Below are 72,089 nucleotides of genomic sequence, written 5' to 3'. Positions count from 1 at the left end.
ATTAGAGCTTGCTAGAGAGAAATATGAGTGAATTACGAGATCGCTGCGGAGCCCTAGGCAGCTGCCTAGGAGATATGGCTTGAAAGGTCAATTTTTTTTGTTTGGTTGAATTAGGACCCCAATTCAAGATCAATAATAGCCCTATAAAATATTATTGAGATGGGAAAAGGTTCAAAAAAATTAGAGCTTGCTAGAGAGAAATATGAGGGAATTACGAGATCGCTTCGGAGCCCTAGGCAGTTGCCTAGGAGATATGGCTTGAAAGGTCAATTTTTTTGTTTGGTAGAATTAGGACCCCAATTCATGGTCAATAATAGCCCTATATAACATTATCGAGATGGGAAAAGGTTCAAAAAAATAAGAGCTTGTTAGGGAGAAATATGAGTGAATTGCGAGATCTCTCAAGAGCCCTAGGCACCTGCCTAGGAGATTTGATATGAAAGGTCAATTTTTTTGTTTGGTTGAATTAGGATCCCAATTCATGATCAAAAATAGCCCTATATATTATTATTGATATGGGAAAAGGTTCAAAAAAATTAGAGCATGTTAAAGAGAAATATGAGTGAATTACGAGATCGCTCTGGAGCCATGGGCAGTTGCCTAGGAGATTTGGCCTGAATGGTCAATTTTTATGTTTGGTTGAATTAGGACCCCAATTCATGGTCTATAATAGCCCTATATAATATTATTGAGATGGGAAGAGGTTCAAAAAAAAATTAGAGCTTGCTAGAGAGAAAAATGAGTTAGTTACGAGATCTCGTCGGAGCCATAGGCAGTTGCCACGAAAATTTGGCCTGAAAGTTCAATTTTTTTGTTTAGTAGAATTAGGACCCCAATTCATGGTCAATAATAGCCCTATATAATATTATTGAGACGGGAAAAGGTTCAAAAAAATTAGAGCTTGCTAGAGAGAAATATGAGTGAATTACGAGATAGCTTCGGAGCCCTAGGCTACTGCCTAGGAGATATGGCCTGAAAGGTCAATTTTTTTGTTTGGTTGAATTAACACCCCAATTCATGGTCAATAATAGCCCTATAAAATATTATTGAGATGGGAAAAGGTTCAAAAATATTAGAGCTTGTTAGAGAGAAATATGAGTGAATTACGAGATCGCTTCGGAGCCCTAGGCAGCTGCCTAGGAGATTTGGCCTGAAAGGTCAATTTTTTTGTTTTGTTGAATTAGGACCCCAATTCATGGTCAATAATAGCCCTATAAATATTATTGAGATGGGAAAAGGTTCAAAAAAATTAGAGCTTGTTAGAGAGAAATATGAGTGAATTACGAGATCGCTTCGAAGCCCTAGGCAGCTGCCTAGGAGATATGGCCTGAAAGGTCAATTTTTTTGTTTTGTTGAATTAGGATCCCAATTCATGGTAAATAATAGCCCTATAAAATATTATTGAGATGGGAAAAGGTTCAAAAAAATTAGAGCTTGGTAGAGAGAAATATGAGTGAATTACGAGATCGCTCCGGAGCCCTAGGCAGTTGCCTAGGAGATTTGGCCTGAAAGCTCAATTTTTTTGTTTGGCTGAATTAGGACCCCAATTCATGGTCAATAATAGCCCAATATAATATTATTGAGGTGGGAAAAGGTTCAAAAAAATTAGAGCTTGTTAGAGAGAAATATGAGTGAATTACGAGATCGCTGCGGAGCCCTAGGCAGCTGCCTAGGAGATATGGCCTGAAAGGTCAATTTTTTTGTTTGGTTGAATTGAGACCCCAATTCATGGTCAATAATTGCCCTATAAAATATTATTGAGATGGGAAAAGGTTCAAAAAAATTAGAGCTTGCTAGAGAGAAATATGAGGGAATTACGAGATCGCTTCGGAGCCCTAGGCAGTTGCCTAGGAGATATTGCTTGAAAGGTCAATTTTTTTGTTTGGTAGAATTAGGACCCCAATTCATGGTCAATAATAGCCCTATATAACATTATTGAGATGGGAAAAGGTTCAAAAAAATAAGAGCTTGTTAGGGAGAAATATGAGTGAATTACGAGATCTCTCAGGAGCCCTAGGCAGCTGCCTAGGAGATTTGATCTGAAAGGTTAATTTTTTTGTTTGGTTGAATTAGGACCCCAATTCATGATCAATAATAGCCCTATATATTATTATTGATATGGAAAAAGGTTCAAAAAATTAGAGCCTGTTAAAGAGAAATATGAGTGAATTACGAGATCGCTCCGGAGCGATGGGCAGTTGCCTAGGAGATTTGGCCTGAATGGTCAATTTTTGTGTTTGGTTGAATTAGGACCCCAATTCATGGTATATAATATCCCTATATAATATTATTGAGATGGGAAGATGTTCAAAAAAATTAGAGCTTGCTAGAGAGAAATATGAGTGAGTTATGAGATCTCTTCGGAGGCCTAGGCAGTTGCCACGGAAATTTGGCCTGAAAGTTCAATTTTTTTGTTTAGTTGAATTTGGACCCTAATTCATGGTCAGTAATAGCCCTGTATAATATTATTGAGACGGGAAAAGGTTCAAAAAAATTAGAGCTTGCTAGAGAGAAATATGAGTGAATTACGAGATCGCTTCGGAGCCCTAGGCTGCTGCCTAGGAGATATGGCCTGAAAGGTCAATTTTTTTGTTTGGTTGAATTAGCACCCCAATTCATGGTCAATAATAGCCCTATAAAATATTATTGAGATGGGAAAAGGTTCAAAAAAATTAGAGCTTGTTAGAGTGAAATATGAGTGAATTACGAGATCGCTTCGGAGCCCTAGGCAGCTGCCTAGGAGATTTGGCCTGAAAGGTCAATTTTTTTGTTTTGTTGAATTAGGACCCCAATTCATGGTCAATAATAGCCCTATATAATATTATTGAGATGGGAAAAGGTGCAAAAAAATTAGAGCATGCTAGAGAAAAATATGAATGAATTACGAGATCTCTGTGGAGCCCTAGGCAGCTGCCTAGGAGATATGGCCTGAAAGGTCAATTTTTTTGTTTGGTTGAATTAGGACCCCAATTCAAGGTCAATAATAGCCCTACAAAATATTATTGAGATGGGAAAATGTTCAAAAAAATTAGAGCTTGTTAGAGTGAAATATGAGTGAATTACAAGATCACTTCGGAGCCCTAGGCAGCTGCCTTGGAGATTTGGCCTGAAAGCTCAATTTTTTTGTTTGGCTGAATTAGGACCCCAATTCATGGTCAATAAGAGCCCTATATAATATTATTGAGATGGGAAAATGTTTTAAAAAATTAGAGCTTGTTAGAGAGAAATATGAGTGAATTACGAGATCGTTGCGGAGCCCTAGGCAGCTGCGTAGGAGATATGGCCTGAAAGGTCAATTTTTTTGTTTGGTTGAATTAGGACCCCAATTCATGGTCAATAATTGCCCTATAAAATATTATTGAGATGGGAAAAGGTTCAAAAAAATTAGAGCTTGCTAGAGAGAAATATGAGTGAATTACGAGATCGCTTTAGAGCCCTAGGCAGCTGCCTATGAGATATGGCCTGAAAGGTCAATTTTTTTAGTTGGTTGAATTAGGACCCCAATTCATGGTCAATAATAGCCCTATATAACATTATTGAGATGGGAAAAGGTTCAAAAAAATAAGAGCTTGTTAGTGAGATGTAATGACCCACTAATCTAGACTATTTGGACCATTAACGAAACTATACATATATCTTACATTTTTACGAAAATACCATAATTTATTGAGTAACTTTCAAAATAAGAGTTATTTACAAATAAACTGAATGCTAAGAAGGATTTGGGATCCCATTGTCTTTTTTAAAAAAACATGATTAGAAATAAAAGACATTACATAATAGTGCGGAAAGTACATGTAAAACCATAAAAAGAATATAAAATGAGACTACATCCTCGAATCGAATAACGCTCGGCCCTTGACTCCATTCACCATCGATACACATCCTCCAAGCGTCACGAATCTTTCCACCTCTAAGCTTATTTCCTGCACATAAACAGAAAGGAATGAGCCTAATGCCCAGCAAGGAAAAATCTAACACATAGTCATAAACATAAACATAATTTCATAATAACGTAAAGACATATCATAACACATAATACACTTATTATAATGGCCATTATTACACTACAACAAATTCTACTTTCAATGACTCCCTACAATGTCTTACACCATTGGTGTAAGACATTAAAAATTAGAAGGGATTTTAAATGGCTAATAGTGTAAGACATTGAAAGTGCATATTAATGGTTACAATTGGAAGACATTAAAAATAGTGGAAGACGTTGGAAATAGGCTGGTAGTGATTTATGGGTACATCCAACGTCTCCCGCTGGGAGACGTGGGACACATGGCACGTCTCCCAGTGGGAGACGTTGGATGTCTCCACTTATAAAACAAACATATCAGCCTTCTTCTTCCTCACACGAACCCGAGAGCAAACCAGAGAAGAATTGGGCGATTTGGGGCTGCGTTTTTAGGGTTCTAAGGTAAGTTTTTTTTTATTTTCTTGATTTTTAGTTAATTATTTTGCAAATAAATCATAGGTTTTGCATTAGGATGAGTAATATACATGATTTTGTGTTAGTTTTACATTTTTATGCATTTTTTTTTTATATACATTGTATGTTTTTGTGGTTTTTCAATGGAAGTTTTTAGGGATTTATGATTTTTTAGTTTTTTTTTTAATTTAACCTATCACATTGTATATATTTCATTAGAGTATATATGTTCATGATTTTTTTAAATTTTTATCAATTTTTATTTCGAAATTTAGATATATTTTTGTATATTTGAATTTTTTTTTTAAATTGTAACTATTTTGTTATATATATAGTTATGTTAAAATAAATTTATTAAATAATTTATAAAATAGAAATATATTAAAATTTTTATGTTTTTGTTTATTATTAAGTTTTTAGGTTATGAAATTTTATATTGATTTTTTGTTGAGGTTATAATTAGCGGCACATTGGGATTTTTTTTTATTTGTTTACCAATATCATTTACTATTATTAGATATTTAGTGATATTTGTTTAGTAATGTTTAACATATTAATTAATTTAATTTCATAGGTTGTGATTTTTGTGGTAAGATTTTAGAGAGTATTTTGCATCAAAATTCCAATATCAATCACACATTTGAGGTAATTAAGTTTCTAAAATTACAATAATACGTTATATATTGCTAGATATTTAGTGATGTTTTATTTATTATTTATTAATTTAATTTTATTGGTTTGTGGATTTAATAGCGAATTTGATTACTAAGTGAAGTAACTTTGCTAGCTTTTGGATTAAAGATTGCAAGAGGTACATATATATTCTCTTACTTCTACTTTTAATATTATTAAACAAATGTTAGAGGAGTTTGAATATCTTAAATATTCATCCATAGTGAAGTAGGTTCTGAGATTAAAATTGTGTGCTGCGGTGATAACGGAAGGTTGAGAACTTGTGTGTATTAGTGAAGTAGGTTCTGATAAATTTTACTGTGTGCTGCGGAGCTATAAGGAATAAACTTATTGTGTGTTGTTTGAATTGTTTGTTTTGCTATTCACATGCAGATGGTTAGGTCACTATTATAGGGGAAATGCTGCCCGATTTTATCTAGGATAATAAACAATTAGTTTTATATAGACATTCTATAAGGAAGAAACTTATTGTATGTTGTTTGAATTGTTTGTTTTGATATTCACATGCAGATGGTTAGGTCACTATTGTAGGGGAAATGCTGCCCGATTTTATCTAGGATAATAAAAAATTAGTTTTATATAGACATACAACTTTATCACGTGCTTATTTAGTGTTGTTTCTTTTCTTTTCCATAGACATAGGAGAATATATGGATAAACAATGGATGTCAGCGAATAGGTTATCTGCGGAATTTAGGAACGGGGTCGATTTGTTCTTAAGGTTTTGTTCGGAAAATGTGAAAGACCCAAATTTTACTTATTGTCCATGTCTTAAGTGTGGAAATGTTAAAAAGATGGATCTTAAAAAGATTAAAGAACACTTATATTTCAATGGGATCGACAAGAGTTACACAATTTGGTATTACCATGGGGAGATAGCTCCGATTGCTCCAACTCTGCCAAGTAGACCAAAAGGAGTGAGGAGGAATATAGTGGAGAAGAACTGGGATCCATTAGATGAAATGATTGACGACGCACATTATGGATCAGGAGTAGACCCAAATAAGTTTGAGACACTCCTTAGTGATGCCGAGAAACCAATTTACCCTGGTTGTACAAGATTTACAAAATTATCTGCGCTTCTTAGGTTGTACAATCTAAAAGCTAAACATGGCTGGAGTGATAAAAGCATTACTGAGTTATTTGGTTTCTTGAAGGAGTTATTGCCTGAAGTTAATGAAATTCCAATTTCATTTTATGAGGCAAAGAAGACATTATGCTCATTAGGCATGCAGTACGAAAAAATTCATGCATATCCTAATGATTGCATATTGTATCGAAATAGTTTTGCAGACGCAAAATCGTGTCCTACTTGTGGTGAGTCACGATGGCAAATGAAAAGAAATGGTGACGATGTCAAGGAAGGAGTACCTGCCAAAGTTTTGTGGTACCTTCCGCCCATTCCTCGTTTCATCTGATTGTTTAGAAATGCCGAACATGCTAAAAGTTTGTCGTGGCATGCTAATGAAAGAATAAAGGATGGTAAATTAAGACATCCAGCTGACACCCTTGCTTGGAAGAGAGTTGATTTGAAGTGGCCTTCTTTTGGAAATGAATCTCGTAATATTCGTCTAGGTCTTTCGACTGATGGGTTTAATCCACACGCATCCCTTAGCAGTAAGTATAGTTGTTGGCCTGTTATGCTTGTTATTTACAATCTACCCCCATGGTTGTGTATGAAGAGAAAGTTTACGATTTTGACCTTGTTGATATCAGGACCTAAACAACCTGGTAATGATATTAACGTCTATCTAGCTCCTCTTATAGATGACTTGAAAACTTTGTGGGATGAAGGGGTTAAGGTTTATGATGCATATAGGTAGGAAGAATTTAATCTTAGAGCGGTCTTATTGTGGACAATTAATGACTTTCCTGCTTATGGAAATTTATCTGGGTTTAGTGTGAAAGGATATAAAGCTTGCCCCGTTTGTCAAGAAAAAACATGTTCTGAATACTTGAAACACTCTCGGAAAATATGTTATATGGGACATAGGAAGTTCTTGCCTAATACGCATAAACTTCGGACTTGGAAGAAGGCATTCAATGGTAAACAAGAGTTTGAAGAGGCTCCTGAGCCATTGAATGGGATCCAAGTACTTGAGAAGATGTCTAAAATTGTGTTCAAGTTAGGGAAGCCCAAAGTTCGTACACCTACAAAGATGAAACGTAGTCGCAAGGCCAAGGTTGTGGAAGAGCCAAAAGGGTGTTATAAAAAGAAATCTGTTTTCTTTGAACTTGAATATTGGCCTTTCTTACTTATACATCATAATTTAGATGTTATGCACATAGAGAAAAATGTATGTGATAGTTTGATTGGCACTTTGTTGAATATTCCTGGGAAAACTAAGGATGGAATTAAGGCTAGACAAGACTTGGTTGCAATGGGTATAAGGGATGAATTGACTCCAAAACCAGATAAGAGACGAACATATTTACCTCCTGCAGCTTACACTCTTACTAAAGAGGAAAGAGTGGAAATTTGCAGATGTTTGTTTAATATAAAAGTTCCAGACGGATATTCCTCAAATATAAGGTCATTGGTAGACATGAAAAGTTGTATTCTGACTGGCATGAAATCTCACGATTGTCATATTCTAATGCAACATTTGCTACCAGTGGCCATTCAATCTGTGTTGCCTAGGAGAGTTCGAGATGTAATCACAAGGTTATGCTTGTTTTTCAAGTCACTGTGTTGTAAGGTGATTGATCCGCTAAAGTTACCTAAGTTAAGAGATGAAATTGTTGAGGTATTGTGTGAGTTAGAGAAATATTTCCCGCCGGCATTTTTTGATATAATGATCCATTTGACAGTTCACTTGGTTAGAGAACTAAGATATTGTGGCCCAGTTTATTTAAGATGGATGTATCCATTTGAGCGATATATGAAGATTCTTAAGGGGTATGTTAGGAATAGAAGTCGGCCGGAAGGATGCATCGTCGAATGTTATATTGCAGAAGAGGCAGTTGAATTTTTTTCTGAATACATGACTGGTGTACAGAAAATTGGGTTAAATGATGTTGAAAATGTTGAGATTCAGAGTCGTCGTGGTAGCGTTGTATGCACAGTAAGTCGAGATCTTCTAGATGAAGCGCATCGTCTTGTGTTGCAGAATATAAATGAAATTCAACCTTATATCGAGTGAGTTATACTCATATAATAAATTAAGTTTAAGTTGTGTAATTTCGTATATTCAATTGTTTAACAACATATTTATAATTGAAGGGAACATTTTAATTGGATAAAGACCAAATTTCCATCCAAGTCAAGGAACTCAAAATGGTTACAAGATGAACATTATCGAACTTTTAGTAGTTGGATAGAACAAAAGGTAAATTGTGTTGATTATTTAAAGTTGTCATTAATTAGTACTTAATTACAAGGTGACATTTTTTGTTGTTTTTGGTATGTTGATTTGATAGGTTGTGTCAGAATTACAAAACACATCAAATAAGGTTTCAGACATTGTTAAGTGGATTTCTCGAGGACCTTCAGTTAATGTCATCAAGTTTTCATCATACATGATTAACGATACTCTATTTAACACTAGGGAGCGCGATAACAACAGAAACACACAAAACAGTGGTGTTAGCCTTGTTGCTAAAACTGTGCAAGTCTCTAGTGCAAAAGATAAAAATCCAGTTGAATGTGATATGACTTTTTATGGAGTAGTTAATGAAATTTGGGAGTTAGATTATATCACAACTCGAGTACCTGTTTTCTTTTGTGATTGGGTGAAAAGTGACAGTGGCATAATATATGAAGATTTTGGTTTCACATTAGTTAATCTAAATCGAATTGGGAACAAATCTGATCGATTTATATTAGCTTCACAAGTGAAACAAGTATTTTATGTGAATGATCCTTCAGACAACCAATGGTCAATTGCTCTTCCAACACAAACAAGAGAATGGAACATTAAAGATGGTGATTTACATGATATACCTCTCGGAGAAGAACTTGTCACATTCACCGCAATAGAAGATAATGACGAAGTTGATGATGATTGTATTTGTTTCCGTGAAAATGGTGAAGGATTGTGGGTTGATGATAATGGGTCTTGAGGTACCATTTAATAGGTTTCATATGTTTATGATATGTGAAATTCTTAGTTGTTATCACAATGTGTTTCATCTTTTGATTATGAGTGTCCAAAATTGTTATAATAATGATATTTATGTTTCACAGATGGAGGCTGATCCTTTTGGTGGTAGTTCTGATGAGGGAGAGCAACGCCCTAATTCTCAGTCAGTGGAGCAAGAAAATAAATCTGTGAGAGGACGTACATGGATGTCTAGAAACACCAAAAAAAGGAGTGAAGGACATCTTACTCCTGTTGAATACAATGAGTATGGTCAACTAGTGGGTGGATCTAGAAGTAATGTTTCATCACAGCTTGGATCAGTTGTTCGAGCAACTGTGTCCATCAACATTAACAGTTGGAAAGATGTTAGTGTGGTGGATAAAAATAAAATATGGGACACAATGAAGGTATATTTTTATTAATTATATTTCATTTAATGTTTTTAAAATATATATTATTTTGATAATATGCTTCTTATCACTTTCAAACTTGCAGAAAACTTATGATTTGGACCCCAAACAAAAGCAACAGATGTTGAAGGATGCGGGAAAGTACTTCCGAAATTGAAAGACTAATCTTACTAGGGTACACGTTTACGACGCTTTGAAAAAATACCCAAATGAGTTCCCGCCAGCTTTGCCATTTGGATTTGAGAATGTCATAACTCCGGATGAATGGTTAGCGTTTGTGAACTCAAGATTAACTCCCGAGTGGCAAAGAAAGAGAGAGGAGATGCAAAATTATCGAGCACTGAATAAATACAATCACAACCTCTCTAGAGGAGGCTATGTGCATATTGAAGAGATGTTAATGGAACAAAGTGGGAAAAGTCTGACTGAACTTGATAGGGCAGATTTATGGAGCATGGGTCGTCGGAATGCAAAAGGAGAGCTAATTGGAGAGGCCTCTGAGATTCAAAAAAATATTGTAAGTGCTCATATTTAATAATGTTGATATGTCAAATTATTAGCTTATATATATAACTTTCTGTGAATATTGTTTCATAGGATCATTACCGGCAACTCCAAGCTGAGGGTAAATGGGCACCTGATGGCCCTGATGATGTGCTGACGAGGGCGTTGGGCACTCCTGAGCCTCGAGGACGTGTTAGGGCTGGAGGACACGGTGTGTCCCGCTCAGTATATTGGAATACTCCAACACCTACCTCAACGAAAAATAAATCAAAAGCCTCTTCTTCGAATGATGACATTAGAAAGGAATTTGAAGAAAGATTTCGAAAACAAGAAGAAGAGCATCGTCAACAAGCACAACGCCTAGAAGAGCGCCTTCAACAACAAGATGAGCTCTTGAGAAAATTATTGGCCCAACAGAGCGGGTCAGGATCTAACATTGGAGTCCCACCAGCGCCATCATCATACTATGTGCCCGACCCACCAGTGCCACCAACGCAGGCGTCCTACTATACTCCGGACCCAGTAGTGCCTCAAGCAGAACACCACATTGTTGCACTACAACCGCTTTTGCAAGAGGTAATTAAACTTTCTTGAATATTCTGAAACCAAATAAATTTCTTTACTGCTTCAACATGATTATTTGTATATAATATGTTTCTTATGCAGGGCCGAGCATGCCAATTAGCAATTGGTTCGGTTTCAAACATTGTTGCATCAGGCACACTCATTGAAAGAGAGGCAGGCAACAACTTCCAAGTTATGATTACGAGTGTTCTTAAGCCAACCTGTCCTCTCCCTATTGCGTATCAGAGAAATCGAAGATTTCTGAAAGGGGTACCCCTTTGGTGAATTGGAGATTTCACTAATTTCTCCGAAATGTATTGCCCTCGTGTTCAACTCGTTCGATATTTTCCCCAAGGAGATCTCATGGGTAAATGAATATATTGGAGTGCAAACGGACCCTTAAATCAACATTTCAAAAAAAATTCCCCTTTTTGATGGCAATTTTCGCAAGTTTTTTCCTTATAATAGTACATCTCACAGTATTTTGACTGTATCACCCTCTACCCAACTCAGATTAGCACAAGATTTTACACATAGAACCCTAAGACATAGGGCTACAACTTTTGTGCCCATGACCCTCGCATATTCTTTAGTATTCACTAGCAAAACATTGCTCTAATTCATATTAGAGAAATCGAAGATTTCTGAAAGGGGTACCCCTATGGTGAATTGGAGATTTCACTAATTTCTCCGAAATGTATTACCCTCGTGTTCAACTCGTTCGATATTATTCCCCAAGAGATCTCATGGCGAAATGAATATATTGGAGTCGAAACGGAGCCTTAAGTCAACATTTCAAAAAAAAATTACCCTTTTTGATGGCAATTTTCGCAAGTTTTTTCCTTATATTCGTACATCTCTCCGCATATTGACTGTATCACCCTCTACAGACCTCAGATTCGCATGAAATTTTACAAATAGAACCCTAAGACATAGGGCTACAACTTTTGTGCCCATGACCCTCGCTTATTCTTTAGTATTCACTATCAAAACTTTTCTCTAATTCATATTACAGAAATCGAAGATTTCTGAAAGGGGTACCCCTTTGGTGAATTGGAGATTTCACTAATTTCTCCGAAATGTATTACCCTCGTGTTCAACTCGTTCGATATTTTTCCCCAAGAGATCTCATGGCAAAATGAATAAATTGGAGTCGAAACGGAGCCTGAAGTCAACATTTCAAAAAAAAATTCCCCTTTTTGATGGCAATTTTCGCATGTTTTTTCCTTATATTCGTACATCTCTCGGTATTTTGACTGTAACACCCTCTACACACCTCGGATTTGTACAAAAATTTACAAATAGAACCCTAAGACATAGGGCTACAACTTTTGTGCCCATGATCCTCGCATATTCTTTAGTATTCACTAGCAAAACATTGCTCTAATTCATATTAGAGAAATCGAAGATTTCTAAAAGGGGTACCCCTATGGTGAATTGGAGATTTCACTAATTTCTCCGAAATGTATTACCCTCGTGTTCAACTCGTTGACAATTTTCCCCAAGAGATCTCATGGCGAAATGAATATATTGGAGTCGAAACGGAGCCTTAAGTCAACATTTCAAAAAAAAATTCCCCTTTTTGATGGCAATTTTCGCATGTTTTTTCCTTATATTCGTACATCTCTCGTTATTTTGACTGTAACACCCTCTACACACCTCGGATTTGCACGAAATATTACAAATAGAACCCTAAGACATAGGGCTACAACTTTTGTGCCCATGACCCTCGCTTATTCTTTAGTATTCACTACCAAAACATTGCTCTAATTCACATTAGAGAAATCGAAGATTTCTGAAAGGGGTACCCCTTTGGTGAATTGGAGATTTCACTAATTTTTCCGAAATGTATTACCCTCGTGTTCAACTCGTTCGATATTTTTCCCCAAGAGATCTCATGGCGAAATGAATATATTGGAGTCGAAACGGAGCCTTAAGCCAACATTTCAAAAAAATATTCCCCTTTTTGATGGCAATTTTCCCAAGTTTTTTCCTTATATTCGTACATCTCTCGGTATTTTGACTGTATCACCCTCTACAGACCTCGGATTCGCATGAAATTTTACAAATAGAACACTAATACATAAGGCTACAACTATTGTGCCCATGACCCTCGCATATTCTTTAGTATTCACTATCAAAACTTTTCTCTAATTCATATTAGAGAAATCGAAGATTTCTGAAAGGGGTACCCCTTTGGTGAATTGGAGATTTCACTAATTTCTCCGAAATGTATTTCCCTCGTGTTCAACTCGTTCGATATTTTTCCCCAAGAGATCTCATGGCGAAATGAATATATTGGAGTCGAAACGGAGCCTTAAGTCAACATTTCAAAACAAATTCCCCTTTTTGATGGCAATTTTCGCAAGTGGTTTCCTTATATTCGTACATCTCTCGGTATTTTGACTGTATCACCCTCTACAGACCTCAGATTCGCATGATATTTTACAAATAGAACCCTAATACATAAGGCTACAACTTTTGTGCCCATGACCCTCGCTTATTCTTTAGTATTCACTATCAAAACTTTTCTCTAATTCATATTAGATAAATCGAAGATTTCTGAAAGGGGTACCCCTTTGGTGAATTGGAGATTTCACTAATTTCTCCGAAATGTATTACCCTCGTGTTCAACTCGTTCGATATTTTTCCCCAAGAGATCTCATGGCAAAATGAATAAATTGGAGTCGAAACGGAGCCTGAAGTCAACATTTCAAAAAAAAATTCCCCTTTTTGATGGCAATTTTCGCATGTTTTTTCCTTATATTCGTACATCTCTCGGTATTTTGACTGTAACACCCTCTAAAAACCTCAGATTCGCATGATATTTTACAAATAGAACCCTAATACATAAGGCTACAACTTTTGTGCCCATGACCCTCGCATATTCTTTAGTATTCACTATCAAAACATTGCTCTAATTCATATTAGATAAATCGAAGATTTTTCAAAGGGGTACCCCTTTGGTGAATTGGAGATTTCACTAATTTTTCCGAAATGTATTACCCTCGTGTTCAACTCGTTCGATATTTTTCCCCAAGAGATCTCATGGCGAAATGAATATATTGGAGTCGAAACGGAGCCTTAAGTCAACATTTCAAAAAAAAATTCCCCTTTTTGATGGCAATTTTCGCAAGTTTTTTCCTTATATTCGTACATCTCTCGGTATTTTGACTGTATCACCCTCTAAAAACCTCAGATTCGCATGATATTTTACAAATAGAACACTAATACATAAGGCTACAACTTTTGTGCCCATGACCCTCGCATATTATTTAGTATTCGCTATCAAAACTTTTCTCTAATTCATATTAGAGAAATCGAAGATTTCTGAAAGGGGTACCCCTTTGGTGAATTGGAGATTTCACTAATTTCTCCGAAATGTATTACCCTCGTGTTCAACTCGTTCGATATTTTTCCCCAAGAGATCTCATGGCAAAATGAATAAATTGGAGTCGAAACGGAGCCTGAAGTCAACATTTCAAAAAAAAATTCCCCTTTTTGATGGCAATTTTCGCATGTTTTTTCCTTATATTCGTACATCTCTCGGTATTTTGACTGTAACACCCTCTACACACCTCGGATTTGTACAAAAATTTACAAATAGAACCCTAAGACATAGGGCTACAACTTTTGTGCCCATGATCCTCGCATATTCTTTAGTATTCACTAGCAAAACATTGCTCTAATTCATATTAGAGAAATCGAAGATTTCTAAAAGGGGTACCCCTATGGTGAATTGGAGATTTCACTAATTTCTCCGAAATGTATTACCCTCGTGTTCAACTCGTTGACAATTTTCCCCAAGAGATCTCATGGCGAAATGAATATATTGGAGTCGAAACGGAGCCTTAAGTCAACATTTCAAAAAAAAATTCCCCTTTTTGATGGCAATTTTCGCATGTTTTTTTCTTATATTCGTACATCTCTCGTTATTTTGACTGTAACACCCTCTACACACCTCGGATTTGCACGAAATATTACAAATAGAACCCTAAGACATAGGGCTACAACTTTTGTGCCCATGACCCTCGCTTATTCTTTAGTATTCACTACCAAAACATTGCTCTAATTCACATTAGAGAAATCGAAGATTTCTGAAAGGGGTACCCCTTTGGTGAATTGGAGATTTCACTAATTTTTCCGAAATGTATTACCCTCGTGTTCAACTCGTTCGATATTTTTCCCCAAGAGATCTCATGGCGAAATGAATATATTGGAGTCGAAACGGAGCCTTAAGTCAACATTTCAAAAAAATATTCCCCTTTTTGATGGCAATTTTCCCAAGTTTTTTCCTTATATTCGTACATCTCTCGGTATTTTGACTGTATCACCCTCTACAGACCTCGGATTCGCATGAAATTTTACAAATAGAACACTAATACATAAGGCTACAACTATTGTGCCCATGACCCTCGCATATTCTTTAGTATTCACTATCAAAACTTTTCTCTAATTCATATTAGAGAAATCGAAGATTTCTGAAAGGGGTACCCCTTTGGTGAATTGGAGATTTCACTAATTTCTCCGAAATGTATTTCCCTCGTGTTCAACTCGTTCGATATTTTTCCCCAAGAGATCTCATGGCGAAATGAATATATTGGAGTCGAAACGGAGCCTTAAGTCAACATTTCAAAACAAATTCCCCTTTTTGATGGCAATTTTCGCAAGTGGTTTCCTTATATTCGTACATCTCTCGGTATTTTGACTGTATCACCCTCTACAGACCTCAGATTCGCATGATATTTTACAAATAGAACCCTAATACATAAGGCTACAACTTTTGTGCCCATGACCCTCGCATATTCTTTAGTATTCACTATCAAAACATTGCTCTAATTCATATTAGATAAATCGAAGATTTTTCAAAGGGGTACCCCTTTGGTGAATTGGAGATTTCACTAATTTTTCCGAAATGTATTACCCTCGTGTTCAACTCGTTCGATATTTTTCCCCAAGAGATCTCATGGCGAAATGAATATATTGGAGTCGAAACGGAGCCTTAAGTCAACATTTCAAAAAAAAATTCCCCTTTTTGATGGCAATTTTCGCAAGTTTTTTCCTTATATTCGTACATCTCTCGGTATTTTGACTGTATCACCCTCTAAAAACCTCAGATTCGCATGATATTTTACAAATAGAACACTAATACATAAGGCTACAACTTTTGTGCCCATGACCCTCGCATATTATTTAGTATTCGCTATCAAAACTTTTCTCTAATTCATATTAGAGAAATCGAAGATTTCTGAAAGGGGTACCCCTTTGGTGAATTGGAGATTTCACTAATTTCTCCGAAATGTATTACCCTCGTGTTCAACTCGTTCGATATTTTTCCCCAAGAGATCTCATGGCGAAATGAATATATTGGAGTCGAAACGGAGCCTGAAGTCAACATTTCAAAAAAAAATTCCCCTTTTTGATGGCAATTTTCGCATGTTTTTTCCTTATATTCGTACATCTCTCGGTATTTTGACTGTAACACCCTCTACACACCTCGGATTTGTACAAAAATTTACAAATAGAACCCTAAGACATAGGGCTACAACTTTTGTGCCCATGATCCTCGCATATTCTTTAGTATTCACTAGCAAAACATTGCTCTAATTCATATTAGAGAAATCGAAGATTTCTAAAAGGGGTACCCCTATGGTGAATTGGAGATTTCACTAATTTCTCCGAAATGTATTACCCTCGTGTTCAACTCGTTGATAATTTTCCCCAAGAGATCTCATGGCGAAATGAATATATTGGAGTCGAAACGGAGCCTTAAGTCAACATTTCAAAAAAAAATTCCCCTTTTTGATGGCAATTTTCGCATGTTTTTTCCTTATATTCGTACATCTCTCGTTATTTTGACTGTAACACCCTCTACACACCTCAGATTTGAACGAAATTTTACAAATAGAACCCTAAGACATAGGGCTACAACTTTTGTGCCCATGACCCTCGCTTATTCTTTAGTATTCACTACCAAAACATTGCTCTAATTCACATTAGAGAAATCAAAGATTTCTGAAAGGGGTACCCCTTTGGAGAATTGGAGATTTCACTAATTTTTCCGAAATGTATTACCCTCGTGTTCAACTCGTTCGATATTTTTCCCCAAGAGATCTCATGGCGAAATGAATATATTGGAGTCGAAACGGAGCCTTAAGTCAACATTTCAAAAAAATATTCCCCTTTTTGATGGCAATTTTCCCAAGTTTTTTCCTTATATTCGTACATCTCTCGGTATTTTGACTGTATCACCCTCTACAGACCTCGGATTCGCATGAAATTTTACAAATAGAACACTAATACATAAGGCTACAACTATTGTGCCCATGACCCTCGCATATTCTTTAGTATTCACTATCAAAACTTTTCTCTAATTCATATTAGAGAAATCGAAGATTTCTGAAAGGGGTACCCCTTTGGTGAATTGGAGATTTCACTAATTTCTCCGAAATGTATTACCCTCGTGTTCAACTCGTTCGATATTTTTCCCCAAGAGATCTCATGGCGAAATGAATATATTGGAGTCGAAACGGAGCCTTAAGTCAACATTTCAAAAAAAATTCCCCTTTTTCATGGCAATTTTCGCAAGTGGTTTCCTTATATTCGTACATCTCTCGGTATTTTGACTGTATCACCCTCTACAGACCTCAGATTCGCATGAAATTTTACAAATAGAACCCTAATACATAAGGCTACAACTTTTGTGCCCATGACCCTCGCATATTCTTTAGTATTCACTATCAAAACTTTTCTCTAATTCATATTAGAGAAATCGAAGATTTCTGAAAGGGGTACCCCTTTGGTGAATTGGAGATTTCACTAATTTCTCCGAAATGTATTACCCTCGTGTTCAACTCGTTCGATATTTTTCCCCAAGAGATCTCATGGCGAAATGAATATATTGGAGTCGAAACGGAGCCTTAAGTCAACATTTCAAAAAAAATTCCCCTTTTTGATGGCAATTTTCGCAAGTGGTTTCCTTATATTCGTACATCTCTCGGTATTTTGACTGTATCACCCTCTACAGACCTCAGATTCGCATGAAATTTTACAAATAGAACCCTAATACATAAGGCTACAACTTTTGTGCCCATGACCCTCGCATATTCTTTAGTATTCACTATCAAAACTTTTCTCTAATTCATATTACAGAAATCGAAGATTTCTGAAAGGGGTACCCCTTTGGTGAATTGGAGATTTCACTAATTTCTCCGAAATGTTTTACCCTCGTGTTCAACTCGTTCGATATTTTTCCCCAAGAGATCTCATGGCGAAATGAATAAATTGGAGTCGAAACGGAGCCTGAAGTCAACATTTCAAAAAAAAATTCCCCTTTTTGATGGCAATTTTCGCATGTTTTTTCCTTATATTCGTACATCTCTCGGTATTTTGACTGTAACACCCTCTACACACCTCGGATTTGTACAAAAATTTACAAATAGAACCCTAAGACATAGGGCTACAACTTTTGTGCCCATGATCCTCGCATATTCTTTAGTATTCACTAGCAAAACATTGCTCTAATTCATATTAGAGAAATCGAAGATTTCTAAAAGGGGTACCCCTATGGTGAATTGGAGATTTCACTAATTTCTCCGAAATGTATTACCCTCGTGTTCAACTCGTTGATAATTTTCCCCAAGAGATCTCATGGCGAAATGAATATATTGGAGTCGAAACGGAGCCTTAAGTCAACATTTCAAAAAAAATTCCCCTTTTTGATGGCAATTTTCGCAAGTGGTTTCCTTATATTCGTACATCTCTCGGTATTTTGACTGTATCACCCTCTACAGACCTCAGATTCGCACGAAATTTTACAAATAGAACCATAAGATATAGGGCTACAACTTTTGTGCCCATGACCCTCGCATATTATTTATTATTCACTATGAAAACATTGCTCGAATCGATATTAGAGAAATCGAAGATTTCTGAAAGGGGTTTACCTTTGGTGAATTGGAGATTTCACTAATTTCTCCGAAATGTATTGCCCTCGTGTTCAACTCGTTCGATATTTTTCCCCAAGAGATCTCATGGGTAAATGAATATATTGGAGTGGAAACGGACCCTTAAATCATCATTTCAAAAAAAATTCCCCTTTTTGATGGCAATTTTCGCAAGTTTTTCCTTATATTCGTACATCTCTCGGTATTTTGACTGTATCACCCTCTACAGACCTCAGATTCGCATGAAATTTTACAAATAGAACCCTAATACATAAGGCTACAACTTTTGTGCCCATGACCCTCGCATATTCTTTAGTATTCACTATCAAAACATTGCTCTAATTCATATTAGATAAATCGAAGATTTTTCAAAGGGGTACCCCTTTGGTGAATTGGAGATTTCACTAATTTTTCCGAAATGTATTACCCTCGTGTTCAACTCTTTCGATATTTTTCCCCAAGAGATCTCATGGCGAAATGAATATATTGGAGTCGAAACGGAGCCTTAAGTCAACATTTCAAAAAAAAATTCCCCTTTTTGATGGCAATTTTCGCAAGTTTTTTCCTTATGTTCGTACATCTCTCAGTATTTTGACTGTATCACCCTCTACACAGCTCGGCTTCGCACGAAATTTTACAAATAGAACCCTAAGACATAGGGCTACAACTTTTGTGCCCATGAACCTCGCATATTATTTAGTATTCACTATCAAAACATTGCGTGAATCCATATTAGAGAAATCGAAGATTTCTGAAAGGGGTACCCCTTTGGTGAATTGGAGATTTCACTAATTTCTCCGAAATGTATTGCCCTCGTGTTCAACTCGTTCGATATTTTTCCCCAAGAGATCTCATGGGTAAATGAATATATTGGAGTGGAAACGGACCCTTAAATCAACATTTCAAAAAAATTCCCCTTTTTGATGGCAATTTTCGCAAGTTTTTTCCTTATATTAGTACATCTCTCAGTATTATGACTGTATCACCCCCACACACCTCGGCTTCGAACGAAATTTTACACATAAAACCATAAGATATAGGGCTACAACTTTTGTGCCCATGACCCTCGCATATTATTTATTATTCACTATGAAAACATTGCTCGAATCGATATTAGAGAAATCGAAGATTTCTGAAAGGGGTTTACCTTTGGTGAATTGGAGATTTCACTAATTTCTCCGAAATGTATTGCCCTCGTGTTCAACTCGTTCGATATTTTTCCCCAAGAGATCTCATGGGTAAATGAATATATTGGAGTGGAAACGGACCCTTAAATCATCATTTCAAAAAAAATTCCCCTTTTTGATGGCAATTTTCACAAGTTTTTCCTTATATTCGTACATCTCTCCGTATTTTCACTGTATCTCCCTCTACACACCTCGGCTTCGCACGTAATTTTACAAATAGAACCCTAAGACATAGGGCTACAACTTTTGTGCCCATGACCCTCGCTTATTCTTTAGTATTCACTATCAAAACTTTTCTCTAATTCATATTACAGAAATCGTAGATTTCTGAAAGGGGTACCCCTTTGGTGAATTGGAGATTTCACTAATTTCTCCGAAATGTATTACCCTCGTGTTCAACTCGTTCGATATTTTTCCCCAAGAGATCTCATGGCGAAATGAATAAATTGGAGTCGAAACGGAGCCTGAAGTCAACATTTCAAAAAAAAATTCCCCTTTTTGATGGCAATTTTCACATGTTTTTTCCTTATATTCGTACATCTCTCGGTATTTTGACTGTAACACGCTCTACACACCTCGGATTTGTACAAAAATTTACAAATAGAACCCTAAGACATAGGGCTACAACTTTTGTGCCCATGATCCTCGCATATTCTTTAGTATTCACTAGCAAAACATTGCTCTAATTCATATTAGAGAAATCGAAGATTTCTAAAAGGGGTACCCCTATGGTGAATTGGAGATTTCACTAATTTCTCCGAAATGTATTACCCTCGTGTTCAACTCGTTGATAATTTTCCCCAAGAGATCTCATGGCGAAATGAATATATTGGAGCCGAAACGGAGCCTTAAGTCAACATTTCAAAAAAAATTCCCCTTTTTGATGGCAATTTTCGCAAGTGGTTTCCTTATATTCGTACATCTCTCGGTATTTTGACTGTATCACCCTCTACAGACCTCAGATTCGCATGAAATTTTACAAATAGAACCCTAATACATAAGGCTACAACTTTTGTGCCCATGACCCTCGCATATTCTTTAGTATTCACTATCAAAACATTGCTCTAATTCATATTAGATAAATCGAAGATTTTTCAAAGGGGTACCCCTTTGGTGAATTGGAGATTTCACTAATTTTTCAGAAATGTATTACCCTCGTGTTCAACTCGTTCGATATTTTTCCCCAAGAGATCTCATGGCGAAATGAATATATTGGAGTCGAAACGGAGCCTTAAGTCAACATTTCAAAAAAAAATTCCCCTTTTTGATGGCAATTTTCGCAAGTTTTTTCCTTATGTTCGTACATCTCTCAGTATTTTGCCTGTATCTCCCTCTACACAGCTCGGCTTCGCACGAAATTTTACAAATAGAACCCTAAGACATAGGGCTACAACTTTTGTGCCCATGAACCTCGCATATTATTTAGTCTTCACTATCAAAACATTGCGTGAATCCATATTAGAGAAATCGAAGATTTCTGAAAGGGGTACCCCTTTGGTGAATTGGAGATTTCACAAATTTCTCCGAAATGTATTGCCCTCGTGTTCAACTCGTTCGATATTTTTCCCCAAGAGATCTCATGGGTAAATGAATATATTGGAGTGGAAACGGACCTTTAAATCAACATTTCAAAAAAATTCCCCTTTTTGATGGCAATTTTCGCAAGTTTTTTCCTTATATTAGTACATCTCTCAGTATTATGACTGTATCACCCCCACACACATCGGCTTCGCACGAAATTTTACACATAAAACCATAAGATATAGGGCTACAACTTTTGTGCCCATGACCCTGGCATATTATTTATTATTCACTATGAAAACATTGCTCGAATCGATATTAGAGAAATCGAAGATTTCTGAAAGGGGTTTACCTTTGGTGAATTGGAGATTTCACTAATTTCTCCGAAATGTATTGCCCTCGTGTTCAACTCGTTCGATATTTTTCCCCAAGAGATCTCATGGGTAAATGAATATATTGGAGTGGAAACGGACCCTTAAATCATCATTTCAAAAAAAATTCCCATTTTTGATGGCAATTTTCGCAAGTTTTTCCTTATATTCGTACATCTCTCCGTATTTTCACTGTATCTCCCTCTACACACCTCGGCTTCGCACGAAATTTTACAAATAGAACCCTAAGACATAGGGCTACAACTTTTGTGCCCATGACCCTCGCTTATTCTTTAGTATTCACTATCAAAACTTTTCTCTAATTCATATTACAGAAATCGAAGATTTCTGAAAGGGGTACCCCTTTGGTGAATTGGAGATTTCACTAATTTCTCCGAAATGTATTACCCTCGTGTTCAACTCGTTCGATATTTTCCCCCAAGGGATCTCATGGCGAAATGAATAAATTGGAGTCGAAACGGAGCCTGAAGTCAACATTTCAAAAAAAAATTCCCCTTTTTGATGGCAATTATCGCATGTTTTTTCCTTATATTCGTACATCTCTCGGTATTTTGACTGTAACACCCTCTACACACCTCGGATTTGTACAAAATTTTACAAATAGAACCCTAAGACATAGGGTTACAAATTTTGTGCCCATGACCCTCGCATATTCTTTAGTATTCACTATCAAAACATTGCTCTAATTCATATTAGAGAAATCGAAGATTTCTAAAAGGGGTACCCCTATGGTGAATTGGAGATTTCACTAATTTCTCCGAAATGTATTACCCTCGTGTTAAACTCGTTGATATTTTTCCCCAAGAGATCTCATGGCGAAATGAATATATTGGAGTCGAAACGGAGCCTTAAGTCAACATTTCAAAAAAAAATTCCCCTTTTTGATGGCAATTTTCGCATGTTTTTTCCTTATATTCGTACATCTCTCGTTATTTTGACTGTAACACCCTCGACACACCTCGGATTTGCACGAAATTTTACAAATAGAACCCTAAGACATAGGGCTACAACTTTTGTGCCCATGACCCTCGCTTATTCTTTAGTATTCACTACCAAAACATTGATCTAATTCACATTAGAGAAATCGAAGATTTCTGAATGGGGTACCCCTTTGGTGAATTGGAGATTTCACTAATTTTTACGAAATGTATTACCCTCGTGTTCAACTCGTTCGATATTTTTCCCCAAGAGATCTCATGGCGAAATGAATAAATTGGAGTCGAAACGGAGCCTGAAGTCAACATTTCAAAAAAAAATTCCCCTTTTTGATGGCAATTTTCGCATGTTTTTTCCTTATATTCGTACATCTCTCGGTATTTTGACTGTAACACCCTCTACACACCTCGGATTTGTACAAAAATTTACAAATAGAACCCTAAGACATAGGGCTACAACTTTTGTGCCCATGATCCTCGCATATTCTTTAGTATTCACTAGCAAAACATTGCTCTAATTCATATTAGAGAAATCGAAGATTTCTGAAAGGGGTACCCCTTTGGTGAATTGGAGATTTCACTAATTTCTCCGAAATGTATTACCCTCGTAATCAACTCGTTCGATATTTTTCCCCAAGAGATCTCATGGTGAAATGAATATATTGGAGTCGAAACGGAGCCTTAAGTCAACATTTCAAAAAAAAATTCCCCTTTTTGATGGCAATTTTCGCAAGTTGTTTCCTTATATTCGTACATCTCTCGGTATTTTGACTGTATCACCCTCTACAGACCTCAGATTCGCATGAAATTTTACAAATAGAACCCTAATACATAAGGCTACAACTTTTGTGCCCATGACCCTCGCATATTCTTTAGGATTCACTATCAAAACATTGCTCTAATTCATATTAGATAAATCGAAGATTTTTTAAAGGGGTACCCCTTTGGTGAATTGGAGATTTCACAAATTTTTCCGAAATGTATTACCTTCGTGTTCAACTCGTTCGATATTTTTCCCCAAGAGATCTCATGGCGAAATGAATATATTGGAGTCGAAACGGAGCCTTAAGTCAACATTTCAAAAAAAAATTACCCTTTTTGATGGCAATTTTCGCAAGTTTTTTCCTTATGTTCGTACATCTCTCAGTATTTTGACTGTATCTCCCTCTACACACCTCGGCTTCGCACGAAATTTTACAAATAGAACCCTAAGACATAGGGCTACAAGTTTTGTGCCCATGAAACTCGCATATTATTTAGTCTTCACTATGAAAACATTGCTCGAATCGATATTAGAGAAATCGAAGATTTTTGAAAGGGGTAGCCCTTTGGTGAATTGGAGATTTCACTAATTTCTCCGAAATATATTGCCCTCGTGTTCAACTCGTTCGATATTTATCCCCAAGAGATCTCATGGGTAAATGAATATATTGGAGTGGAAACGGACCCTTAAATCAACATTTCAAAAAAAATTCCCCTTTTTGATGGCAATTTTCGCAAGATTTTCCTTATATTAGTACATCTCACAGTATTTTAACTGTATCACCCTCTACCCAACTCGGACAAGCACGAAATTTTACACATAGAACCCTAAGACATAGGGTTACAACTTTCGTGCCCATGACCCTCGCATATTATTTAGTATTCACTATGAAAACATTGCTCGAATCGATATTAGAGAAATCGAAGATTTTTGAAAGGGGTACCCCTTTGGTGAATTGGAGATTTCACTAATTTCTCCGAAATGTATTGCCCTCGTGTTCAACTCGTTCGATATTTTTCCCCATGAGATCTCATGGGTAAATGAATATATTGGAGTGGAAACGGACCCTTAAATCAACATTTCAAAAAAAATTCCCCTTTTTGATGGCAATTTTTGCAAGATTTTCCTTATATTCGTACATCTCTCCGTATTTTCACTGTATCTCCCTCTACACACCTCGGCTTCGCACGAAATTTTACAAAGAGAACCCTAAGACATAGGGCTACAACTTTTGTGCCCATGACCCTCGCATATTATTTAGTCTTCACAATGAAAACATTGCTCGAATCCATATTAGAGAAATCGAAGATTTCTGAAAAGGGTACCCCTTTGGTGAATCGGAGATTTCACTAATTTCTCCGAAATGTATTGCCCTCGTGTTCAACTCGTTCGATATTTTTGGCCAAGAGATCTCATGGGTAAATGAATATATTGGAGTGGAAACGGACCCTTAAATCAACATTTCAAAAAAAATTCCGCTTTTTGATGGCAATTTTCGCAAGTTTTTTCCTTATATTAGTACATCTCACAGTATTTTAACTGTATCACCCTCTACCCAACTCGGACAAGCACGAATTTTTACACATAGAACCCTAAGACATAGGGCTACAACTTTTGTGCCCATGACCCTCGCATATTATTTAGTATTCACTATGAAAACATTGCTCGAATCGATATTAGAGAAATCGAAGATTTTTGAAAGGGGTACCCCTTTGGTGAATTGGAGATTTCACTAATTTCTCCGAAATATATTGCCCTCGTGTTCAACTCGTTCGATATTTATCCCCAAGAGATCTCATGGGTAAATGAATATATTGGAGTGGAAACGGACCCTTAAATCAACATTTCAAAAAAAATTCCCCTTTTTGATGGCAATTTTCGCAAGTTTTTCCTTATATTAGTACATCTCTCAGTATTATGACTGTATCACCCACCACACACCTCGGCTTCGTACGAAATTTTACACATAAAACCATAAGATATAGGGCTACAACTTTTATTCCCATGACCCTCGCATATTATTTATTATTCACTATGAAAACATTGCTCGAATTGATATTAGACAAATCGAAGATTTCTGAAAGGGGTACCCCTTTGGTGAATTGGAGATTTCACTAATTTCTCCAAAATGTATTGCCCTCGTGTTCAACTCGTTCGATATTTTTCCCCAAGAGATCTCATGGGTAAATGAATATATTGGAGTGGAAACGGACCCTTAAATCATCATTTCAAAAAAAATTCCCCTTTTTGATGGCAATTTTCGCAAGTTTTTCCTTATATTCGTACATCTCTCGGTATTTTGACTGTATCACCCTCTACAGACCTCGGATTCGCATGAAATTTTACAAATAGAACACTAATACATAAGGCTACAGCTATTGTGCCCATGACCCTCGCATATTCTTTAGTATTCACTATCAAAACTTTTCTCTAATTCATATTAGAGAAATCGAAGATTTCTGAAAGGGGTACCCCTTTGGTGAATTGGAGATTTCACTAATATCTCCGAAATGTATTTCCCTCGTGTTCAACTCGTTCGATATTTTTCCCCAAGAGATCTCATGGCGAAATGAATATATTGGAGTCGAAACGGAGCCTTAAGTCAACATTTCAAAAAAAATTCCCCTTTTTGATGGCAATTTTCGCAAGTGGTTTCCTTATATTCGTACATCTCTCGGTATTTTGACTGTATCACCCTCTACAGACCTCAGATTCGCATGAAATTTTACAAATAGAACCCTAATACATAAGGCTACAACTTTTGTGCCCATGACCCTCGCATATTCTTTAGTATTCACTATCAAAACATTGCTCTAATTCATATTAGATAAATCGAAGATTTTTCAAAGGGGTACCCCTTTGGTGAATTGGAGATTTCACTAATTTTTCCGAAATGTATTACCCTCGTGTTCAACTCGTTCGATATTTTTCCCCAAGAGATCTCATGGCGAAATGAATATATTGGAGTCGAAACGGAGCCTTAAGTCAACATTTCAAAAAAAAATTCCCCTTTTTGATGGCAATTTTCGCAAGTTGTTTCCTTATATTCGTACATCTCTCGGTATTTTGACTGTATCACCCTCTACAGACCTCAGATTCGCATGAAATTTTACAAATAGAACCCTAATACATAAGGCTACAACTTTTGTGCCCATGACCCTCGCATATTCTTTAGGATTCACTATCAAAACATTGCTCTAATTCATATTAGATAAATCGAAGATTTTTTAAAGGGGTACCCCTTTGGTGAATTGGAGATTTCACAAATTTTTCCGAAATGTATTACCTTCGTGTTCAACTCGTTCGATATTTTTCCCCAAGAGATCTCATGGCGAAATGAATATATTGGAGTCGAAACGGAGCCTTAAGTCAACATTTCAAAAAAAAATTCCCCTTTTTGATGGCAATTTTCGCAAGTTTTTTCCTTATGTTCGTACATCTCTCAGTATTTTGCCTGTATCTCCCTCTACACAGCTCGGCTTCGCACGAAATTTTACAAATAGAACCCTAAGACATAGGGCTACAACTTTTGTGCCCATGAACCTCGCATATTATTTAGTCTTCACTATCAAAACATTGCGTGAATCCATATTAGAGAAATCGAAGATTTCTGAAAGGGGTACCCCTTTGGTGAATTGGAGATTTCACAAATTTCTCCGAAATGTATTGCCCTCGTGTTCAACTCGTTCGATATTTTTCCCCAAGAGATCTCATGGGTAAATGAATATATTGGAGTGGAAACGGACCTTTAAATCAACATTTCAAAAAAATTCCCCTTTTTGATGGCAATTTTCGCAAGTTTTTTCCTTATATTAGTACATCTCTCAGTATTATGACTGTATCACCCCCACACACATCGGCTTCGCACGAAATTTTACACATAAAACCATAAGATATAGGGCTACAACTTTTGTGCCCATGACCCTGGCATATTATTTATTATTCACTATGAAAACATTGCTCGAATCGATATTAGAGAAATCGAAGATTTCTGAAAGGGGTTTACCTTTGGTGAATTGGAGATTTCACTAATTTCTCCGAAATGTATTGCCCTCGTGTTCAACTCGTTCGATATTTTTCCCCAAGAGATCTCATGGGTAAATGAATATATTGGAGTGGAAACGGACCCTTAAATCATCATTTCAAAAAAAATTCCCATTTTTGATGGCAATTTTCGCAAGTTTTTCCTTATATTCGTACATCTCTCCGTATTTTCACTGTATCTCCCTCTACACACCTCGGCTTCGCACGAAATTTTACAAATAGAACCCTAAGACATAGGGCTACAACTTTTGTGCCCATGACCCTCGCTTATTCTTTAGTATTCACTATCAAAACTTTTCTCTAATTCATATTACAGAAATCGAAGATTTCTGAAAGGGGTACCCCTTTGGTGAATTGGAGATTTCACTAATTTCTCCGAAATGTATTACCCTCGTGTTCAACTCGTTCGATATTTTCCCCCAAGGGATCTCATGGCGAAATGAATAAATTGGAGTCGAAACGGAGCCTGAAGTCAACATTTCAAAAAAAAATTCCCCTTTTTGATGGCAATTATCGCATGTTTTTTCCTTATATTCGTACATCTCTCGGTATTTTGACTGTAACACCCTCTACACACCTCGGATTTGTACAAAATTTTACAAATAGAACCCTAAGACATAGGGTTACAAATTTTGTGCCCATGACCCTCGCATATTCTTTAGTATTCACTATCAAAACATTGCTCTAATTCATATTAGAGAAATCGAAGATTTCTAAAAGGGGTACCCCTATGGTGAATTGGAGATTTCACTAATTTCTCCGAAATGTATTACCCTCGTGTTAAACTCGTTGATATTTTTCCCCAAGAGATCTCATGGCGAAATGAATATATTGGAGTCGAAACGGAGCCTTAAGTCAACATTTCAAAAAAAAATTCCCCTTTTTGATGGCAATTTTCGCATGTTTTTTCCTTATATTCGTACATCTCTCGTTATTTTGACTGTAACACCCTCGACACACCTCGGATTTGCACGAAATTTTACAAATAGAACCCTAAGACATAGGGCTACAACTTTTGTGCCCATGACCCTCGCTTATTCTTTAGTATTCACTACCAAAACATTGATCTAATTCACATTAGAGAAATCGAAGATTTCTGAATGGGGTACCCCTTTGGTGAATTGGAGATTTCACTAATTTTTACGAAATGTATTACCCTCGTGTTCAACTCGTTCGATATTTTTCCCCAAGAGATCTCATGGCGAAATGAATAAATTGGAGTCGAAACGGAGCCTGAAGTCAACATTTCAAAAAAAAATTCCCCTTTTTGATGGCAATTTTCGCATGTTTTTTCCTTATATTCGTACATCTCTCGGTATTTTGACTGTAACACCCTCTACACACCTCGGATTTGTACAAAAATTTACAAATAGAACCCTAAGACATAGGGCTACAACTTTTGTGCCCATGATCCTCGCATATTCTTTAGTATTCACTAGCAAAACATTGCTCTAATTCATATTAGAGAAATCGAAGATTTCTGAAAGGGGTACCCCTTTGGTGAATTGGAGATTTCACTAATTTCTCCGAAATGTATTACCCTCGTAATCAACTCGTTCGATATTTTTCCCCAAGAGATCTCATGGTGAAATGAATATATTGGAGTCGAAACGGAGCCTTAAGTCAACATTTCAAAAAAAAATTCCCCTTTTTGATGGCAATTTTCGCAAGTTGTTTCCTTATATTCGTACATCTCTCGGTATTTTGACTGTATCACCCTCTACAGACCTCAGATTCGCATGAAATTTTACAAATAGAACCCTAATACATAAGGCTACAACTTTTGTGCCCATGACCCTCGCATATTCTTTAGGATTCACTATCAAAACATTGCTCTAATTCATATTAGATAAATCGAAGATTTTTTAAAGGGGTACCCCTTTGGTGAATTGGAGATTTCACAAATTTTTCCGAAATGTATTACCTTCGTGTTCAACTCGTTCGATATTTTTCCCCAAGAGATCTCATGGCGAAATGAATATATTGGAGTCGAAACGGAGCCTTAAGTCAACATTTCAAAAAAAAATTACCCTTTTTGATGGCAATTTTCGCAAGTTTTTTCCTTATGTTCGTACATCTCTCAGTATTTTGACTGTATCTCCCTCTACACACCTCGGCTTCGCACGAAATTTTACAAATAGAACCCTAAGACATAGGGCTACAAGTTTTGTGCCCATGAAACTCGCATATTATTTAGTCTTCACTATGAAAACATTGCTCGAATCGATATTAGAGAAATCGAAGATTTTTGAAAGGGGTAGCCCTTTGGTGAATTGGAGATTTCACTAATTTCTCCGAAATATATTGCCCTCGTGTTCAACTCGTTCGATATTTATCCCCAAGAGATCTCATGGGTAAATGAATATATTGGAGTGGAAACGGACCCTTAAATCAACATTTCAAAAAAAATTCCCCTTTTTGATGGCAATTTTCGCAAGATTTTCCTTATATTAGTACATCTCACAGTATTTTAACTGTATCACCCTCTACCCAACTCGGACAAGCACGAAATTTTACACATAGAACCCTAAGACATAGGGTTACAACTTTCGTGCCCATGACCCTCGCATATTATTTAGTATTCACTATGAAAACATTGCTCGAATCGATATTAGAGAAATCGAAGATTTTTGAAAGGGGTACCCCTTTGGTGAATTGGAGATTTCACTAATTTCTCCGAAATGTATTGCCCTCGTGTTCAACTCGTTCGATATTTTTCCCCATGAGATCTCATGGGTAAATGAATATATTGGAGTGGAAACGGACCCTTAAATCAACATTTCAAAAAAAATTCCCCTTTTTGATGGCAATTTTTGCAAGATTTTCCTTATATTCGTACATCTCTCCGTATTTTCACTGTATCTCCCTCTACACACCTCGGCTTCGCACGAAATTTTACAAAGAGAACCCTAAGACATAGGGCTACAACTTTTGTGCCCATGACCCTCGCATATTATTTAGTCTTCACAATGAAAACATTGCTCGAATCCATATTAGAGAAATCGAAGATTTCTGAAAAGGGTACCCCTTTGGTGAATCGGAGATTTCACTAATTTCTCCGAAATGTATTGCCCTCGTGTTCAACTCGTTCGATATTTTTGGCCAAGAGATCTCATGGGTAAATGAATATATTGGAGTGGAAACGGACCCTTAAATCAACATTTCAAAAAAAATTCCGCTTTTTGATGGCAATTTTCGCAAGTTTTTTCCTTATATTAGTACATCTCACAGTATTTTAACTGTATCACCCTCTACCCAACTCGGACAAGCACGAATTTTTACACATAGAACCCTAAGACATAGGGCTACAACTTTTGTGCCCATGACCCTCGCATATTATTTAGTATTCACTATGAAAACATTGCTCGAATCGATATTAGAGAAATCGAAGATTTTTGAAAGGGGTACCCCTTTGGTGAATTGGAGATTTCACTAATTTCTCCGAAATATATTGCCCTCGTGTTCAACTCGTTCGATATTTATCCCCAAGAGATCTCATGGGTAAATGAATATATTGGAGTGGAAACGGACCCTTAAATCAACATTTCAAAAAAAATTCCCCTTTTTGATGGCAATTTTCGCAAGTTTTTCCTTATATTAGTACATCTCTCAGTATTATGACTGTATCACCCACCACACACCTCGGCTTCGTACGAAATTTTACACATAAAACCATAAGATATAGGGCTACAACTTTTATTCCCATGACCCTCGCATATTATTTATTATTCACTATGAAAACATTGCTCGAATTGATATTAGACAAATCGAAGATTTCTGAAAGGGGTACCCCTTTGGTGAATTGGAGATTTCACTAATTTCTCCAAAATGTATTGCCCTCGTGTTCAACTCGTTCGATATTTTTCCCCAAGAGATCTCATGGGTAAATGAATATATTGGAGTGGAAACGGACCCTTAAATCATCATTTCAAAAAAAATTCCCCTTTTTGATGGCAATTTTCGCAAGTTTTTCCTTATATTCGTACATCTCTCGGTATTTTGACTGTATCACCCTCTACAGACCTCGGATTCGCATGAAATTTTACAAATAGAACACTAATACATAAGGCTACAGCTATTGTGCCCATGACCCTCGCATATTCTTTAGTATTCACTATCAAAACTTTTCTCTAATTCATATTAGAGAAATCGAAGATTTCTGAAAGGGGTACCCCTTTGGTGAATTGGAGATTTCACTAATATCTCCGAAATGTATTTCCCTCGTGTTCAACTCGTTCGATATTTTTCCCCAAGAGATCTCATGGCGAAATGAATATATTGGAGTCGAAACGGAGCCTTAAGTCAACATTTCAAAAAAAATTCCCCTTTTTGATGGCAATTTTCGCAAGTGGTTTCCTTATATTCGTACATCTCTCGGTATTTTGACTGTATCACCCTCTACAGACCTCAGATTCGCATGAAATTTTACAAATAGAACCCTAATACATAAGGCTACAACTTTTGTGCCCATGACCCTCGCATATTCTTTAGTATTCACTATCAAAACATTGCTCTAATTCATATTAGATAAATCGAAGATTTTTCAAAGGGGTACCCCTTTGGTGAATTGGAGATTTCACTAATTTTTCCGAAATGTATTACCCTCGTGTTCAACTCGTTCGATATTTTTCCCCAAGAGATCTCATGGCGAAATGAATATATTGGAGTCGAAACGGAGCCTTAAGTCAACATTTCAAAAAAAAATTCCCCTTTTTGATGGCAATTTTCGCAAGTTTTTTCCTTATGTTCGTACATCTCTCAGTATTTTGACTGTATCTCCCTCTACACACCTCGGCTTCGCACGAAATTTTACAAATAGAACCCTAAGACATAGGGCTACAACTTTTGTGCCCATGAAACTCGCATATTATTTAGTCTTCACTATGAAAACATTGCTCGAATCGATATTAGAGAAATCGAAGATTTTTGAAAGGGGTAGCCCTTTGGTGAATTGGAGATTTCACTAATTTCTCCGAAATATATTGCCCTCGTGTTCAACTCGTTCGATATTTATCCCCAAGAGATCTCATGGGTAAATGAATATATTGGAGTGGAAACGGACCCTTAAATCAACATTTCAAAAAAAATTCCCCTTTTTGATGGCAATTTTCGCAAGTTTTTCCTTATATTAGTACATCTCTCAGTATTATGACTGTATCACCCACCACACACCTCGGCTTCGCACGAAATTTTACACATAAAACCATAAGATATAGGGCTACAACTTTTATTCCCATGACCCTCGCATATTATTTATTATTCACTATGAAAACATTGCTCGAATCGATATTAGACAAATCGAAGATTTCTGAAAGGGGTACCCCTTTGGTGAATTGGAGATTTCACTAATTTCTCCAAAATGTATTGCCCTCGTGTTCAACTCGTTCGATATTTTTCCCCAAGAGATCTCATGGGTAAATGAATATATTAGAGTGGAAACGGACCCTTAAATCAACATTTCAAAAAAAATTCCCCTTTTTGATGGCAATTTTCCCAAGTTTTTTCCTTATATTCGTACATCTCTCGGTATTTTGACTGTATCACCCTCTACAGACCTCGGATTCGCATGAAATTTTACAAATAGAACACTAATACATAAGGCTACAGCTATTGTGCCCATGACCCTCGCATATTCTTTAGTATTCACTATCAAAACTTTTCTCTAATTCATATTAGAGAAATCGAAGATTTCTGAAAGGGGTACCCCTTTGGTGAATTGGAGATTTCACTAATATCTCCGAAATGTATTTCCCTCGTGTTCAACTCGTTCGATATTTTTCCCCAAGAGATCTCATGGCGAAATGAATATATTGGAGTCGAAACGGAGCCTTAAGTCAACATTTCAAAAAAAATTCCCCTTTTTGATGGCAATTTTCGCAAGTGGTTTCCTTATATTCGTACATCTCTCGGTATTTTGACTGTATCACCCTCTACAGACCTCAGATTCGCATGAAATTTTACAAATAGAACCCTAATACATAAGGCTACAACTTTTGTGCCCATGACCCTCGCATATTCTTTAGTATTCACTATCAAAACATTGCTCTAATTCATATTAGATAAATCGAAGATTTTTCAAAGGGGTACCCCTTTGGTGAATTGGAGATTTCACTAATTTTTCCGAAATGTATTACCCTCGTGTTCAACTCGTTCGATATTTTTCCCCAAGAGATCTCATGGCGAAATGAATATATTGGAGTCGAAACGGAGCATTAAGTCAACATTTCAAAAAAAAATTCCCCTTTTTGATGGCAATTTTCGCAAGTTTTTTCCTTATGTTCGTACATCTCTCAGTATTTTGACTGTATCTCCCTCTACACACCTCGGCTTCGCACGAAATTTTACAAATAGAACCCTAAGACATAGGGCTACAACTTTTGTGCCCATGAAACTCGCATATTATTTAGTCTTCACTATGAAAACATTGCTCGAATCCATATTAGAGAAATCGAAGATTTCTGAAAGGGGTACCCCTTTGGTGAATTGGAGATTTCACTAATTTCTCCGAAATGTATTGCCCTCGTGTTCAACTCGTTCGATATTTTTCCCCAAGAGATCTCATGGGTAAATGAATATATTGGAGTGGAAACGGACCCTTAAATCAACATTTCAAAAAAAATTCCCCTTTTTGATGGCAATTTTCGCAAGTTTTTTCCTTATATTAGTACATCTCACAGTATTTTAACTGTATCACCCTCTACCCAACTCGGACAAGCACGAAATTTTACACATAGAACCCTAAGACATAGGGCTACAACTTTCATGCCCATGACCCTCGCATATTATTTAGTATTCACTATGAAAACATTGCTCGAATCGATATTAGAGAAATCGAAGATTTTTGAAAGGGGTACCCCTTTGGTGAATTGGAGATTTCACTAATTTCTCCGAAATGTATTGCCCTCGTGTTCAACTCGTTCGATATTTTTCCCCAAGAGATCTCATGGGTAAATGAATATATTGGAGTGGAAACGGACCCTTAAATCAACATTTCAAAAAAAATTCCCCTTTTTGATGGCAATTTTCGCAAGATTTTCCTTATATTCGTACATCTCTCCGTATTTTCACTGTATCTCCCTCTACAACCCTCGGCTTCGCACGAAATTTTACAAAGAGAACCCTAAGACATAGGGCTACAACTTTTGTGCCCATGACCCTCGCATATTATTTAGTCTTCACTATGAAAACATTGCTCGAATCCATATTAGAGAAATCGAAGATTTCTGAAAGGGGTACCCCTTTGGTGAATCGGAGATTTCACAAATTTCTCCGAAATGTATTGCCCTCGTGTTCAACTCGTTCGATATTTATCCCCAAGAGATCTCATGGGTAAATGAATATATTGGAGTGGAAACGGACCCTTAAATCAACATTTCAAAAAAAATTCCCCTTTTTGATGGCAATTTTCGCAAGTTTTTCCTTATATTAGTACATCTCTCAGTATTATGACTGTATCACCCACCACACACCTCGGCTTCGCACGAAATTTTACACATAAAACCATAAGATATAGGGCTACAACTTTTATTCCCATGACCCTCGCATATTATTTATTATTCACTATGAAAACATTGCTCGAATCGATATTAGACAAATCGAAGATTTCTGAAAGGGGTACCCCTTTGGTGAATTGGAGATTTCACTAATTTCTCCAAAATGTATTGCCCTCGTGTTCAACTCGTTCGATATTTTTCCCCAAGAGATCTCATGGGTAAATGAATATATTAGAGTGGAAACGGACCCTTAAATCAACATTTCAAAAAAAATTCCCCTTTTTGATGGCAATTTTCCCAAGTTTTTTCCTTATATTCGTACATCTCTCGGTATTTTGACTGTATCACCCTCTACAGACCTCGGATTCGCATGAAATTTTACAAATAGAACACTAATACATAAGGCTACAGCTATTGTGCCCATGACCCTCGCATATTCTTTAGTATTCACTATCAAAACTTTTCTCTAATTCATATTAGAGAAATCGAAGATTTCTGAAAGGGGTACCCCTTTGGTGAATTGGAGATTTCACTAATATCTCCGAAATGTATTTCCCTCGTGTTCAACTCGTTCGATATTTTTCCCCAAGAGATCTCATGGCGAAATGAATATATTGGAGTCGAAACGGAGCCTTAAGTCAACATTTCAAAAAAAATTCCCCTTTTTGATGGCAATTTTCGCAAGTGGTTTCCTTATATTCGTACATCTCTCGGTATTTTGACTGTATCACCCTCTACAGACCTCAGATTCGCATGAAATTTTACAAATAGAACCCTAATACATAAGGCTACAACTTTTGTGCCCATGACCCTCGCATATTCTTTAGTATTCACTATCAAAACATTGCTCTAATTCATATTAGATAAATCGAAGATTTTTCAAAGGGGTACCCCTTTGGTGAATTGGAGATTTCACTAATTTTTCCGAAATGTATTACCCTCGTGTTCAACTCGTTCGATATTTTTCCCCAAGAGATCTCATGGCGAAATGAATATATTGGAGTCGAAACGGAGCATTAAGTCAACATTTCAAAAAAAAATTCCCCTTTTTGATGGCAATTTTCGCAAGTTTTTTCCTTATGTTCGTACATCTCTCAGTATTTTGACTGTATCTCCCTCTACACACCTCGGCTTCGCACGAAATTTTACAAATAGAACCCTAAGACATAGGGCTACAACTTTTGTGCCCATGAAACTCGCATATTATTTAGTCTTCACTATGAAAACATTGCTCGAATCCATATTAGAGAAATCGAAGATTTCTGAAAGGGGTACCCCTTTGGTGAATTGGAGATTTCACTAATTTCTCCGAAATGTATTGCCCTCGTGTTCAACTCGTTCGATATTTTTCCCCAAGAGATCTCATGGGTAAATGAATATATTGGAGTGGAAACGGACCCTTAAATCAACATTTCAAAAAAAATTCCCCTTTTTGATGGCAATTTTCGCAAGTTTTTTCCTTATATTAGTACATCTCACAGTATTTTAACTGTATCACCCTCTACCCAACTCGGACAAGCACGAAATTTTACACATAGAACCCTAAGACATAGGGCTACAACTTTCATGCCCATGACCCTCGCATATTATTTAGTATTCACTATGAAAACATTGCTCGAATCGATATTAGAGAAATCGAAGATTTTTGAAAGGGGTACCCCTTTGGTGAATTGGAGATTTCACTAATTTCTCCGAAATGTATTGCCCTCGTGTTCAACTCGTTCGATATTTTTCCCCAAGAGATCTCATGGGTAAATGAATATATTGGAGTGGAAACGGACCCTTAAATCAACATTTCAAAAAAAATTCCCCTTTTTGATGGCAATTTTCGCAAGATTTTCCTTATATTCGTACATCTCTCCGTATTTTCACTGTATCTCCCTCTACAACCCTCGGCTTCGCACGAAATTTTACAAAGAGAACCCTAAGACATAGGGCTACAACTTTTGTGCCCATGACCCTCGCACATTATTTAGTCTTCACTATGAAAACATTGCTCGAATCCATATTAGAGAAATCGAAGATTTCTGAAAGGGGTACCCCTTTGGTGAATCGGAGATTTCACAAATTTCTCCGAAATGTATTGCCCTCGTGTTCAACTCGTTCGATATTTATCCCCAAGAGATCTCATGGGTAAATGAATATATTGGAGTGGAAACGGACCCTTAAATCAACATTTCAAAAAAAATTCCCCTTTTTGATGGCAATTTTCGCAAGTTTTTCCTTATATTAGTACATCTCTCAGTATTATGACTGTATCACCCACCACACACCTCGGCTTCGCACGAAATTTTACACATAAAACCATAAGATATAGGGCTACAACTTTTATTCCCATGACCCTCGCATATTATTTATTATTCACTATGAAAACATTGCTCGAATCGATATTAGACAAATCGAAGATTTCTGAAAGGGGTACCCCTTTGGTGAATTGGAGATTTCACTAATTTCTCCAAAATGTATTGCCCTCGTGTTCAACTCGTTCGATATTTTTCCCCAAGAGATCTCATGGGTAAATGAATATATTAGAGTGGAAACGGACCCTTAAATCAACATTTCAAAAAAAATTCCCCTTTTTGATGGCAATTTTCCCAAGTTTTTTCCTTATATTCGTACATCTCTCGGTATTTTGACTGTATCACCCTCTACAGACCTCGGATTCGCATGAAATTTTACAAATAGAACACTAATACATAAGGCTACAGCTATTGTGCCCATGACCCTCGCATATTCTTTAGTATTCACTATCAAAACTTTTCTCTAATTCATATTAGAGAAATCGAAGATTTCTGAAAGGGGTACCCCTTTGGTGAATTGGAGATTTCACTAATATCTCCGAAATGTATTTCCCTCGTGTTCAACTCGTTCGATATTTTTCCCCAAGAGATCTCATGGCGAAATGAATATATTGGAGTCGAAACGGAGCCTTAAGTCAACATTTCAAAAAAAATTCCCCTTTTTGATGGCAATTTTCGCAAGTGGTTTCCTTATATTCGTACATCTCTCGGTATTTTGACTGTATCACCCTCTACAGACCTCAGATTCGCATGAAATTTTACAAATAGAACCCTAATACATAAGGCTACAACTTTTGTGCCCATGACCCTCGCATATTCTTTAGTATTCACTATCAAAACATTGCTCTAATTCATATTAGATAAATCGAAGATTTTTCAAAGGGGTACCCCTTTGGTGAATTGGAGATTTCACTAATTTTTCCGAAATGTATTACCCTCGTGTTCAACTCGTTCGATATTTTTCCCCAAGAGATCTCATGGCGAAATGAATATATTGGAGTCGAAACGGAGCATTAAGTCAACATTTCAAAAAAAAATTCCCCTTTTTGATGGCAATTTTCGCAAGTTTTTTCCTTAAGTTCGTACATCTCTCAGTATTTTGACTGTATCTCCCTCTACACACCTCGGCTTCGCACGAAATTTTACAAATAGAACCCTAAGACATAGGGCTACAACTTTTGTGCCCATGAAACTCGCATATTATTTAGTCTTCACTATGAAAACATTGCTCGAATCCATATTAGAGAAATCGAAGATTTCTGAAAGGGGTACCCCTTTGGTGAATTGGAGATTTCACTAATTTCTCCGAAATGTATTGCCCTCGTGTTCAACTCGTTCGATATTTTTCCCCAAGAGATCTCATGGGTAAATGAATATATTGGAGTGGAAACGGACCCTTAAATCAACATTTCAAAAAAAATTCCCCTTTTTGATGGCAATTTTCGCAAGTTTTTTCCTTATATTAGTACATCTCACAGTATTTTAACTGTATCACCCTCTACCCAACTCGGACAAGCACGAAATTTTACACATAGAACCCTAAGACATAGGGCTACAACTTTCATGCCCATGACCCTCGCATATTATTTAGTATTCACTATGAAAACATTGCTCGAATCGATATTAGAGAAATCGAAGATTTTTGAAAGGGGTACCCCTTTGGTGAATTGGAGATTTCACTAATTTCTCCGAAATGTATTGCCCTCGTGTTCAACTCGTTCGATATTTTTCCCCAAGAGATCTCATGGGTAAATGAATATATTGGAGTGGAAACGGACCCTTAAATCAACATTTCAAAAAAAATTCCCCTTTTTGATGGCAATTTTCGCAAGATTTTCCTTATATTCGTACATCTCTCCGTATTTTCACTGTATCTCCCTCTACAACCCTCGGCTTCGCACGAAATTTTACAAAGAGAACCCTAAGACATAGGGCTACAACTTTTGTGCCCATGACCCTCGCACATTATTTAGTCTTCACTATGAAAACATTGCTCGAATCCATATTAGAGAAATCGAAGATTTCTGAAAGGGGTACCCCTTTGGTGAATCGGAGATTTCACAAATTTCTCCGAAATGTATTGCCCTCGTGTTCAACTCGTTCGATATTTATCCCCAAGAGATCTCATGGGTAAATGAATATATTGGAGTGGAAACGGACCCTTAAATCAACATTTCAAAAAAAATTCCCCTTTTTGATGGCAATTTTCGCAAGTTTTTCCTTATATTAGTACATCTCTCAGTATTATGACTGTATCACCCTCCACACACCTCGGCTTCGCACGAAATTTTACACATAAAACCCTAAGACATAGGGCTACAACTTTTGTTCCCATGACCCTCGCATATTATTTATTATTCACTATGAAAACATTGCTCGAATCGATATTAGACAAATCGAAGATTTCTGAAAGGGGTACCCCTTTGGTGAATTGGAGATTTCACTAATTTCTCCAAAATGTATTGCCCTCGTGTTCAACTCGTTCGATATTTTTCCCCAAGAGATCTCATGGGTAAATGAATATATTAGAGTGGAAACGGACCCTTAAATCAACATTTCAAAAAAAATTCCCCTTTTTGATGGCAATTTTCCCAAGTTTTTTCCTTATATTCGTACATCTCTCGGTATTTTGACTGTATCACCCTCTACAGACCTCGGATTCGCATGAAATTTTACAAATAGAACACTAATACATAAGGCTACAGCTATTGTGCCCATGACCCTCGCATATTCTTTAGTATTCACTATCAAAACTTTTCTCTAATTCATATTAGAGAAATCGAAGATTTCTGAAAGGGGTACCCCTTTGGTGAATTGGAGATTTCACTAATATCTCCGAAATGTATTTCCCTCGTGTTCAACTCGTTCGATATTTTTCCCCAAGAGATCTCATGGCGAAATGAATATATTGGAGTCGAAACGGAGCCTTAAGTCAACATTTCAAAAAAAATTCCCCTTTTTGATGGCAATTTTCGCAAGTGGTTTCCTTATATTCGTACATCTCTCGGTATTTTGACTGTATCACCCTCTACAGACCTCAGATTCGCATGAAATTTTACAAATAGAACCCTAATACATAAGGCTACAACTTTTGTGCCCATGACCCTCGCATATTCTTTAGTATTCACTATCAAAACATTGCTCTAATTCATATTAGATAAATCGAAGATTTTTCAAAGGGGTACCCCTTTGGTGAATTGGAGATTTCACTAATTTTTCCGAAATGTATTACCCTCGTGTTCAACTCGTTCGATATTTTTCCCCAAGAGATCTCATGGCGAAATGAATATATTGGAGTCGAAACGGAGCATTAAGTCAACATTTCAAAAAAAAATTCCCCTTTTTGATGGCAATTTTCGCAAGTTTTTTCCTTATGTTCGTACATCTCTCAGTATTTTGACTGTATCTCCCTCTACACACCTCGGCTTCGCACGAAATTTTACAAATAGAACCCTAAGACATAGGGCTACAACTTTTGTGCCCATGACCCTCGCATATTATTTAGTCTTCACTATGAAAACATTGCTCGAATCCATATTAGAGAAATCGAAGATTTCTGAAAGGGGTACCCCTTTGGTGAATCGGAGATTTCACAAATTTCTCCGAAATGTATTGCCCTCGTGTTCAACTCGTTCGATATTTATCCCCAAGAGATCTCATGGGTAAATGAATATATTGGAGTGGAAACGGACCCTTAAATCAACATTTCAAAAAAAATTCCCCTTTTTGATGGCAATTTTCGCAAGTTTTTCCTTATATTAGTACATCTCTCAGTATTATGACTGTATCACCCACCACACACCTCGGCTTCGCACGAAATTTTACACATAAAACCATAAGATATAGGGCTACAACTTTTATTCCCATGACCCTCGCATATTATTTATTATTCACTATGAAAACATTGCTCGAATCGATATTAGACAAATCGAAGATTTCTGAAAGGGGTACCCCTTTGGTGAATTGGAGATTTCACTAATTTCTCCAAAATGTATTGCCCTCGTGTTCAACTCGTTCGATATTTTTCCCCAAGAGATCTCATGGGTAAATGAATATATTAGAGTGGAAACGGACCCTTAAATCAACATTTCAAAAAAAATTCCCCTTTTTGATGGCAATTTTCCCAAGTTTTTTCCTTATATTCGTACATCTCTCGGTATTTTGACTGTATCACCCTCTACAGACCTCGGATTCGCACGAAATTTTACAAATAGAACACTAATACATAAGGCTACAGCTATTGTGCCCATGACCCTCGCATATTCTTTAGTATTCACTATCAAAACTTTTCTCTAATGCATATTAGAGAAATCGAAGATTTCTGAAAGGGGTACCCCTTTGGTGAATTGGAGATTTCACTAATATCTCCGAAATGTATTTCCCTCGTGTTCAACTCGTTCGATATTTTTCCCCAAGAGATCTCATGGCGAAATGAATATATTGGAGTCGAAACGGAGCCTTAAGTCAACATTTCAAAAAAAATTCCCCTTTTTGATGGCAATTTTCGCAAGTTTTTCCTTATATTCGTACATCTCTCGGTATTTTGACTGTATCACCCTCTACAGACCTCAGATTCGCATGAAATTTTACAAATAGAACCCTAATACATAAGGCTACAACTTTTGTGCCCATGACCCTCGCATATTCTTTAGTATTCAGTATCAAAACATTGCTCTAATTCATATTAGACAAATCGAAGATTTCTGAAAGGGGTACCCCTTTGGTGAATTGGAGATTTCACTAATTTCTCCAAAATGTATTGCCCTCGTGTTCAACTCGTTCGATATTTATCCCCAAGAGATCTCATGGGTAAATGAATATATTGGAGTGGAAACGGACCCTTAAATCAACATTTCAAAAAAAATTCCCCTTTTTGATGGCAATTTTCGCAAGTTTTTCCTTATATTAGTACATCTCTCAGTATTATGACTGTATCACCCACCACACACCTCGGCTTCGCACGAAATTTTACACATAAAACCATAAGATATAGGGCTACAACTTTTATTCCCATGACCCTCGCATATTATTTATTATTCACTATGAAAACATTGCTCGAATCGATATTAGACAAATCGAAGATTTCTGAAAGGGGTACCCCTTTGGTGAATTGGAGATTTCACTAATTTCTCCAAAATGTATTGCCCTCGTGTTCAACTCGTTCGATATTTTTCCCCAAGAGATCTCATGGGTAAATGAATATATTAGAGTGGAAACGGACCCTTAAATCAACATTTCAAAAAAAATTCCCCTTTTTGATGGCAATTTTCCCAAGTTTTTTCCTTATATTCGTACATCTCTCGGTATTTTGACTGTATCACCCTCTACAGACCTCGGATTCGCATGAAATTTTACAAATAGAACACTAATACATAAGGCTACAGCTATTGTGCCCATGACCCTCGCATATTCTTTAGTATTCACTATCAAAACTTTTCTCTAATTCATATTAGAGAAATCGAAGATTTCTGAAAGGGGTACCCCTTTGGTGAATTGGAGATTTCACTAATATCTCCGAAATGTATTTCCCTCGTGTTCAACTCGTTCGATATTTTTCCCCAAGAGATCTCATGGCGAAATGAATATATTGGAGTCGAAACGGAGCCTTAAGTCAACATTTCAAAAAAAATTCCCCTTTTTGATGGCAATTTTCGCAAGTGGTTTCCTTATATTCGTACATCTCTCGGTATTTTGACTGTATCACCCTCTACAGACCTCAGATTCGCATGAAATTTTACAAATAGAACCCTAATACATAAGGCTACAACTTTTGTGCCCATGACCCTCGCATATTCTTTAGTATTCACTATCAAAACATTGCTCTAATTCATATTAGATAAATCGAAGATTTTTCAAAGGGGTACCCCTTTGGTGAATTGGAGATTTCACTAATTTTTCCGAAATGTATTACCCTCGTGTTCAACTCGTTCGATATTTTTCCCCAAGAGATCTCATGGCGAAATGAATATATTGGAGTCGAAACGGAGCATTAAGTCAACATTTCAAAAAAAAATTCCCCTTTTTGATGGCAATTTTCGCAAGTTTTTTCCTTAAGTTCGTACATCTCTCAGTATTTTGACTGTATCTCCCTCTACACACCTCGGCTTCGCACGAAATTTTACAAATAGAACCCTAAGACATAGGGCTACAACTTTTGTGCCCATGAAACTCGCATATTATTTAGTCTTCACTATGAAAACATTGCTCGAATCCATATTAGAGAAATCGAAGATTTCTGAAAGGGGTACCCCTTTGGTGAATTGGAGATTTCACTAATTTCTCCGAAATGTATTGCCCTCGTGTTCAACTCGTTCGATATTTTTCCCCAAGAGATCTCATGGGTAAATGAATATATTGGAGTGGAAACGGACCCTTAAATCAACATTTCAAAAAAAATTCCCCTTTTTGATGGCAATTTTCGCAAGTTTTTTCCTTATATTAGTACATCTCACAGTATTTTAACTGTATCACCCTCTACCCAACTCGGACAAGCACGAAATTTTACACATAGAACCCTAAGACATAGGGCTACAACTTTCATGCCCATGACCCTCGCATATTATTTAGTATTCACTATGAAAACATTGCTCGAATCGATATTAGAGAAATCGAAGATTTTTGAAAGGGGTACCCCTTTGGTGAATTGGAGATTTCACTAATTTCTCCGAAATGTATTGCCCTCGTGTTCAACTCGTTCGATATTTTTCCCCAAGAGATCTCATGGGTAAATGAATATATTGGAGTGGAAACGGACCCTTAAATCAACATTTCAAAAAAAATTCCCCTTTTTGATGGCAATTTTCGCAAGATTTTCCTTATATTCGTACATCTCTCCGTATTTTCACTGTATCTCCCTCTACAACCCTCGGCTTCGCACGAAATTTTACAAAGAGAACCCTAAGACATAGGGCTACAACTTTTGTGCCCATGACCCTCGCACATTATTTAGTCTTCACTATGAAAACATTGCTCGAATCCATATTAGAGAAATCGAAGATTTCTGAAAGGGGTACCCCTTTGGTGAATCGGAGATTTCACAAATTTCTCCGAAATGTATTGCCCTCGTGTTCAACTCGTTCGATATTTATCCCCAAGAGATCTCATGGGTAAATGAATATATTGGAGTGGAAACGGACCCTTAAATCAACATTTCAAAAAAAATTCCCCTTTTTGATGGCAATTTTCGCAAGTTTTTCCTTATATTAGTACATCTCTCAGTATTATGACTGTATCACCCTCCACACACCTCGGCTTCGCACGAAATTTTACACATAAAACCCTAAGACATAGGGCTACAACTTTTGTTCCCATGACCCTCGCATATTATTTATTATTCACTATGAAAACATTGCTCGAATCGATATTAGACAAATCGAAGATTTCTGAAAGGGGTACCCCTTTGGTGAATTGGAGATTTCACTAATTTCTCCAAAATGTATTGCCCTCGTGTTCAACTCGTTCGATATTTTTCCCCAAGAGATCTCATGGGTAAATGAATATATTAGAGTGGAAACGGACCCTTAAATCAACATTTCAAAAAAAATTCCCCTTTTTGATGGCAATTTTCCCAAGTTTTTTCCTTATATTCGTACATCTCTCGGTATTTTGACTGTATCACCCTCTACAGACCTCGGATTCGCATGAAATTTTACAAATAGAACACTAATACATAAGGCTACAGCTATTGTGCCCATGACCCTCGCATATTCTTTAGTATTCACTATCAAAACTTTTCTCTAATTCATATTAGAGAAATCGAAGATTTCTGAAAGGGGTACCCCTTTGGTGAATTGGAGATTTCACTAATATCTCCGAAATGTATTTCCCTCGTGTTCAACTCGTTCGATATTTTTCCCCAAGAGATCTCATGGCGAAATGAATATATTGGAGTCGAAACGGAGCCTTAAGTCAACATTTCAAAAAAAATTCCCCTTTTTGATGGCAATTTTCGCAAGTGGTTTCCTTATATTCGTACATCTCTCGGTATTTTGACTGTATCACCCTCTACAGACCTCAGATTCGCATGAAATTTTACAAATAGAACCCTAATACATAAGGCTACAACTTTTGTGCCCATGACCCTCGCATATTCTTTAGTATTCACTATCAAAACATTGCTCTAATTCATATTAGATAAATCGAAGATTTTTCAAAGGGGTACCCCTTTGGTGAATTGGAGATTTCACTAATTTTTCCGAAATGTATTACCCTCGTGTTCAACTCGTTCGATATTTTTCCCCAAGAGATCTCATGGCGAAATGAATATATTGGAGTCGAAACGGAGCATTAAGTCAACATTTCAAAAAAAAATTCCCCTTTTTGATGGCAATTTTCGCAAGTTTTTTCCTTAAGTTCGTACATCTCTCAGTATTTTGACTGTATCTCCCTCTACACACCTCGGCTTCGCACGAAATTTTACAAATAGAACCCTAAGACATAGGGCTACAACTTTTGTGCCCATGAAACTCGCATATTATTTAGTCTTCACTATGAAAACATTGCTCGAATCCATATTAGAGAAATCGAAGATTTCTGAAAGGGGTACCCCTTTGGTGAATTGGAGATTTCACTAATTTCTCCGAAATGTATTGCCCTCGTGTTCAACTCGTTCGATATTTTTCCCCAAGAGATCTCATGGGTAAATGAATATATTGGAGTGGAAACGGACCCTTAAATCAACATTTCAAAAAAAATTCCCCTTTTTGATGGCAATTTTCGCAAGTTTTTTCCTTATATTAGTACATCTCACAGTATTTTAACTGTATCACCCTCTACCCAACTCGGACAAGCACGAAATTTTACACATAGAACCCTAAGACATAGGGCTACAACTTTCATGCCCATGACCCTCGCATATTATTTAGTATTCACTATGAAAACATTGCTCGAATCGATATTAGAGAAATCGAAGATTTTTGAAAGGGGTACCCCTTTGGTGAATTGGAGATTTCACTAATTTCTCCGAAATGTATTGCCCTCGTGTTCAACTCGTTCGATATTTTTCCCCAAGAGATCTCATGGGTAAATGAATATATTGGAGTGGAAACGGACCCTTAAATCAACATTTCAAAAAAAATTCCCCTTTTTGATGGCAATTTTCGCAAGATTTTCCTTATATTCGTACATCTCTCCGTATTTTCACTGTATCTCCCTCTACAACCCTCGGCTTCGCACGAAATTTTACAAAGAGAACCCTAAGACATAGGGCTACAACTTTTGTGCCCATGACCCTCGCACATTATTTAGTCTTCACTATGAAAACATTGCTCGAATCCATATTAGAGAAATCGAAGATTTCTGAAAGGGGTACCCCTTTGGTGAATCGGAGATTTCACAAATTTCTCCGAAATGTATTGCCCTCGTGTTCAACTCGTTCGATATTTATCCCCAAGAGATCTCATGGGTAAATGAATATATTGGAGTGGAAACGGACCCTTAAATCAACATTTCAAAAAAAATTCCCCTTTTTGATGGCAATTTTCGCAAGTTTTTCCTTATATTAGTACATCTCTCAGTATTATGACTGTATCACCCTCCACACACCTCGGCTTCGCACGAAATTTTACACATAAAACCCTAAGACATAGGGCTACAACTTTTGTTCCCATGACCCTCGCATATTATTTATTATTCACTATGAAAACATTGCTCGAATCGATATTAGACAAATCGAAGATTTCTGAAAGGGGTACCCCTTTGGTGAATTGGAGATTTCACTAATTTCTCCAAAATGTATTGCCCTCGTGTTCAACTCGTTCGATATTTTTCCCCAAGAGATCTCATGGGTAAATGAATATATTAGAGTGGAAACGGACCCTTAAATCAACATTTCAAAAAAAATTCCCCTTTTTGATGGCAATTTTCCCAAGTTTTTTCCTTATATTCGTACATCTCTCGGTATTTTGACTGTATCACCCTCTACAGACCTCGGATTCGCATGAAATTTTACAAATAGAACACTAATACATAAGGCTACAGCTATTGTGCCCATGACCCTCGCATATTCTTTAGTATTCACTATCAAAACTTTTCTCTAATTCATATTAGAGAAATCGAAGATTTCTGAAAGGGGTACCCCTTTGGTGAATTGGAGATTTCACTAATATCTCCGAAATGTATTTCCCTCGTGTTCAACTCGTTCGATATTTTTCCCCAAGAGATCTCATGGCGAAATGAATATATTGGAGTCGAAACGGAGCCTTAAGTCAACATTTCAAAAAAAATTCCCCTTTTTGATGGCAATTTTCGCAAGTGGTTTCCTTATATTCGTACATCTCTCGGTATTTTGACTGTATCACCCTCTACAGACCTCAGATTCGCATGAAATTTTACAAATAGAACCCTAATACATAAGGCTACAACTTTTGTGCCCATGACCCTCGCATATTCTTTAGTATTCACTATCAAAACATTGCTCTAATTCATATTAGATAAATCGAAGATTTTTCAAAGGGGTACCCCTTTGGTGAATTGGAGATTTCACTAATTTTTCCGAAATGTATTACCCTCGTGTTCAACTCGTTCGATATTTTTCCCCAAGAGATCTCATGGCGAAATGAATATATTGGAGTCGAAACGGAGCATTAAGTCAACATTTCAAAAAAAAATTCCCCTTTTTGATGGCAATTTTCGCAAGTTTTTTCCTTATGTTCGTACATCTCTCAGTATTTTGACTGTATCTCCCTCTACACACCTCGGCTTCGCACGAAATTTTACAAATAGAACCCTAAGACATAGGGCTACAACTTTTGTGCCCATGACCCTCGCATATTATTTAGTCTTCACTATGAAAACATTGCTCGAATCCATATTAGAGAAATCGAAGATTTCTGAAAGGGGTACCCCTTTGGTGAATCGGAGATTTCACAAATTTCTCCGAAATGTATTGCCCTCGTGTTCAACTCGTTCGATATTTATCCCCAAGAGATCTCATGGGTAAATGAATATATTGGAGTGGAAACGGACCCTTAAATCAACATTTCAAAAAAAATTCCCCTTTTTGATGGCAATTTTCGCAAGTTTTTCCTTATATTAGTACATCTCTCAGTATTATGACTGTATCACCCACCACACACCTCGGCTTCGCACGAAATTTTACACATAAAACCATAAGATATAGGGCTACAACTTTTATTCCCATGACCCTCGCATATTATTTATTATTCACTATGAAAACATTGCTCGAATCGATATTAGACAAATCGAAGATTTCTGAAAGGGGTACCCCTTTGGTGAATTGGAGATTTCACTAATTTCTCCAAAATGTATTGCCCTCGTGTTCAACTCGTTCGATATTTTTCCCCAAGAGATCTCATGGGTAAATGAATATATTAGAGTGGAAACGGACCCTTAAATCAACATTTCAAAAAAAATTCCCCTTTTTGATGGCAATTTTCCCAAGTTTTTTCCTTATATTCGTACATCTCTCGGTATTTTGACTGTATCACCCTCTACAGACCTCGGATTCGCACGAAATTTTACAAATAGAACACTAATACATAAGGCTACAGCTATTGTGCCCATGACCCTCGCATATTCTTTAGTATTCACTATCAAAACTTTTCTCTAATGCATATTAGAGAAATCGAAGATTTCTGAAAGGGGTACCCCTTTGGTGAATTGGAGATTTCACTAATATCTCCGAAATGTATTTCCCTCGTGTTCAACTCGTTCGATATTTTTCCCCAAGAGATCTCATGGCGAAATGAATATATTGGAGTCGAAACGGAGCCTTAAGTCAACATTTCAAAAAAAATTCCCCTTTTTGATGGCAATTTTCGCAAGTTTTTCCTTATATTCGTACATCTCTCGGTATTTTGACTGTATCACCCTCTACAGACCTCAGATTCGCATGAAATTTTACAAATAGAACCCTAATACATAAGGCTACAACTTTTGTGCCCATGACCCTCGCATATTCTTTAGTATTCAGTATCAAAACATTGCTCTAATTCATATTAGACAAATCGAAGATTTCTGAAAGGGGTACCCCTTTGGTGAATTGGAGATTTCACTAATTTCTCCAAAATGTATTGCCCTCGTGTTCAACTCGTTCGATATTTATCCCCAAGAGATCTCATGGGTAAATGAATATATTGGAGTGGAAACGGACCCTTAAATCAACATTTCAAAAAAAATTCCCCTTTTTGATGGCAATTTTCGCAAGTTTTTCCTTATATTAGTACATCTCTCAGTATTATGACTGTATCACCCACCACACACCTCGGCTTCGCACGAAATTTTACACATAAAACCATAAGATATAGGGCTACAACTTTTATTCCCATGACCCTCGCATATTATTTATTATTCACTATGAAAACATTGCTCGAATCGATATTAGACAAATCGAAGATTTCTGAAAGGGGTACCCCTTTGGTGAATTGGAGATTTCACTAATTTCTCCAAAATGTATTGCCCTCGTGTTCAACTCGTTCGATATTTTTCCCCAAGAGATCTCATGGGTAAATGAATATATTAGAGTGGAAACGGACCCTTAAATCAACATTTCAAAAAAAATTCCCCTTTTTGATGGCAATTTTCCCAAGTTTTTTCCTTATATTCGTACATCTCTCGGTATTTTGACTGTATCACCCTCTACAGACCTCGGATTCGCATGAAATTTTACAAATAGAACACTAATACATAAGGCTACAGCTATTGTGCCCATGACCCTCGCATATTCTTTAGTATTCACTATCAAAACTTTTCTCTAATTCATATTAGAGAAATCGAAGATTTCTGAAAGGGGTACCCCTTTGGTGAATTGGAGATTTCACTAATATCTCCGAAATGTATTTCCCTCGTGTTCAACTCGTTCGATATTTTTCCCCAAGAGATCTCATGGCGAAATGAATATATTGGAGTCGAAACGGAGCCTTAAGTCAACATTTCAAAAAAAATTCCCCTTTTTGATGGCAATTTTCGCAAGTGGTTTCCTTATATTCGTACATCTCTCGGTATTTTGACTGTATCACCCTCTACAGACCTCAGATTCGCATGAAATTTTACAAATAGAACCCTAATACATAAGGCTACAACTTTTGTGCCCATGACCCTCGCATATTCTTTAGTATTCACTATCAAAACATTGCTCTAATTCATATTAGATAAATCGAAGATTTTTCAAAGGGGTACCCCTTTGGTGAATTGGAGATTTCACTAATTTTTCCGAAATGTATTACCCTCGTGTTCAACTCGTTCGATATTTTTCCCCAAGAGATCTCATGGCGAAATGAATATATTGGAGTCGAAACGGAGCATTAAGTCAACATTTCAAAAAAAAATTCCCCTTTTTGATGGCAATTTTCGCAAGTTTTTTCCTTAAGTTCGTACATCTCTCAGTATTTTGACTGTATCTCCCTCTACACACCTCGGCTTCGCACGAAATTTTACAAATAGAACCCTAAGACATAGGGCTACAACTTTTGTGCCCATGAAACTCGCATATTATTTAGTCTTCACTATGAAAACATTGCTCGAATCCATATTAGAGAAATCGAAGATTTCTGAAAGGGGTACCCCTTTGGTGAATTGGAGATTTCACTAATTTCTCCGAAATGTATTGCCCTCGTGTTCAACTCGTTCGATATTTTTCCCCAAGAGATCTCATGGGTAAATGAATATATTGGAGTGGAAACGGACCCTTAAATCAACATTTCAAAAAAAATTCCCCTTTTTGATGGCAATTTTCGCAAGTTTTTTCCTTATATTAGTACATCTCACAGTATTTTAACTGTATCACCCTCTACCCAACTCGGACAAGCACGAAATTTTACACATAGAACCCTAAGACATAGGGCTACAACTTTCATGCCCATGACCCTCGCATATTATTTAGTATTCACTATGAAAACATTGCTCGAATCGATATTAGAGAAATCGAAGATTTTTGAAAGGGGTACCCCTTTGGTGAATTGGAGATTTCACTAATTTCTCCGAAATGTATTGCCCTCGTGTTCAACTCGTTCGATATTTTTCCCCAAGAGATCTCATGGGTAAATGAATATATTGGAGTGGAAACGGACCCTTAAATCAACATTTCAAAAAAAATTCCCCTTTTTGATGGCAATTTTCGCAAGATTTTCCTTATATTCGTACATCTCTCCGTATTTTCACTGTATCTCCCTCTACAACCCTCGGCTTCGCACGAAATTTTACAAAGAGAACCCTAAGACATAGGGCTACAACTTTTGTGCCCATGACCCTCGCACATTATTTAGTCTTCACTATGAAAACATTGCTCGAATCCATATTAGAGAAATCGAAGATTTCTGAAAGGGGTACCCCTTTGGTGAATCGGAGATTTCACAAATTTCTCCGAAATGTATTGCCCTCGTGTTCAACTCGTTCGATATTTATCCCCAAGAGATCTCATGGGTAAATGAATATATTGGAGTGGAAACGGACCCTTAAATCAACATTTCAAAAAAAATTCCCCTTTTTGATGGCAATTTTCGCAAGTTTTTCCTTATATTAGTACATCTCTCAGTATTATGACTGTATCACCCTCCACACACCTCGGCTTCGCACGAAATTTTACACATAAAACCCTAAGACATAGGGCTACAACTTTTGTTCCCATGACCCTCGCATATTATTTATTATTCACTATGAAAACATTGCTCGAATCGATATTAGACAAATCGAAGATTTCTGAAAGGGGTACCCCTTTGGTGAATTGGAGATTTCACTAATTTCTCCAAAATGTATTGCCCTCGTGTTCAACTCGTTCGATATTTTTCCCCAAGAGATCTCATGGGTAAATGAATATATTAGAGTGGAAACGGACCCTTAAATCAACATTTCAAAAAAAATTCCCCTTTTTGATGGCAATTTTCCCAAGTTTTTTCCTTATATTCGTACATCTCTCGGTATTTTGACTGTATCACCCTCTACAGACCTCGGATTCGCATGAAATTTTACAAATAGAACACTAATACATAAGGCTACAGCTATTGTGCCCATGACCCTCGCATATTCTTTAGTATTCACTATCAAAACTTTTCTCTAATTCATATTAGAGAAATCGAAGATTTCTGAAAGGGGTACCCCTTTGGTGAATTGGAGATTTCACTAATATCTCCGAAATGTATTTCCCTCGTGTTCAACTCGTTCGATATTTTTCCCCAAGAGATCTCATGGCGAAATGAATATATTGGAGTCGAAACGGAGCCTTAAGTCAACATTTCAAAAAAAATTCCCCTTTTTGATGGCAATTTTCGCAAGTGGTTTCCTTATATTCGTACATCTCTCGGTATTTTGACTGTATCACCCTCTACAGACCTCAGATTCGCATGAAATTTTACAAATAGAACCCTAATACATAAGGCTACAACTTTTGTGCCCATGACCCTCGCATATTCTTTAGTATTCACTATCAAAACATTGCTCTAATTCATATTAGATAAATCGAAGATTTTTCAAAGGGGTACCCCTTTGGTGAATTGGAGATTTCACTAATTTTTCCGAAATGTATTACCCTCGTGTTCAACTCGTTCGATATTTTTCCCCAAGAGATCTCATGGCGAAATGAATATATTGGAGTCGAAACGGAGCATTAAGTCAACATTTCAAAAAAAAATTCCCCTTTTTGATGGCAATTTTCGCAAGTTTTTTCCTTATGTTCGTACATCTCTCAGTATTTTGACTGTATCTCCCTCTACACACCTCGGCTTCGCACGAAATTTTACAAATAGAACCCTAAGACATAGGGCTACAACTTTTGTGCCCATGACCCTCGCATATTATTTAGTCTTCACTATGAAAACATTGCTCGAATCCATATTAGAGAAATCGAAGATTTCTGAAAGGGGTACCCCTTTGGTGAATCGGAGATTTCACAAATTTCTCCGAAATGTATTGCCCTCGTGTTCAACTCGTTCGATATTTATCCCCAAGAGATCTCATGGGTAAATGAATATATTGGAGTGGAAACGGACCCTTAAATCAACATTTCAAAAAAAATTCCCCTTTTTGATGGCAATTTTCGCAAGTTTTTCCTTATATTAGTACATCTCTCAGTATTATGACTGTATCACCCACCACACACCTCGGCTTCGCACGAAATTTTACACATAAAACCATAAGATATAGGGCTACAACTTTTATTCCCATGACCCTCGCATATTATTTATTATTCACTATGAAAACATTGCTCGAATCGATATTAGACAAATCGAAGATTTCTGAAAGGGGTACCCCTTTGGTGAATTGGAGATTTCACTAATTTCTCCAAAATGTATTGCCCTCGTGTTCAACTCGTTCGATATTTTTCCCCAAGAGATCTCATGGGTAAATGAATATATTAGAGTGGAAACGGACCCTTAAATCAACATTTCAAAAAAAATTCCCCTTTTTGATGGCAATTTTCCCAAGTTTTTTCCTTATATTCGTACATCTCTCGGTATTTTGACTGTATCACCCTCTACAGACCTCGGATTCGCACGAAATTTTACAAATAGAACACTAATACATAAGGCTACAGCTATTGTGCCCATGACCCTCGCATATTCTTTAGTATTCACTATCAAAACTTTTCTCTAATGCATATTAGAGAAATCGAAGATTTCTGAAAGGGGTACCCCTTTGGTGAATTGGAGATTTCACTAATATCTCCGAAATGTATTTCCCTCGTGTTCAACTCGTTCGATATTTTTCCCCAAGAGATCTCATGGCGAAATGAATATATTGGAGTCGAAACGGAGCCTTAAGTCAACATTTCAAAAAAAATTCCCCTTTTTGATGGCAATTTTCGCAAGTTTTTCCTTATATTCGTACATCTCTCGGTATTTTGACTGTATCACCCTCTACAGACCTCAGATTCGCATGAAATTTTACAAATAGAACCCTAATACATAAGGCTACAACTTTTGTGCCCATGACCCTCGCATATTCTTTAGTATTCAGTATCAAAACATTGCTCTAATTCATATTAGACAAATCGAAGATTTCTGAAAGGGGTACCCCTTTGGTGAATTGGAGATTTCACTAATTTCTCCAAAATGTATTGCCCTCGTGTTCAACTCGTTCGATATTTTTCCCCAAGAGATCTCATGGGTAAATGAATATATTAGAGTGGAAACGGACCCTTAAATCAACATTTCAAAAAAAATTCCCCTTTTTGATGGCAATTTTCCCAAGTTTTTTCCTTATATTCGTACATCTCTCGGTATTTTGACTGTATCACCCTCTACAGACCTCGGATTCGCATGAAATTTTACAAATAGAACACTAATACATAAGGCTACAGCTATTGTGCCCATGACCCTCGCATATTCTTTAGTATTCACTATCAAAACTTTTCTCTAATTCATATTAGAGAAATCGAAGATTTCTGAAAGGGGTACCCCTTTGGTGAATTGGAGATTTCACTAATATCTCCGAAATGTATTTCCCTCGTGTTCAACTCGTTCGATATTTTTCCCCAAGAGATCTCATGGCGAAATGAATATATTGGAGTCGAAACGGAGCCTTAAGTCAACATTTCAAAAAAAATTCCCCTTTTTGATGGCAATTTTCGCAAGTGGTTTCCTTATATTCGTACATCTCTCGGTATTTTGACTGTATCACCCTCTACAGACCTCAGATTCGCATGAAATTTTACAAATAGAACCCTAATACATAAGGCTACAACTTTTGTGCCCATGACCCTCGCATATTCTTTAGTATTCACTATCAAAACATTGCTCTAATTCATATTAGATAAATCGAAGATTTTTCAAAGGGGTACCCCTTTGGTGAATTGGAGATTTCACTAATTTTTCCGAAATGTATTACCCTCGTGTTCAACTCGTTCGATATTTTTCCCCAAGAGATCTCATGGCGAAATGAATATATTGGAGTCGAAACGGAGCATTAAGTCAACATTTCAAAAAAAAATTCCCCTTTTTGATGGCAATTTTCGCAAGTTTTTTCCTTATGTTCGTACATCTCTCAGTATTTTGACTGTATCTCCCTCTACACACCTCGGCTTCGCACGAAATTTTACAAATAGAACCCTAAGACATAGGGCTACAACTTTTGTGCCCATGAAACTCGCATATTATTTAGTCTTCACTATGAAAACATTGCTCGAATCCATATTAGAGAAATCGAAGATTTCTGAAAGGGGTACCCCTTTGGTGAATTGGAGATTTCACTAATTTCTCCGAAATGTATTGCCCTCGTGTTCAACTCGTTCGATATTTTTCCCCAAGAGATCTCATGGGTAAATGAATATATTGGATTGGAAACGGACCCTTAAATCAACATTTCAAAAAAAATTCCCCTTTTTGATGGCAATTTTCGCAAGTTTTTTCCTTATATTAGTACATCTCACAGTATTTTAACTGTATCACCCTCTACAACCCTCGGCTTCGCACGAAATTTTACAAAGAGAACCCTAAGACATAGGGCTACAACTTTTGTGCCCATGACCCTCGCATATTATTTAGTCTTCACTATGAAAACATTGCTCGAATCCATATTAGAGAAATCGAAGATTTCTGAAAGGGGTACCCCTTTGGTGAATCGGAGATTTCACAAATTTCTCCGAAATGTATTGCCCTCGTGTTCAACTCGTTCGATATTTATCCCCAAGAGATCTCATGGGTAAATGAATATATTGGAGTGGAAACGGACCCTTAAATCAACATTTCAAAAAAAATTTCCCTTTTTGATGGCAATTTTCGCAAGTTTTTTCCTTATATTAGTACATCTCACAGTATTTTGACTGTATCACCCTCTACCCAACTAGGACTAGCACGAAATTTTACACATAGAACCCTAAGACATAGGGCTACAACTTTTGTGCCCATGACCCTCGCATATTATTTATTATTCACTATGAAAACATTGCTCGAATCGATATTAGACAAATCGAAGATTTCTGAAAGGGGTACCCCTTTGGTGAATCGGAGATTTCACTAATTTCTGCAAAATGTATTGCCCTCGTGTTCAACTCGTTCGATATTTTTCCCCAAGAGATCTCATGGGTAAATGAATATATTAGAGTGGAAACGGACCCTTAAATCAACATTTCAAAAAAAATTCCCCTTTTTGATGGCAATTTTCGCAAGTTTTTTCCTTATATTAGTACATCTCACAGTATTTTAACTGTATCTCCCTCTACACACCTCGGCTTCGCACGAAATTTTAGAAATAGAACCCTAAGACATAGGGCTACAACTTTTGTGCCCATGACCCTCGCATATTATTTATTATTCACTATGAAAACATTGCTCGAATCCATATTAGAGAAATCGAAGATTTCTGAAAGGGGTACCCCTTTGGTGAATCGGAGATTTCACAAATTTCTCCGAAATGTATTGCCCTCGTGTTCAACTCGTTCGATATTTTTCCCCAAGAGATCTCATGGTTAAATGAATATATTGGAGTGGAAACGAACCCTTAAATCAACATTTCAAAAAAAAATTCCCCTTTTTGATGGCAATTTTCGCAAGTTTTTTCCTTATATTAGTACATCTCTCAGTATTTTGACTGTATCACCCTCTACCCAACTAGGACTAGCACGAAATTTTACACATAGAACCCTAAGACATAGGGCTACAACTTTTGTGCCCCTGACGCTCGCATATTATTTATTATTCACTATGAAAACATTGCTCGAATCGATATTAGAGAAATCGAAGATTTCTTAAAGGGGTACCCCTTTGGTGAATCGGAGATTTCACAAATTTCTCCGAAATGTATTGCCCTCGTGTTCAACTCGTTCGATATTTATCCCCAAGAGATCTCATGGGTAAATGAATATATTGGAGTGGAAACGGACCCTTAAATCAACATTTCAAAAAAAATTCCCCTTTTTGATGGCAATTTTCGCAAGTTTTTCCTTATATTAGTACATCTCTCAGTATTATGACTGTATCACCCACCACACACCTCGACTTCGCACGAAATTTTACACATAAAACCATAAGATATAGGGCTACAACTTTTATTCCCATGACCCTCGCATATTATTTATTATTCACTATGAAAACATTGCTCGAATCGATATTAGAGAAATCGAAGATTTCTGAAAGGGGTACCCCTTTGGTGAATCGGAGATTTCACTAATTTCTCCAAAATGTATTGCCCTCGTGTTCAACTCGTTCGATATTTTTCCCCAAGAGATCTCATGGGTAAATGAATATATTGGAGTTGAAACGGACCCTTAAATCAACATTTCAAAAAAAATTCCCCTTTTTGATGGCAATTTTCGCAAGTTTTTTCCTTATATTCGTACATCTCTCCGTATTTTGACTATATCTCCCTCTACACACCTCGGCTTCGCACGAAATTTTACAAATAGAACCCTAAGACATAGGGCTACAACTTTTGTGCCCATGACCCTCGCATATTATTTAGTCTTCACTATGAAAACATTGCTCGAATCCATATTAGAGAAATCGAAGATTTCTGAAAGGGGTACCCCTTTGGTGAATCGGAGATTTCACTAATTTCTCCGAAATTTTTTGCCCTCGTGTGCAACTCGTTCGATATTTTTCCCCAAGAGATCTCATGGGTAAATGAATATATTGGAGTGGAAACGGACCCTTAAATCAACATTTCAAAAAAAATTCCCCTTTTTGATGGCAATTTTCGCAAGTTTTTTCCTTATATTAGTACATCTCACAGTATTTTAACTGTATCTCCCTCTACACACCTCGGCTTCGCACGAAATTTTAGAAATAGAACCCTAAGACATAGGGCTACAACTTTTGTGCCCATGACCCTCGCATATTATTTATTATTCACTATGAAAACATTGCTCGAATCCATATTAGAGAAATCGAAGATTTCTGAAAGGGGTACCCCTTTGGTGAATCGGAGATTTCACAAATTTCTCCGAAATGTATTGCCCTCGTGTTCAACTCGTTCGATATTTTTCCCCAAGAGATCTCATGGTTAAATGAATATATTGGAGTCGAAACGGACCCTTAAATCAACATTTCAAAAAAAAATTCCCCTTTTTGATGGCAATTTTCGCAAGTTTTTTCCTTATATTAGTACATCTCACAGTATTTTGACTGTATCACCCTCTACCCAACTAGGACTAGCACGAAATTTTACACATAGAACCCTAAGACATAGGGCTACAACTTTTGTGCCCATGACGCTCGCATATTATTTATTATTCACTATGAAAACATTGCTCGAATCGATATTAGAGAAATCGAAGATTTCTTAAAGGGGTACCCCTTTGGTGAATCGGAGATTTCACAAATTTCTCCGAAATGTATTGCCCTCGTGTTCAACTCGTTCGATATTTATCCCCAAGAGATCTCATGGGTAAATGAATATATTGGAGTGGAAACGGACCCTTAAATCAACATTTCAAAAAAAATTCCCCTTTTTGATGGCAATTTTCGCAAGTTTTTCCTTATATTAGTACATCTCTCAGTATTATGACTGTATCACCCATCACACACCTCGGCTTCGCACGAAATTTTACACATAAAACCATAAGATATAGGGCTACAACTTTTATTCCCATGACCCTCGCATATTATATATTATTCACTATGAAAACATTGCTCGAATCGATATTAGACAAATCGAAGATTTCTGAAAGGGGTACCCCTTTGGTGAATCGGAGATTTCACTAATTTCTCCAAAATGTATTGCCCTCGTGTTCAACTCGTTCGATATTTTTCCCCAAGAGATCTCATGGGTAAATGAATATATTGGAGTTGAAACGGACCCTTAAATCAACATTTCAAAAAAAATTCCCCTTTTTGATGGCAATTTTCGCAAGTTTTTTCCTTATATTCGTACATCTCTCCGTATTTTGACTGTATCACCCTCTACCCAACTAGGACTAGCACGAAATTTTACACATAGAACCCTAAGACATAGGGCTACAACTTTTGTGCCCATGACCCTCGCATATTATTTATTATTCACTATGAAAACAATGCTCGAATCGATATTAGAGAAATCGAAGATTTCTTAAAGGGGTACCCCTTTGGTGAATCGGAGATTTCACAAATTTCTCCGAAATGTATTGCCCTCGTGTTCAACTCGTTCGATATTTATCCCCAAGAGATCTCATGGGTAAATGAATATATTGGAGTGGAAACGGACCCTTAAATCAACATTTCAAAAAAAATTCCCCTTTTTGATGGCAATTTTCGCAAGTTTTTCCTTATATTAGTACATCTCTCAGTATTATGACTGTATCACCCACCACACACCTCGGCTTCGCACGAAATTTTACACATAAAACCATAAGATATAGGGCTACAACTTTTATTCCCATGACCCTCGCATATTATTTATTATTCACTATGAAAACATTGCTCGAATCGATATTAGAGAAATCGAAGATTTCTGAAAGGGGTACCCCTTTGGTGAATTGGAGATTTCACTAATTTCTCCAAAATGTATTGCCCTCGTGTTCAACTCGTTCGATATTTTTCCCCAAGAGATCTCATGGGTAAATGAATATATTAGAGTGGAAACGGACCCTTAAATCAACATTTCAAAAAAAATTCCCCTTTTTGATGGCAATTTTCCCAAGTTTTTTCCTTATATTCGTACATCTCTCGGTATTTTGACTGTATCACCCTCTACAGACCTCGGATTCGCATGAAATTTTACAAATAGAACACTAATACATAAGGCTACAGCTATTGTGCCCATGACCCTCGCATATTCTTTAGTATTCACTATCAAAACTTTTCTCTAATTCATATTAGAGAAATCGAAGATTTCTGAAAGGGGTACCCCTTTGGTGAATTGGAGATTTCACTAATATCTCCGAAATGTATTTCCCTCGTGTTCAACTCGTTCGATATTTTTCCCCAAGAGATCTCATGGCGAAATGAATATATTGGAGTCGAAACGGAGCCTTAAGTCAACATTTCAAAAAAAATTCCCCTTTTTGATGGCAATTTTCGCAAGTGGTTTCCTTATATTCGTACATCTCTCGGTATTTTGACTGTATCACCCTCTACAGACCTCAGATTCGCATGAAATTTTACAAATAGAACCCTAATACATAAGGCTACAACTTTTGTGCCCATGACCCTCGCATATTCTTTAGTATTCACTATCAAAACATTGCTCTAATTCATATTAGATAAATCGAAGATTTTTCAAAGGGGTACCCCTTTGGTGAATTGGAGATTTCACTAATTTTTCCGAAATGTATTACCCTCGTGTTCAACTCGTTCGATATTTTTCCCCAAGAGATCTCATGGCGAAATGAATATATTGGAGTCGAAACGGAGCATTAAGTCAACATTTCAAAAAAAAATTCCCCTTTTTGATGGCAATTTTCGCAAGTTTTTTCCTTATGTTCGTACATCTCTCAGTATTTTGACTGTATCTCCCTCTACACACCTCGGCTTCGCACGAAATTTTACAAATAGAACCCTAAGACATAGGGCTACAACTTTTGTGCCCATGAAACTCGCATATTATTTAGTCTTCACTATGAAAACATTGCTCGAATCCATATTAGAGAAATCGAAGATTTCTGAAAGGGGTACCCCTTTGGTGAATTGGAGATTTCACTAATTTCTCCGAAATGTATTGCCCTCGTGTTCAACTCGTTCGATATTTTTCCCCAAGAGATCTCATGGGTAAATGAATATATTGGATTGGAAACGGACCCTTAAATCAACATTTCAAAAAAAATTCCCCTTTTTGATGGCAATTTTCGCAAGTTTTTTCCTTATATTAGTACATCTCACAGTATTTTAACTGTATCACCCTCTACCCAACTCGGACAAGCACGAAATTTTACACATAGAACCCTAAGACATAGGGCTACAACTTTCATGCCCATGACCCTCGCATATTATTTAGTATTCACTATGAAAACATTGCTCGAATCGATATTAGAGAAATCGAAGATTTTTGAAAGGGGTACCCCTTTGGTGAATTGGAGATTTCACTAATTTCTACGAAATGTATTGCCCTCGTGTTCAACTCGTTCGATATTTTTCCCCAAGAGATCTCATGGGTAAATGAATATATTGGAGTGGAAACGGACCCTTAAATCAACATTTCAAAAAAAATTCCCCTTTTTGATGGCAATTTTCGCAAGATTTTCCTTATATTCGTACATCTCTCCGTATTTTCACTGTATCTCCCTCTACAACCCTCGGCTTCGCACGAAATTTTACAAAGAGAACCCTAAGACATAGGGCTACAACTTTTGTGCCCATGACCCTCGCATATTATTTATTATTCACTATGAAAACATTGCTCGAATCCATATTAGAGAAATCGAAGATTTCTGAAAGGGGTACCCCTTTGGTGAATCGGAGATTTCACAAATTTCTCCGAAATGTATTGCCCTCGTGTTCAACTCGTTCGATATTTTTCCCCAAGAGATCTCATGGTTAAATGAATATATTGGAGTGGAAACGGACCCTTAAATCAACATTTCAAAAAAAAATTCCCCTTTTTGATGGCAATTTTCGCAAGTTTTTTCCTTATATTAGTACATCTCACAGTATTTTGACTGTATCACCCTCTACCCAACTAGGACTAGCACGAAATTTTACACATAGAACCCTAAGACATAGGGCTACAACTTTTGTGCCCATGACGCTCGCATATTATTTATTATTCACTATGAAAACATTGCTCGAATCGATATTAGAGAAATCGAAGATTTCTTAAAGGGGTACCCCTTTGGTGAATCGGAGATTTCACAAATTTCTCCGAAATGTATTGCCCTCGTGTTCAACTCGTTCGATATTTATCCCCAAGAGATCTCATGGGTAAATGAATATATTGGAGTGGAAACGGACCCTTAAATCAACATTTCAAAAAAAATTCCCCTTTTTGATGGCAATTTTCGCAAGTTTTTCCTTATATTAGTACATCTCTCAGTATTATGACTGTATCACCCATCACACACCTCGGCTTCGCACGAAATTTTACACATAAAACCATAAGATATAGGGCTACAACTTTTATTCCCATGACCCTCGCATATTATATATTATTCACTATGAAAACATTGCTCGAATCGATATTAGACAAATCGAAGATTTCTGAAAGGGGTACCCCTTTGGTGAATCGGAGATTTCACTAATTTCTCCAAAATGTATTGCCCTCGTGTTCAACTCGTTCGATATTTTTCCCCAAGAGATCTCATGGGTAAATGAATATATTGGAGTTGAAACGGACCCTTAAATCAACATTTCAAAAAAAATTCCCCTTTTTGATGGCAATTTTCGCAAGTTTTTTCCTTATATTCGTACATCTCTCCGTATTTTGACTATATCTCCCTCTACACACCTCGGCTTCGCACGAAATTTTACAAATAGAACCCTAAGACATAGGGCTACAACTTTTGTGCCCATGACCCTCGCATATTATTTAGTCTTCACTATGAAAACATTGCTCGAATCCATATTAGAGAAATCGAAGATTTCTGAAAGGGGTACCCCTTTGGTGAATCGGAGATTTCACTAATTTCTCCGAAATTTTTTGCCCTCGTGTGCAACTCGTTCGATATTTTTCCCCAAGAGATCTCATGGGTAAATGAATATATTGGAGTGGAAACGGACCCTTAAATCAACATTTCAAAAAAAATTCCCCTTTTTAATGGCAATTTTCGCAAGTTTTTTCCTTATATTAGTACATCTCACATTATTTTAACTGTATCACCCTCTACCCAACTCGGACTAGCACGAAATTTAACACATAGAACCCTAAGACATAGGGCTACAACTTTTGTGCCCATGACCCTCGCATATTATTTAGTCTTCACTATGAAAACATTGCTCGAATCCATATTAGAGAAATCGAAGATTTCTGAAAGGGGTACCCCTTTGGTGAATCGGAGATTTCACAAATTTCTCCGAAATGTTTTGCCCTCGTGTTCAACTCGTTCGATATTTTTCCCCAAGAGATCTCATGGGTAAATGAATATATTGGAGTGGAAACGGACCCTTAAATCAACATTTCAAAAAAAATTCCCCTTTTTGATGGCAATTTTTGCAAGTTTTTTCCTTATATTCGTACATCTCTCCGTATTTTGACTATATCTCCCTCTACACACCTCGGCTTCGCACGAAATTTTACAAATAGAACCCTAAGACATAGGGCTACAACTTTTGTGCCCATGACCCTCGCATATTATTTAGTCTTTACTATGAAAACATTGCTCGAATCCATATTAGAGAAATCGAAGATTTCTGAAAGGGGTACCCCTTTGGTGAATCGGAGATTTCACAAATTTCTCCGAAATGTTTTGCCCTCGTGTTCAAGTCGTTCGATATTTTTCCCCAAGAGATCTCATGGGTAAATGAATATATTGGAGTGGAAACGGACCCTTAAATCAACATTTCAAAAAAAATTTCCCTTTTTGATGGCAATTTTCGCAAGTTTTTTCCTTATATTAGTACATCTCACAGTATTTTGACTGTATCACCCTCTACCCAACTAGGACTAGCACGAAATTTTACACATAGAACCCTAAGACATAGGGCTACAACTTTTGTGCCCATGACCCTCGCATATTATTTATTATTCACTATGAAAACAATGCTCGAATCGATATTAGAGAAATCGAAGATTTCTTAAAGGGGTACCCCTTTGGTGAATCGGAGATTTCACAAATTTCTCCGAAATGTATTGCCCTCGTGTTCAACTCGTTCGATATTTATCCCCAAGAGATCTCATGGGTAAATGAATATATTGGAGTGGAAACGGACCCTTAAATCAACATTTCAAAAAAAATTCCCCTTTTTGATGGCAATTTTCGCAAGTTTTTCCTTATATTAGTACATCTCTCAGTATTATGACTGTATCACCCACCACACACCTCGGCTTCGCACGAAATTTTACACATAAAACCATAAGATATAGGGCTACAACTTTTATTCCCATGACCCTCGCATATTATTTATTATTCACTATGAAAACATTGCTCGAATCGATATTAGAGAAATCGAAGATTTCTGAAAGGGGTACCCCTTTGGTGAATTGGAGATTTCACTAATTTCTCCAAAATGTATTGCCCTCGTGTTCAACTCGTTCGATATTTTTCCCCAAGAGATCTCATGGGTAAATGAATATATTAGAGTGGAAACGGACCCTTAAATCAACATTTCAAAAAAAATTCCCCTTTTTGATGGCAATTTTCCCAAGTTTTTTCCTTATATTCGTACATCTCTCGGTATTTTGACTGTATCACCCTCTACAGACCTCGGATTCGCATGAAATTTTACAAATAGAACACTAATACATAAGGCTACAGCTATTGTGCCCATGACCCTCGCATATTCTTTAGTATTCACTATCAAAACTTTTCTCTAATTCATATTAGAGAAATCGAAGATTTCTGAAAGGGGTACCCCTTTGGTGAATTGGAGATTTCACTAATATCTCCGAAATGTATTTCCCTCGTGTTCAACTCGTTCGATATTTTTCCCCAAGAGATCTCATGGCGAAATGAATATATTGGAGTCGAAACGGAGCCTTAAGTCAACATTTCAAAAAAAATTCCCCTTTTTGATGGCAATTTTCGCAAGTGGTTTCCTTATATTCGTACATCTCTCGGTATTTTGACTGTATCACCCTCTACAGACCTCAGATTCGCATGAAATTTTACAAATAGAACCCTAATACATAAGGCTACAACTTTTGTGCCCATGACCCTCGCATATTCTTTAGTATTCACTATCAAAACATTGCTCTAATTCATATTAGATAAATCGAAGATTTTTCAAAGGGGTACCCCTTTGGTGAATTGGAGATTTCACTAATTTTTCCGAAATGTATTACCCTCGTGTTCAACTCGTTCGATATTTTTCCCCAAGAGATCTCATGGCGAAATGAATATATTGGAGTCGAAACGGAGCATTAAGTCAACATTTCAAAAAAAAATTCCCCTTTTTGATGGCAATTTTCGCAAGTTTTTTCCTTATGTTCGTACATCTCTCAGTATTTTGACTGTATCTCCCTCTACACACCTCGGCTTCGCACGAAATTTTACAAATAGAACCCTAAGACATAGGGCTACAACTTTTGTGCCCATGAAACTCGCATATTATTTAGTCTTCACTATGAAAACATTGCTCGAATCCATATTAGAGAAATCGAAGATTTCTGAAAGGGGTACCCCTTTGGTGAATTGGAGATTTCACTAATTTCTCCGAAATGTATTGCCCTCGTGTTCAACTCGTTCGATATTTTTCCCCAAGAGATCTCATGGGTAAATGAATATATTGGATTGGAAACGGACCCTTAAATCAACATTTCAAAAAAAATTCCCCTTTTTGATGGCAATTTTCGCAAGTTTTTTCCTTATATTAGTACATCTCACAGTATTTTAACTGTATCACCCTCTACCCAACTCGGACAAGCACGAAATTTTACACATAGAACCCTAAGACATAGGGCTACAACTTTCATGCCCATGACCCTCGCATATTATTTAGTATTCACTATGAAAACATTGCTCGAATCGATATTAGAGAAATCGAAGATTTTTGAAAGGGGTACCCCTTTGGTGAATTGGAGATTTCACTAATTTCTCCGAAATGTATTGCCCTCGTGTTCAACTCGTTCGATATTTTTCCCCAAGAGATCTCATGGGTAAATGAATATATTGGAGTGGAAACGGACCCTTAAATCAACATTTCAAAAAAAATTCCCCTTTTTGATGGCAATTTTCGCAAGATTTTCCTTATATTCGTACATCTCTCCGTATTTTCACTGTATCTCCCTCTACAACCCTCGGCTTCGCACGAAATTTTACAAAGAGAACCCTAAGACATAGGGCTACAACTTTTGTGCCCATGACCCTCGCATATTCTTTAGTCTTCACTATGAAAACATTGCTCGAATCCATATTAGAGAAATCGAAGATTTCTGAAAGGGGTACCCCTTTGGTGAATCGGAGATTTCACAAATTTCTCCGAAATGTATTGCCCTCGTGTTCAACTCGTTCGATATTTATCCCCAAGAGATCTCATGGGTAAATGAATATATTGGAGTGGAAACGGACCCTTAAATCAACATTTCAAAAAAAATTTCCCTTTTTGATGGCAATTTTCGCAAGTTTTTTCCTTATATTAGTACATCTCACAGTATTTTGACTGTATCACCCTCTACCCAACTAGGACTAGCACGAAATTTTACACATAGAACCCTAAGACATAGGGCTACAACTTTTGTGCCCATGACCCTCGCATATTATTTATTATTCACTATGAAAACATTGCTCGAATCGATATTAGACAAATCGAAGATTTCTGAAAGGGGTACCCCTTTGGTGAATCGGAGATTTCACTAATTTCTGCAAAATGTATTGCCCTCGTGTTCAACTCGTTCGATATTTTTCCCCAAGAGATCTCATGGGTAAATGAATATATTAGAGTGGAAACGGACCCTTAAATCAACATTTCAAAAAAAATTCCCCTTTTTGATGGCAATTTTCGCAAGTTTTTTCCTTATATTAGTACATCTCACAGTATTTTAACTGTATCTCCCTCTACACACCTCGGCTTCGCACGAAATTTTAGAAATAGAACCCTAAGACATAGGGCTACAACTTTTGTGCCCATGACCCTCGCATATTATTTATTATTCACTATGAAAACATTGCTCGAATCCATATTAGAGAAATCGAAGATTTCTGAAAGGGGTACCCCTTTGGTGAATCGGAGATTTCACAAATTTCTCCGAAATGTATTGCCCTCGTGTTCAACTCGTTCGATATTTTTCCCCAAGAGATCTCATGGTTAAATGAATATATTGGAGTGGAAACGGACCCTTAAATCAACATTTCAAAAAAAAATTCCCCTTTTTGATGGCAATTTTCGCAAGTTTTTTCCTTATATTAGTACATCTCTCAGTATTTTGACTGTATCACCCTCTACCCAACTAGGACTAGCACGAAATTTTACACATAGAACCCTAAGACATAGGGCTACAACTTTTGTGCCCCTGACGCTCGCATATTATTTATTATTCACTATGAAAACATTGCTCGAATCGATATTAGAGAAATCGAAGATTTCTGAAAGGGGTACCCCTTTGGTGAATTGGAGATTTCACTAATTTCTCCGAAATGTATTGCCCTCGTGTTCAACTCGTTCGATATTTTTCCCCAAGAGATCTCATGGGTAAATGAATATATTGGAGTGGAAACGGACCCTTAAATCAACATTTCAAAAAAAATTCCCCTTTTTGATGGCAATTTTCGCAAGTTTTTTCCTTATATTAGTACATCTCACAGTATTTTAACTGTATCACCCTCTACCCAACTCGGACAAGCACGAAATTTTACACATAGAACCCTAAGACATAGGGCTACAACTTTCATGCCCATGACCCTCGCATATTATTTAGTATTCACTATGAAAACATTGCTCGAATCGATATTAGAGAAATCGAAGATTTTTGAAAGGGGTACCCCTTTGGTGAATTGGAGATTTCACTAATTTCTCCGAAATGTATTGCCCTCGTGTTCAACTCGTTCGATATTTTTCCCCAAGAGATCTCATGGGTAAATGAATATATTGGAGTGGAAACGGACCCTTAAATCAACATTTCAAAAAAAATTTCCCTTTTTGATGGCAATTTTCGCAAGTTTTTTCCTTATATTAGTACATCTCACAGTATTTTGACTGTATCACCCTCTACCCAACTAGGACTAGCACGAAATTTTACACATAGAACCCTAAGACATAGGGCTACAACTTTTGTGCCCATGACCCTCGCATATTATTTATTATTCACTATGAAAACATTGCTCGAATCGATATTAGACAAATCGAAGATTTCTGAAAGGGGTACCCCTTTGGTGAATCGGAGATTTCACTAATTTCTGCAAAATGTATTGCCCTCGTGTTCAACTCGTTCGATATTTTTCCCCAAGAGATCTCATGGGTAAATGAATATATTAGAGTGGAAACGGACCCTTAAATCAACATTTCAAAAAAAATTCCCCTTTTTGATGGCAATTTTCGCAAGTTTTTTCCTTATATTAGTACATCTCACAGTATTTTAACTGTATCTCCCTCTACACACCTCGGCTTCGCACGAAATTTTAGAAATAGAACCCTAAGACATAGGGCTACAACTTTTGTGCCCATGACCCTCGCATATTATTTATTATTCACTATGAAAACATTGCTCGAATCCATATTAGAGAAATCGAAGATTTCTGAAAGGGGTACCCCTTTGGTGAATCGGAGATTTCACAAATTTCTCCGAAATGTATTGCCCTCGTGTTCAACTCGTTCGATATTTTTCCCCAAGAGATCTCATGGTTAAATGAATATATTGGAGTGGAAACGGACCCTTAAATCAACATTTCAAAAAAAAATTCCCCTTTTTGATGGCAATTTTCGCAAGTTTTTTCCTTATATTAGTACATCTCTCAGTATTTTGACTGTATCACCCTCTACCCAACTAGGACTAGCACGAAATTTTACACATAGAACCCTAAGACATAGGGCTACAACTTTTGTGCCCCTGACGCTCGCATATTATTTATTATTCACTATGAAAACATTGCTCGAATCGATATTAGAGAAATCGAAGATTTCTGAAAGGGGTACCCCTTTGGTGAATTGGAGATTTCACTAATTTCTCCGAAATGTATTGCCCTCGTGTTCAACTCGTTCGATATTTTTCCCCAAGAGATCTCATGGGTAAATGAATATATTGGAGTGGAAACGGACCCTTAAATCAACATTTCAAAAAAAATTCCCCTTTTTGATGGCAATTTTCGCAAGTTTTTTCCTTATATTAGTACATCTCACAGTATTTTAACTGTATCACCCTCTACCCAACTCGGACAAGCACGAAATTTTACACATAGAACCCTAAGACATAGGGCTACAACTTTCATGCCCATGACCCTCGCATATTATTTAGTATTCACTATGAAAACATTGCTCGAATCGATATTAGAGAAATCGAAGATTTTTGAAAGGGGTACCCCTTTGGTGAATTGGAGATTTCACTAATTTCTCCGAAATGTATTGCCCTCGTGTTCAACTCGTTCGATATTTTTCCCCAAGAGATCTCATGGGTAAATGAATATATTGGAGTGGAAACGGACCCTTAAATCAACATTTCAAAAAAAATTCCCCTTTTTGATGGCAATTTTCGCAAGATTTTCCTTATATTCGTACATCTCTCCGTATTTTCACTGTATCTCCCTCTACAACCCTCGGCTTCGCACGAAATTTTACAAAGAGAACCCTAAGACATAGGGCTACAACTTTTGTGCCCATGACCCTCGCATATTATTTAGTCTTTACTATGAAAACATTGCTCGAATCCATATTAGAGAAATCGAAGATTTCTGAAAGGGGTACCCCTTTGGTGAATCGGAGATTTCACAAATTTCTCCGAAATGTTTTGCCCTCGTGTTCAAGTCGTTCGATATTTTTCCCCAAGAGATCTCATGGTTAAATGAATATATTGGAGTGGAAACGGACCCTTAAATCAACATTTCAAAAAAAATTTCCCTTTTTGATGGCAATTTTCGCAAGTTTTTTCCTTATATTAGTACATCTCACAGTATTTTGACTGTATCACCCTCTACCCAACTAGGACTAGCACGAAATTTTACACATAGAACCCTAAGACATAGGGCTACAACTTTTGTGCCCATGACCCTCGCATATTATTTATTATTCACTATGAAAACAATGCTCGAATCGATATTAGAGAAATCGAAGATTTCTTAAAGGGGTACCCCTTTGGTGAATCGGAGATTTCACAAATTTCTCCGAAATGTATTGCCCTCGTGTTCAACTCGTTCGATATTTATCCCCAAGAGATCTCATGGGTAAATGAATATATTGGAGTGGAAACGGACCCTTAAATCAACATTTCAAAAAAAATTCCCCTTTTTGATGGCAATTTTCGCAAGTTTTTCCTTATATTAGTACATCTCTCAGTATTATGACTGTATCACCCACCACACACCTCGGCTTCGCACGAAATTTTACACATAAAACCATAAGATATAGGGCTACAACTTTTATTCCCATGACCCTCGCATATTATTTATTATTCACTATGAAAACATTGCTCGAATCGATATTAGAGAAATCGAAGATTTCTGAAAGGGGTACCCCTTTGGTGAATTGGAGATTTCACTAATTTCTCCAAAATGTATTGCCCTCGTGTTCAACTCGTTCGATATTTTTCCCCAAGAGATCTCATGGGTAAATGAATATATTAGAGTGGAAACGGACCCTTAAATCAACATTTCAAAAAAAATTCCCCTTTTTGATGGCAATTTTCCCAAGTTTTTTCCTTATATTCGTACATCTCTCGGTATTTTGACTGTATCACCCTCTACAGACCTCGGATTCGCATGAAATTTTACAAATAGAACACTAATACATAAGGCTACAGCTATTGTGCCCATGACCCTCGCATATTCTTTAGTATTCACTATCAAAACTTTTCTCTAATTCATATTAGAGAAATCGAAGATTTCTGAAAGGGGTACCCCTTTGGTGAATTGGAGATTTCACTAATATCTCCGAAATGTATTTCCCTCGTGTTCAACTCGTTCGATATTTTTCCCCAAGAGATCTCATGGCGAAATGAATATATTGGAGTCGAAACGGAGCCTTAAGTCAACATTTCAAAAAAAATTCCCCTTTTTGATGGCAATTTTCGCAAGTGGTTTCCTTATATTCGTACATCTCTCGGTATTTTGACTGTATCACCCTCTACAGACCTCAGATTCGCATGAAATTTTACAAATAGAACCCTAATACATAAGGCTACAACTTTTGTGCCCATGACCCTCGCATATTCTTTAGTATTCACTATCAAAACATTGCTCTAATTCATATTAGATAAATCGAAGATTTTTCAAAGGGGTACCCCTTTGGTGAATTGGAGATTTCACTAATTTTTCCGAAATGTATTACCCTCGTGTTCAACTCGTTCGATATTTTTCCCCAAGAGATCTCATGGCGAAATGAATATATTGGAGTCGAAACGGAGCATTAAGTCAACATTTCAAAAAAAAATTCCCCTTTTTGATGGCAATTTTCGCAAGTTTTTTCCTTATGTTCGTACATCTCTCAGTATTTTGACTGTATCTCCCTCTACACACCTCGGCTTCGCACGAAATTTTACAAATAGAACCCTAAGACATAGGGCTACAACTTTTGTGCCCATGAAACTCGCATATTATTTAGTCTTCACTATGAAAACATTGCTCGAATCCATATTAGAGAAATCGAAGATTTCTGAAAGGGGTACCCCTTTGGTGAATTGGAGATTTCACTAATTTCTCCGAAATGTATTGCCCTCGTGTTCAACTCGTTCGATATTTTTCCCCAAGAGATCTCATGGGTAAATGAATATATTGGATTGGAAACGGACCCTTAAATCAACATTTCAAAAAAAATTCCCCTTTTTGATGGCAATTTTCGCAAGTTTTTTCCTTATATTAGTACATCTCACAGTATTTTAACTGTATCACCCTCTACCCAACTCGGACAAGCACGAAATTTTACACATAGAACCCTAAGACATAGGGCTACAACTTTCATGCCCATGACCCTCGCATATTATTTAGTATTCACTATGAAAACATTGCTCGAATCGATATTAGAGAAATCGAAGATTTTTGAAAGGGGTACCCCTTTGGTGAATTGGAGATTTCACTAATTTCTCCGAAATGTATTGCCCTCGTGTTCAACTCGTTCGATATTTTTCCCCAAGAGATCTCATGGGTAAATGAATATATTGGAGTGGAAACGGACCCTTAAATCAACATTTCAAAAAAAATTCCCCTTTTTGATGGCAATTTTCGCAAGATTTTCCTTATATTCGTACATCTCTCCGTATTTTCACTGTATCTCCCTCTACAA

The sequence above is a fragment of the Humulus lupulus genome, chromosome 8, assembly GCF_963169125.1.
Source record: "Humulus lupulus chromosome 8, drHumLupu1.1, whole genome shotgun sequence".
Lineage (NCBI taxonomy): Eukaryota > Viridiplantae > Streptophyta > Magnoliopsida > Rosales > Cannabaceae > Humulus > Humulus lupulus.
Note: the sequence above shows the minus strand (reverse complement) of the source record.